Source organism: Phaseolus vulgaris, chromosome 3 (genome assembly GCF_000499845.2).
Source record: "Phaseolus vulgaris cultivar G19833 chromosome 3, P. vulgaris v2.0, whole genome shotgun sequence".
Classification (NCBI taxonomy): domain Eukaryota; kingdom Viridiplantae; phylum Streptophyta; class Magnoliopsida; order Fabales; family Fabaceae; genus Phaseolus; species Phaseolus vulgaris.
In genome coordinates this window covers 42,026,074-42,097,987 of record NC_023757.2, presented here as the reverse complement: position 1 = coordinate 42,097,987, position 71,914 = coordinate 42,026,074, and the positions used below count along the sequence as shown (strand labels likewise).

At 29.9% G+C, this 71,914-nt stretch overlaps 6 protein-coding genes and 1 long non-coding RNA gene across 14 annotated transcripts; 3 read left to right on the top strand and 4 right to left on the bottom strand.

Moving 5' to 3' along the window:
* Positions 1-2,049: 2,049 nt before the first annotated feature.
* LOC137807831 (E2F transcription factor-like E2FE) lies at positions 2,050-5,510 on the bottom strand. Of its 4 annotated transcripts, none has more exons than XR_011080604.1 (11): positions 5,269-5,426; positions 5,110-5,177; positions 4,976-5,028; positions 4,807-4,884; positions 4,665-4,727; positions 4,431-4,536; positions 4,030-4,097; positions 3,848-3,926; positions 3,496-3,557; positions 2,925-3,356; positions 2,050-2,385 (listed from the first exon to the last, which is right to left on the bottom strand). XR_011080604.1 is itself a non-coding variant. In XM_068608650.1 (11 exons), exons 1-11 carry the CDS (start codon positions 5,346-5,348, stop codon positions 2,297-2,299), a joined length of 1,146 nt encoding a protein of 381 aa, XP_068464751.1. In that variant the 5' UTR covers positions 5,349-5,510; the 3' UTR covers positions 2,050-2,296. The 4 variants fall into 4 exon arrangements, 2 of the variants coding, with proteins under 2 accessions (XP_068464751.1, XP_068464750.1); XR_011080605.1 differs by having other exon boundaries at positions 3,854-3,926; XM_068608650.1 differs by having other exon boundaries at positions 2,925-3,330; positions 3,854-3,926; positions 5,269-5,510.
* A 9,817-nt stretch (positions 5,511-15,327) lies between these two features.
* On the top strand, positions 15,328-17,619 carry LOC137807830 (two-component response regulator ARR5-like). Of its 2 annotated transcripts, none has more exons than XM_068608648.1 (5): positions 15,328-15,708; positions 15,819-15,895; positions 15,998-16,075; positions 16,307-16,377; positions 17,159-17,619. In XM_068608648.1, the coding sequence occupies exons 1-5, from the start codon at positions 15,555-15,557 to the stop codon at positions 17,397-17,399; spliced, it is 621 nt and encodes a 206-aa protein (XP_068464749.1). In that variant the 5' UTR covers positions 15,328-15,554; the 3' UTR covers positions 17,400-17,619. The 2 variants fall into 2 exon arrangements, with proteins under 2 accessions (XP_068464749.1, XP_068464748.1); XM_068608647.1 differs by having other exon boundaries at positions 15,501-15,708; positions 16,304-16,377.
* A 3,010-nt stretch (positions 17,620-20,629) lies between these two features.
* Positions 20,630-23,579, bottom strand: LOC137807829 (uncharacterized). Of its 3 annotated transcripts, XM_068608646.1 has the most exons (8): positions 23,471-23,579; positions 22,885-23,382; positions 22,687-22,842; positions 22,474-22,525; positions 21,924-22,007; positions 21,407-21,471; positions 21,150-21,305; positions 20,630-21,073 (listed from the first exon to the last, which is right to left on the bottom strand). In XM_068608646.1, the coding sequence occupies exons 2-8, from the start codon at positions 23,326-23,328 to the stop codon at positions 21,023-21,025; spliced, it is 1,008 nt and encodes a 335-aa protein (XP_068464747.1). In that variant the 5' UTR covers positions 23,329-23,382; positions 23,471-23,579; the 3' UTR covers positions 20,630-21,022. The 3 variants fall into 3 exon arrangements, with proteins under 3 accessions (XP_068464747.1, XP_068464745.1, XP_068464746.1); XM_068608644.1 differs by having other exon boundaries at positions 22,687-23,382; XM_068608645.1 differs by lacking the exon at positions 23,471-23,579 and having other exon boundaries at positions 22,687-23,422.
* An 8,478-nt stretch (positions 23,580-32,057) lies between these two features.
* Positions 32,058-34,146, top strand: LOC137807827 (two-component response regulator ARR5-like). The gene is made up of 5 exons (XM_068608643.1): positions 32,058-32,293; positions 32,393-32,469; positions 32,574-32,651; positions 32,882-32,952; positions 33,665-34,146. The coding sequence occupies exons 1-5, from the start codon at positions 32,140-32,142 to the stop codon at positions 33,903-33,905; spliced, it is 621 nt and encodes a 206-aa protein (XP_068464744.1). The 5' UTR covers positions 32,058-32,139; the 3' UTR covers positions 33,906-34,146.
* A 5,560-nt stretch (positions 34,147-39,706) lies between these two features.
* Positions 39,707-41,238, bottom strand: LOC137807828 (uncharacterized). The gene is made up of 2 exons (XR_011080603.1): positions 41,098-41,238; positions 39,707-40,537 (listed from the first exon to the last, which is right to left on the bottom strand). It is a non-coding gene; the product is annotated as an uncharacterized lncRNA (long non-coding RNA).
* A 1,041-nt stretch (positions 41,239-42,279) lies between these two features.
* On the bottom strand, positions 42,280-43,969 carry LOC137807826 (uncharacterized). The gene is made up of 3 exons (XM_068608642.1): positions 43,640-43,969; positions 43,476-43,542; positions 42,280-43,375 (listed from the first exon to the last, which is right to left on the bottom strand). Exons 1-3 carry the CDS (start codon positions 43,712-43,714, stop codon positions 42,504-42,506), a joined length of 1,014 nt encoding a protein of 337 aa, XP_068464743.1. The 5' UTR covers positions 43,715-43,969; the 3' UTR covers positions 42,280-42,503.
* A 19,465-nt stretch (positions 43,970-63,434) lies between these two features.
* Positions 63,435-66,846, top strand: LOC137807825 (TORTIFOLIA1-like protein 3). 2 transcript variants are annotated; one of them, XM_068608640.1, is made up of 5 exons: positions 63,435-64,569; positions 64,670-64,778; positions 65,215-65,768; positions 65,880-66,274; positions 66,407-66,846. In XM_068608640.1, the coding sequence occupies exons 1-4, from the start codon at positions 63,787-63,789 to the stop codon at positions 66,270-66,272; spliced, it is 1,839 nt and encodes a 612-aa protein (XP_068464741.1). In that variant the 5' UTR covers positions 63,435-63,786; the 3' UTR covers positions 66,273-66,274; positions 66,407-66,846. The 2 variants fall into 2 exon arrangements, with proteins under 2 accessions (XP_068464741.1, XP_068464742.1); XM_068608641.1 differs by having other exon boundaries at positions 65,880-66,306; positions 66,407-66,522.
* The last annotated feature ends 5,068 nt before the right edge of the window (positions 66,847-71,914 follow it).

The following is a 71,914-nucleotide window of genomic DNA, read 5'->3' as shown; positions in this document are numbered from 1 at the left end:
CCTTTTCCGGGCTTATTTTCTTTCCTTTTCGTTTTCATTTCCTCGGCATTTGTCTCCATGGCTGAAGTTCAGGAAAATCCTGGAATGATTTTGGTCACGCTTGGAGAGAGTAGCTATGAAGAGAGCTTTGCTCTCCCAGAATAAATTCAAGTTCGTTATCAGAATCATCTTATAGTGACAATCAATATGAAGCATGATTGAAATATCTAAGGAAAGGAACTTCTAACTAAAGATCTAAAGCAACATAATCAGGCTATACAAAAAATTTAGTCAATAATAAATAATAAAACTAGTTAAGAGAATACTTTTTCTAACTAACCAAAATAATATTAAACTTATATATAAACAGAAAATTTAGAGGATTTCTAGAAAAAAAATATTAGATTTAGAGTATGACTCAACAACAACAATTACATGGTCGAATTAAGAATTGAGGTGAGAATTGAAGGGAGGGAAAGGATAGAGCAAAAGAGTTACATAAATGAAAATAAGTGAAAAAAAAAGGTAAAATAAAGAGATAAAAAAATAAGAATAAACAAATTCGTAAGGTAAAGAAATAAAGAAATAAAAATAAAGAGATAAAAGATAAAAACAAGGATAGGATGATAAAAATAATGAAACATAATATAAATATGAGGTTGATTTTCACAAAAACATGTAAATAAAATAAAAGTAAACTTATTTTGATAAATCTCAATCATATGATTAAGGTTCTTACTGTTTTCTCATATTCTTCTTTTTTTTAAGGTAAATATTTAACACCTATCAAAAGAAATGTTATCTTTTAATGGAAGAATTAAAAAAAGCACCATTTCAATGCTTGGATCACTGGATGGGAACTTCTTACTGAGAATCTCCCATAGGCATATAACTCTTATTTTCAACCTTCAATTTTGTCACTAATATTGATATTCACATTTTTAATTCAATCATATTTAGTCTTATTTTCAGACTTAGAAAAGAACGACCAGTTATCTTCTAGATAATATTAGTAAAACAATTTAGATATAATTCACCCACTAGCATGACACCTATTTATAATAATAATTAATAAATAATGAAAGAAAAAGGTTTACCAAAAAAAATACAAAATGTACACAATGCAAGAATATGAACAGATTATATCAAAAAATTCAAAATATTAAATTATTAGAATTAGATATAATTAAATATTTGAGATATATAATAACTTGTTATACATAATATCTGTGATATATAATGATATCTGATTTTAGTATAAACAATTATAATAAATAAAATTTGTAATGAAAGAAATTTTGGCAGGAAAGGATAGTTAGGAAATGATGTGATCGATTAAAAAGAAATGTGGAATTTTGAGGAAAATATAACCTAAATAGATGACACATCAAAAAGTAAAAAAAAAAAAAAACAAGGCTTTATACTTTCAAGTGGGTCGTGGATTTGTGCCACCCAGATGCTCAATCTATCCCTTTCAAGGATATTTTTCTGCATCCCTATATTTTTTCTGCTGCATTCCTAATTTTTTGAAATGCTAGAACTATCCTTCATAATTTTGGATAATTTCAAAAGAAAGATTCCGTATGAAAAGGTTAGTATAAGGTTCCCGTATTCTTGTTTTCAGAATAAGGGTTAGTATATTTCTAAAATAAAAAATTCAGAAAGCAAAAAATATTATGAAATATTTTTTCTAAAACACATTTTTATTTTTCAAAATAATAAATCCAGAATTTATAAAATATGTTCAAAAAATATTTTGAAAAAAATTATTTAAAAGTTGTTTTTAAAAAAGATAAAATAGTCTTTTTCAATAATTATGAGACACAATAACGAAGGCATTTCTCGTGAGGCAAGGAGAAACACCCCTCTTTCAAATGTTGACAGTATAGGATGGTCTTATATCCTAAATTAGCAGTACCATTAAACATTAAGGTCAGATTAGCTACCAGATTATATACAAATATTAAATTAATCTATTATTTTATCACATTAAGGGCCAAAGTAACTGCAATTGGCAATCTTGCATTAGTCTTGCACTCCATAATAATCATATTTTAAAGATGCAAACTCTAAAAAAACTCATGAATTTTATTTTGCTTAAATTAGCAGACTCGGTACAAGAAATAGAAGGGCGCACAAGAACTCCCACTCCAATAGATAGAAGGTTGAAACTATACAAGAAACAAATGTGATAAATAATTTGCAAGAAATGCCTAAGCTGATGTTGGTCATGCACCTCGGTTGAAAAAGCCGTAAACGGAAGCTCTGCGGGCGCATCAAGTAAATGCATATAATTCATTTGTTCTTGTGAGGAAAGTTACAAAATTTGTAATGGTCTCTTAGCAGCAATCTCAGAGTACCACGATTTCCATGCCTCCATGTAATGTGAAAAGAGATCTTTCAAAGCTGAATCAAAAATAAAACAGTTGGTTTTCAATGAACACGTCAATAATCAAGCTACTAAAAAATAGAAGTGAGTTAAATGAGACCTAGAGCATCTCCATAACGGTTGTTACAGGTTCGTAAATTTACAACCAATGTTTATATAAGACATAGGTTGGAGGAAATTTGGCCTTTTACGTAGGAAATGGTCCTCACCTATGAAAAAAAACAGCATTTCACGTAGGAAATACCATTTTCTATCATTAAAAAACGGCTGCAAAAAATGCACGCAACTGTCTCCCTCTCAGAGCATGCGCATCACACTAATAAAGCTTTGAATACCACGGGAAGGAGGCGAGTGGATGGTTTGAATGAGGATAATTACATAAACAAAATCTTCCAATGCATTCATTCAATATTAAAAAAATGACTAAGATAAACATATTTCTAACTGAAAAACTAAAAATGATCAAATTAATAGACCAATAAATAGATATATCTAAATTGAGCTTGCTAAGTAGTTAACCACATTTTATGTTGGGTAAATGTGAAATATTGATTACCTTCGTTTTGATACTGTGGGCTGTGTGCATTCACTAGACCGTCCCAGTCATGCACCTGCTTCCCATTATGTTTCCCAGAGGCTCCAACTCTGGGCACGCACGCTGGAGCGAAAGGACCAAACTGATAGCTCTTCGAAGTTTGTTTTGTGTCTTGTTTTAAATTGTTTTCATCTGCCTGACCCGGCTCTATATCGTTTTCAATTTTTAGTTTCTTAGGATTCGAATTTAAGTCTCCGTTTGTGAATAATTCCACCTTACTCCTCTCAAAACTGATGTTTGTAATATCACTTCCAAACGCCCTTTTCCTAGAGTCGTTCTGATTTGATTTGTGAAGTGACTCATTCCATGTCTTCCCTTCAGGACCCAGCCACCTGAATGCTGGTTTTCTTGTATCTGACGTATGGGTCTGTCAATTTGTAAAATCATCATAAGCTGAGGACAAGAATATGCTTAGTTATACAATTACGGTAAACTACTCAACACAGAGGAGGACATGTGAACCTCACTCTCTAACCTATTTTAAGACATTTAAAAACAAATTAGTAAAAAATGATAGAATGGCGAGCATCACCTTCTCGATAAGGTTCATGGAGGATAGCACATTTGCGATGTCATATAGGCGTCTAACTTTTGCTGCAAAGTCAGATCAGAGTGTAAGTGAAAAAATATAGGAAGTTTTTACTTTAGCCAAGGTTTAAAGAACCACTTGCATTGATCATTGACTCACAATGCACTTAATACACATTAAATTATAGTTTAAGGAAGAGAACCAAAAAGTATCCATGGTTTATCCAATTACAGAAAAGTGAGTTTTTATGCAATACTTACTTACCATGTGTTGCCTCATTATATTTTTAAAACATCGATGAAACAGTTATATTCATATTGTCCAGTACTATACTTTTCAATGAATAAAAACATACTCTTACTTCTCATTATTGAAGTATTGTGAGCATCTCCAAGCAACAATTTTGCAGCCTCGTCAAGGGAGATCAATTCAACCTGTAAAGTAGAGTCAACATTGTTAATCTTGAACTACCTTGCTACACAGATAAGAAAAATATACATTGAATAGGAACGTCCAAGAAACTTGTGTAACCCTCACATTAGAGCACACAAAGAGCTTGACAAAATTCTGGGTCAGCAGAGCCAAAGACTTTTCCCTTCGATTTTCTGCAAAGCAGTGTAGAAGCATCAAGCCTTGAGCAAGAGAAATTTCTAAAAGTTTAGCATTCCCGTGCTTATGAAAATTCACAACTACAAAGGTAACAACCTATTCAAACTTTAAACAAATCGACAATATGCCTAAATGTTAAAGTTAATATTACATTTCAGAAAATGTATAAAATTAACTAAAAATAATCCCAACAAAATAACATGGAGCAAACACGTATAACCTTAATCAAAGTTTGAGGATTTTTTAAGCAATAGTGTGAAGATGTACAACAAGGCATTTCCCACGTAAAAAGGCAAAGCTTAATTCTTTTTTGTTTAGGATATAATTACCATTTTTTAGTGATCTGGGTTGAGTAGATTTAGGGTTCAATTTGTCATTTTGACTTCCAGTAGCGGCGTTGGATTGTGTTTCTTCATCATCTTCATCATCGGACACCTACGACACACAGTCAACAACAAATTATTTGCTGACACTAATTAATCCAGTCCTTATTCTAAAAATGTATAAATTTAACTAGGAGAAAAAAAAAGAGCAGCAAGTTTCAGTATTTAGGCAAAACTCACTTTATCCATGTCGTCGTTAGTGGACCCGCGCAAGGAATTGGAGTTCTCCCTCTGACCATCTTCCTAAGAAACCATAACGAGCTAAAAATTAAAACCTACATATGAAGCTTGAAAATCATAAGCTGACAAAAACTATAATTACTTTGAGCTCCCGAAGAGTGAGAGGAATTGCAGCAAAACCTTTCCAGGTATACTGATTTTTCGCTTTCCTTGAGAGAACCTAAAACACGCACGGATCGAAAGGATAAACTGAGGTGAAACATGAACAAAAAAAAAGTACAACATAAGAAAATAGAGAAAAATGCACACACCCCAATACTCTCGAGAACGTTAACAATGTCGTAGATCCGTCTTCTCTCGACTCCTGGATAGAAACAAGAATTAGATTCAAAACAAAACAAAAAAAAAAAAAAGAGAAATGAAGAGAGAATAGATAATTAAATACCTAATCGAGTGGCAGCGTCATCAAGGCCAATTAAGTGCACTGCGTCTCGGTTATAGAGACTCAAGAAACTGACATGAAAAAAAAAAAGAGGGAAAAAACGAATTAGCGATTGAGTTGAATTGAGATGAAGGAATAGGAGAGGAAGAAGAGAAGAAGTACTTGGTGCACAAAAGTCCCAGTGACTTCTGTTTTCTGTTGTAAGTGTAGTGTTTGGAAGAGATGGGATCTGAAGAAGCCATGGAAGTGTGGGAGAAAGCAAAGAAGAGAGAGATTGAGGCCTTATATAAGAGGGAAAGAGGGGAGAAAAGCGGGGCAAAATTTTGAAAATTGGATCTGAAGAGGGAGTGGGAGGGATGTTGTTTTGTTTTTTAAACAAAAACAAACAATTAAGCGGGAACTTCTTTCTCAACAACTGCAATCAAACTACTTTATAATTTTCATTTATTATACACATTTTGTTCTACACAATACATAAAATGTAATCTATTTATAATGTTAAATGATTTTATAATCTTATCTAATTACAAACTGTTGTACAAAATAAGATAAGATTATTCATTTTTATAAATCATGCTAATCTAAATTTTTATTCAATAAAAATAAGAATATTATATATTTTTAATCCTTATATTATTTAAACTTTACATAATCATTTATACCTGGAGAAAATATGAAGTGAGCTTAAGTCAGTTATTATCCCATTGAATCAAAATAGTTTGAAATAAACTGAATTGTAGGATTAGTTAGATAAAATAGATTGAAGTGTATTGTGATTTTAATCAAATGAATTAAATTAGACTTTTCTAAATAACTCGCTGTAGTGAAATGTATGAATGATTATTAATCACTTCTTATATTTATTAGTTATACAAATTATACTTTTCAAATTAGTTTAAAAAATCATATTTTTAAAATTAAATTATAAGAGAAGTTCTTTTAAAATTAATTCATTTTTTAGTGTAATTATGTTTAATCCATTTTTATCAACTATAATCATTTGTAAGATTTTTATATTTCATCTATACGAATTACATGTTATGGAATAAAAAAAAAACTCACACAATTCAACCAACCTAAATTATTCTCTTATACCATATAATATTCAACGAATTTATTTATGTTTGATAAAAAAAATATTTGTGAATTTTAAAATAACTATATAAGTAAACACTCCATGTATTTTATTTCATCTTTTAGTTTAATTATAACTATGTCCGAATTTATTTGAATTACTTTTGGATATTTTTAAAATTTTGTTTATTTTAATAAATATCGAATTAAAATGATCATGAAAAAAACATGTTAATAAATGAATTACAAATTATAAAATATACGGTGACTATGGTTTGGTGAGTCTTTGATGGATGACATTAGGGTTTTGTCATCTATATTGTTATTTGAAGGTGGGCGATTGTTGGCTGACAACTAGGATTATATCTTTCTTTAGTAGTGTAGTTCACTAGATGTGCGGTTGTATTCTATTGGTTTTTCTTTTGTATTTCTCGTTGTAATCTAGTTTGTAGCGTGAGTCCTTTGATCAACATCTTGTTTGTCACTGTTCTTGTTGGTTGATGGTTAGTATTGTTCTTAGTGGCTCGATTTTTCACACGTTTGAAGTGTTTGTCCCGTTGGTGGGATGGAGACGGATTCTTCTAGTTTTCAAATTCCTTAGGGTGTCTTGAGATCCAACGTTCTTCACAAGTCAACTAATCTTGTATGGCACGAACACAAAAAAATACTTTTGCACAAACCTTAAATAATGCTTGTGATTTACCTCTCTCAAACATGACCTCTCCTTGCATCAAGGGAAATTTGATATGTGTTCAAATTGATGAAGGTGTGTATCTTATAGGTTTTAAAGACGCTAAAAGTCACCTTCATGGAATAATAATACTATCAAAAGGTGGCAAACCTCTTATTCATATGGGCATGTGCAAAAAGTTGGATTTTGCTTGGAAATATTTGGGATATTAAAAAGTCATTTTGATGAGAAAGGGTTTTATGAATTTGTTTTTTCTTTCCTTGAAAACATGAGAAGAGTCTTAGCAGTGGAGTCCTGTAATCTTAATCTGGATATCTTGAGTGTCTTTGTTTTGACTAAATACTCTGTGTCGTCTTCCATGAAGTTCACTAAAGCTCAGTGTTAGGTCATGATCCATGATCTTCCTGTGGAATATTAGCAACCAAGAACAATTTTCTTTGTAGCGAGAGGGATATGTATTCTTTTGTCTCTTAATGAACGCACCGTGAATAAATCTACATAGTTTGTTGCTAAACTGTTGATTGATATGTTATTTGTTTTGTCTAGTCAAACTTTGGTGAAAAAACTTGATTTCGTTTTTATTGTAGATATTGAATTTGAGAAGTTGTATCTATTTTGTTATTCATGCAAAGTTATAGAACATTTTATTTTAAATGTTATTTTTAAATGCAGACATTATCATGATAACCTCAATAATACAGTAAAATCACCTATTATTTTGTCTAAACTTATTATTGTACATGTACATTATAAACTTGTGACTAACTAGACCAAATAAACTAATGGTGTCTCTCACAAATAAATAATTGGTGTCATATAGTAACAAAATTTTGCATTTGAGGTACAAATACATGATGTACCTATTTGTAATACACGGGTGATGGAAGTTGAGAAAATTATTATTAATCTTGGTAACCTTGTTGAATAATTATTTTTGTATATAATCTAAGTTTTAGATAGAAAATATATTTTTAAAGAAATTAAGAATTGGCTTATATATATATATATAACGTTTATAAAAATTAAAACATTTTTAACATTCATCATTAATCTTTAAACTATGTCTCTTTACTTCTTACATCCTCGTAAAAATAAAAATTGAAATTAAGATAAAATAAAATAAAAACATCTATTAAATATATATTTTTAATTATGTTATACTCACTCTTATCTATCTCTTCTCTATCTTTCACGTTAAAAACAAGTCATCATTTTATTTGTAACTTTTAAAGGTTCAATTTCCGTATAAACACAACTATCATCCATCATTAATTTTAAATACTATTCTTTAATTGCCAATAAAACATAAAATACGTCTTCACATCATTTATCAGGTATATATGTGAAATAAATAACTCTAAATCATCATAGAAGTGAAAAATTAAGCAAACTCAACTCAAATTTTTATTTATCAAGTATATATATATATAGAAGTGTGTATAATTTGTTTATTATGACTTAAGATATATTAAACCATTAATTTTTAGTTTTATCAAAAATTTGAGTAGTTGGAATCCAATTTTGCAAGCATAACTCCATATGTCACTTATATTAAATTATATAAGAAATATGTACAACTATAATAATAGTTAGCCCAAAAAGAAGGTATCTCCTACGTTTATCTAAAATAGTAATTAATCATTCACTATCAAGAAAGAGACTAAATCCTGAGTGTATTGGATTTCTTCCTATTACGAAGTGGACTTTGAGCCTAACTCAACCCCATAAAACCGGTTCATAGATTGAGGTTTGCACCCACTTATATACAATGAAAGGCTTTAATCTCTAGTCGATGTGGGATCTCCAACACTTCCTTCTTTACGCATGATATTAGATTTAATTCATTTGATTTTCTTTTGGAATCATACAAATTGGTCAATAGTTGATATCTTTTAAAGAATATAACTGACCATGTTTAATAAAAAAAATCCTTCAAATTATATTATTTTCATTAAAAAACAACATTAAAATAATTCAGTTTTATTCGAAAACCAAACCCTCCAGTCATAATTTTGATTAAAAATTCTCATTGTATAAATAAGATAATTTCACATTAGATAAGTGGGATAATCTTTACGAATAAGTCTCAAACTTTAAAGATACATACCTCGATGTAAAGGGAACATGTATGAGATTCTACATCAATTAGAAATAATATTAATTTATAATAAAAACAAATATCATTGGACAAGTTACTTTTATAAAAAAGAGTTTGATTTAAATTCAATTTTTAACACTATAACAAAGTATTTTGAACAATAATTATTGAATATTATATCATCCGTTATAATACCACTTACAAATATCTAATATATAAGAGTATAAGTGAAGAAAATCTTACCCCTACAAACCCACTAAACTTATAAAATATTTTAATTAATCTAATTTTTGTTTATTTTTATGATGGAAAACAAATTTAAGGAGTTGTTGTGATGCTAAATACCAGTAATATACTTTTAATATTCAATTTTTGTATAATTTTAGCTATCTGGTAAAAATGCTTCATTATTAAACATATAAGTATATTTTCAATTTAATGATATTTTTTAACTGAAACTATGTTTTCAAAAATAAATATTAAAAAATTCATAAAAAATGTATATTAAAAAAATTAAAGTTTTTAACACTCTTCAACTAATTATTTTACCATAAGAGCACAATCCTTAAACGATAATAAAATTAATTTCAATTTGAAATATGTAATTGTAATTATTGATACAAATACGAATTAAAATTATGATAATGAAGTTCTAGAAGTTTAAAACCACATTAATTATTTTTAATTAATAATTTAAAGTATACTTTAGTTTTTAAAACATAGATGTGATTGAAATATAGAGTCAACTCAATTGTAATAAAATAAACAGTGAAAATCCTTAAATTATAAAATGTCAATCTAAGATCTATCAAACCTCAAACTAAATTTAGTGTAATTTGTTTGGAATGGATGGATAAAAGTAGAAGGAATGAAAGTAAATAATACAAAAAATAAAGAAAGAAACATGTTTTTCCTTGTTTGATTTTTTAATTAAAAAAGGAAAGAAAAATTACTTTTGATGGTCCTGAATTAAACACGCTTTCTCTTCCATATGAGAAGTGCTGGTTTACATTAAAAAGAAGAGAGAAAACGAAGATAGAAGATTAAAAAAATTCATTTATGATTATTTACAAGGAAGGAAAGAAATACAAATATTAGGCTGACCTGGGTGGAAATCTGAAAAAAAACTTGTTTTTTTATGAGATAAAGTATTAAATTCCTCTCAACTTTATGCACTATTTGGTGAAAGATAGATATTCTGTAGTCTCAGTATAGTTACATATCTTTTAATAATGAAATTTTGAACTTTAAAATAAATAATATTTTAAATTAATTAGAATGATGTTTTTTCAATACAACATATTATTTAATACCTATTTATCTATATAATAAAAAATATGTTTATCTTTATTTTTTATTTCTTCTTCAATCAAATTATCTAAAATCCATCTTACTTCATGCATCAGTTGGAGTTGAGTGAGTCAAGTTATTTAACACTATTGACCGACTGACCGAAAAATAAACTAATATTGATTTATTGAAAATACGTATCAGATATAGCTCATGAATCAAATGACCCACTACCAAATCTTACAAACAAAGTTTGTTTTCTATGCAAGAGTAATGTACGTTTTTATCAATTATATCATACACATACAAAGTACTTGATCGTCGAAAAACCTTTTGTAGATTTTTTCCCGATTAAGCACCGAAGAATCAAAGAGATCAAGAGTTGAAGTTATCAGGAACATAAGTGAAGTGAAGGAAGAATGAACAAATACAAAGAAGCGAATATCAGAAGAAGAACCAACATTATTGTTACCGCCAATTACTATTTATACTCATTTTATCTGCACAAATCTCTATAATTTTTGTTTCTATTATTTTTCATTTCCTCAACTAAACAAAAATGAAAAAGCAAGAAGAGAAATTATTTAAATTAAAAGGCGAAACACGTCATTCAGAACCATTCAGACATATTTATTTTAGAGTGTTAATGTCATCCTTCACTTTCTCTCTATGGTAAAAAACTATGAAAGAATATAGCATAAACGAATCATATCAGCATTGTAATTAAAATCGCAAATCTTATAAAGGTGTAGAATCCGAGACTTAGAAATCTTATAGTACTCATATCAAGAAATATAGTGCTTACTTTAAAGAAGCAACAATAAAATAAAACGTCATGGTGGATGGAGCACAAAATAGAAAGCATACGAGAAAACTATTTTTAATTTTTTATTTATTTCTAAAAGTGTTTGTGTAGATGTTCGTATAAATAAACTATATAAGTGTGGGTTTGATTTGAGCGGAAAATTTTAATTTGTTTTAAATGTAAAAATATAAAAAGCCTTTGAACTAACTTTAGTTAAGTACATTGATTTCGTGCCAAATTAAGTTAGTGTGTGTTTAGTTTTACGTTTGGAATCTCAAAATTCGTTTTTTATATGTGAAAAATATAAGTCATTCAAAATTATTTTAACTTGAACATGGATAATGAATTCATGTTTTTCTACTATAAAATTTTAAAAGTATCATATTTTTCTTAAAAAAGAAAAATACATAGATTGTGATGCCGGTAAAAGTGCAACATAATTACTAGTGTTGCACACATAAATAATTATATTGCTAAAGTATATATTTAAGAGTGTTATTTATACAATAATTGTTTATCAGGCATGTTAATGTTAATGTAACTATGTGATCTAATTAAATGGATTGTGGTTTAGTAAAGATGAAGTGTCTCTTTGCATCCGGGTGATAGTTGAAGAAATCCACGTGGACTAAGAGATATTTCATTCTTACATTTTCTAAAATGTTTTAAAAAAATTTCTTCCAACCATGCATACATGCATAGTGTAGAATCTTTATTTATTTTATATTTATTTAAATACTAATATTAAATAATTTAGATTTGTATTTTCTATAGGATTTTAAATACTTTAATAATTTTATTTATTTTATATTTTATTTAAATACTAATACTAAATAATTTAGATTTAGATTTATTTAGAATTTTGAATATATTTTTTTTTATTTCATATTTTTATTTAACTATAATATTAAATAATTTAGAATTTATATTTACTATTTTTTTAATAACTTAGAAAATTTAAATTTGTAAAATATTTTCACATAAATTTTAATTTGTTTATGCGTAAACCAATTTAATCATATTTTATTTTAATTTAATTTTAATTATAATAATAAATTTATAATCTTACACTTTTATTTATTTATAAAAAATATATTATCAATTACACCTATAACTAATTTTAATAAACTTTTATTTCATCTCTTAATCAAAACAACTTATTTTTCATCCAATCATTTTTATTTCAAATCTTCTAAAATGGACTTCCCCTTCTCAAATCCACAACAACCTCGTATCTATCTTCAAATCTAACAAATGAGAAGATTTGGAGGTGGAGGAGATATCCGCCGTATCAATTAACGATTTGATCCTGTACGGTCCAATTTCTGTAACTAACACCGTTTTCCTCATGCCGCCTTCTTAATATCAAATTATTTAATTCCATATGATCATATTTCTTGATTTTTTTAGAATCATTTTTTAATTTCTAAATCAGATCAATATTATTTTTCTCAAATGAATATATTTACTGTAGTAGTAGAATTTTTAATCTTTGAAGAGTGAGTCTAATTTTCAAACATCTCCGAGTCTGATTTCAGATGATCAAATTCTGAAAAGATATTTTTCTTTTGTTTGAAAAAACAAGAAAAATTAAAATTAAAATAAAATTAGAGATAATTAATTTAAAATACTAAATTCAATTTTAATTGCTTAGAGAAAATAAACATACTAAAAAATAATTCAAGGGTGAATAAATTTTTGATTTTGTAATATAATTTGGAATTAACAAATTTTTTTTTTAAATTATATTAAAAAACTTAAATTTATTCACTCTTAAAATATTTGTTAGTTTGTTAATTATCTCATACTAATTAAAATTTAATTTCAAAATTTCTAATTAATTAATTAAAATAAATTTTCTCTAACTTTACTTTTAATTTCTTATTTTAATTTTTTTTATTTTCCTTCCCTCTTTAAAATGAAAAAAAAACTATAAAATTTCCTCTTCGAATAATAAACAAGTAACTTATTATAATTTGATTATTCTTTTAAATTGTAAAATTTCATAAATCAAAATTTATAAAGCAACCAACATTTTATACATGTTTTATTTGAGTTTCCTATCCTCTTATTCGGTATGATGATGTAAATACATGTAATGACATTCTGATGTTCAAATCAGATATAATTATCCATTTACAGGTTTTAAAGTTTAATTTTACAATATCTTTTATCTTAAAGTTATTTCCTATTTATAGTTTTTTCACATATTATTTGTATAAAAATAAAGATAGACTCATCCAGACTAAAATATATGTCTAATTACGTTTTTTAATAAGTAATTAGATTTTATTATGTGTGATTATTATAAATATAATTATATCTTACCGAATTAAGAAGTCGAGTTGTCAGACTAAATGTATGAATAAATACGTTGATGGAAAGCTTCTTCATGATAACTGAAACCTTTAGTTATCCGATGATATAATATATAAACACGATAAATTTATATGTATGATGTTGTTGTTAATATATTATGTAATTTTTTAATGTGACAATGAAATTTATTTATAAAATCTTAATAATCTCTTTTTTAAATGTGAACTATCTTTAATATTAATATTTTATTTATTTGATATAAGAGTCGAATTCATCTTTCAAATTTTCTCCAAATAAAGTGCGTGCATACTTGTTTTAAACATATGTAAAAGTTATGTATTGACTGAAAGAATAAAGTTATTTTAATATAATTTTTTCAGTAAATACTGTTATTAATAATGTAAAAAACATTAAGTCATAGTTACCAAGAGAATTGACTCTCTCTTTACCATGAAAATGAATCCAAAATCCATTGGACTCAATATGAGAACAAAAAAATCGATTCTCTTACTTATGTTCACAAGCCAAAATCGATTTTATCAACCACATTGGGCCATGAAGCTATCAAAATGAATTCTACTTTCTTTTAGACAATGACGAGAATCGATTTTCATATGCAAGAGATTCTTCTACTACATTGATTTCTCACGTAGTGGTGCTATGCATAGTTAGAGTCAAGAGTATTAAAGTAAAATATTATTATCTCACATGTACATCATCGATAATCTTTGCATATGCGAGAGGAAATGAGAATGGATACAACTCACTCCCCATTTGCATCATCGCCTTCAAACATGTTGATCCAAATAAAGAAAAAACTCACTCATATAATAAAAATTATTTAATTTGATTTTTATTTTAAGAATATAAAAGTCTGATGAACTGACATCTGTTTAGTGTAAATATTTTTACAGTTCTAATTCAGAAACAAACGTTGTTAATTCGAACGTTATAGAAATCATTATCCTAATATTTTAATACAAATTAATATACATTAACATAAACTCTATGAATTTATATTCTTAAGGAAATGCAAGAAAACAAAGATAAAGTTGTGAGAATATTTGGTCCTCTTCATAAGTATCAGAAGCGTAACACTCTAAATATTTTTTTCATTATTTATTATATTTATGAAATTAACGTGTAGTATCTATTTTTTTAAAATTGGTATGTGAAAAAAATTATACATGATTAGCAATTAATTATTTAAACAAATCTTTGAACATTGTTTAATGTTATTTTCAAATTTATAAATAATTATTTTATTAATTTTTAACTAAGAATATTTTTTTAATTAGATATATTATTAATTTAATTTTTTTACTCTATTATATCAATCAAATTAACTACAAAATTTCATTCAATTTTTTTTATCTTTTATTTTTTGAAATTAAAATAACATAACTTTTCAATCTCTTCTTCCTTTCTTTCATTTTTCACTCCTTCTCTCCAATCCAAAAAAAAAAAAGCATAAGTCAAGACCTAATTTATTACATTCTCATCCGTTTTAAAAATAAGAAGCTTTATTGAAAGTCTATTCCTGAAGAGGATCTAATCCCAAGTATCTGAATCTTTGCAGCAAGAAGATTTGCTGACTTTTTGTTCTTTAGTAGAGCACTGATCTAATTCTGCAACCACTAATGACTTCGTATAGAAAATTTAGGAATAACATAGTCTAAAAAATTATTTTTCTAATGACGTAAGAAAAATCGATTAATAAATTTTTTATCCTTTATTATTTGAAAATGATTTTACTAAAATTTAAACTAAATTTTGAGTAGAATGTGTTTAATTAGAAGTGAAAAGGTGGCATTGAGAAAGCGGGGAAGTACAGTGAGAGTGAGAGAGAGTGACATTATTAATTAATTTAATAATGAAAAGAAAAATGTAATAATAAAAGTAAGATATTGATACTGACGTGAGAAGAGAAGGGACAAGTGGAGGTGGCATAATCGCTTCTCATGGATTTCCAAAGATCTCTCAGATTTCGATCGTCTCAATAAATCTTCTTTAATTATTATTATTATTATTTTCTTTTACTTTTTCATCCATTTTATTATTTAATATATTCATCATTCTCTCTCCAACTAAATATATATAAATAAAATCCATCCATTTTCCTCCTTACTTTCTTTTCTCACAACACCACTCCTGTTCAACTTTTCACTTTCATGGCCATCCTCGGCGATTTTTTCCGCCATAACTTAACGGAATTTCTCCAGGAATCCCCTTCTGGTGCGCCGGAGCTTCACGTTCTTGCAGTCGATGACAGCCTCGTTGATCGCAAGGTCATTGAACGGTTGCTCAAGATTTCTTCCTGCAAAGGTGACCCGGCGTTGCGTATAGCTAGTTTTTTTTATTTTTATTTTTAATTTTCGTTTGCCAAATTGAGATCGGTTCTGAAGTTGTGTGTGTTTGGAATGGTTGTTTTTCAGTGACGGTTGTGGAGAGTGGAACGCGTGCTCTTCAGTATTTGGGCTTGGACGGAGAGACTAGTTCTCTCGGGTTCGATGTAAGCGAATTCTACTATTTAGTTTTTGGAGGTTTTTGATGAAAATTGTTGAAATAGGTTGGTGCTAACGTTTTTTTTTTTGTTTATTGGTTGTGGTGACAGAGTGTGAAGGTTAATCTCATAATGACGGATTATTCCATGCCAGGGATGACAGGATATGAATTACTCAAGAAAATCAAGGTTTGTAGTCTACGATTTTTATTCTCTGAAGGGTGTTTTGTTTGTTTGGTCTTATTAGGTTAGCTTCTTTTTTTTAGGATTGATAACTGCTACTACTGGTGTTTATTTTGTTAGTTGGACACAAATTGAATTGTGTATTTGTGCTTTTGGGTTGGGTTTAAAGTTGGTCGTTAGATTGTGAACAAGGGGGCGTTGATTCTTAATTACACTTCTTTCTGTTAATTTCAGCAGGAGTCTTCCGTGTTTAGAGAGATTCCAGTGGTGATCATGTCGTCGGAGAATGTTTTGACTCGAATTGATAGGTAAGCATCCTCCATTAGCTTACACGTCTTTTGGATCAACAATGGAATTGTAGGTGGCATCTAGTTTTTTTTATCAACGAACTCTTCAAACAATTTCTGTATTTTGGTAACGTTTACAATTTCGATGGTGTTTGTTGATTTGTCTATGAACTGACGAGGTGAAGCGTAAAATGTATCGCAAACGTTGAGATCTACTTCATATTGCATCTACAGTATGATATTTTTTTACTGAAAAAATACGACTATTTGGATTTATTGTCGAATCCTTTCCATAAGTTGACTTCCAATTGATATAAACGTTTTTCTAAGTCGAGCCTGATACTTACAAGAATAGTTACTGACTTACTACCTCAAAACGTTAGGTACCAATCCTTGTGTAGATCTGACATATTGAATAGTAATTAAAGTTCCTTACAAATCTTTAATAGCCAATAGGTCATATGGTGTCACCGTGATTGGTTATGCCATGATTAGCTTAGCACTAACTATGCTGGAAGCCACCGACTCATAAAAAAATCATAATGGGGATTGGGTATGTGCTTTGCAAATATTAAATACTTACCAAATTTCTTATCAGAATTTCCAAAATAAGTCCCCTTCCCACAACAATATAGTAAAAAACCTTCAACTAAGATATAACCTTCTGGTAATTTATCAAATTGTGTCAAAACATTGCATTATATCCTGCAGCTAGCAATAATGCATACTTCATGCATTCATGTATTGGGTAACAAGTATTTCTTGGCATGTTTCTTAACAGTTAATTCCTACTAATTGACAGTTGCCTGGAGGAAGGAGCAGAGGAGTTTCTTTTGAAACCTGTCAAATTGTCAGATGTAAGACGCTTAAAAGATTTCATCATGAAAGGGAAAGTGAAGGAAGTTGAGAAAAGAACTCTCAAAAGAATGCGGTCAATTGATTGCAGTCCACCTCTGTCTGCAACATGCTCAACCATCTCTCTTCCATGCGATCCATCACCATCATTGCTCTCACCATTATCCTCAAAGAAGGCTAGATTGTAATCACAGATTGACTAGTGTCTGTCTCCAATTTTGTCGACACCTGGTGTTGATATCAAAGCATGCACTGTATTTTGCACCTGTTCACCAATCTTATACTTTAGGAATCAGTATCGCTAATTTTTTGGCCACTTGTTTGTCATCTGGGCTCATGTACAGTAGAAAATTATCTATATATATATACACAAATAGAGCGCTATTCTGCAACATTTTTTTACTTAAACTCCTGCTCTTTATTTATTCGTTCTTCAGTGATTATGGTCTCTTTATCTTTATAAAGTGTATGGATATTGTAATATTTGAATAATAATAATAACAATAAAAATACTAAATTAGAACCCGCCTTGCCATGTTTAACATTAAAAAATTGAATAATGTGCTCGGTCTTTAAAGTTTAGGAAAAATCGCAAGGAAAATAATACAATCTTGAGTATAAATATTTTATCATCGCTCTCCTTCCACTCTCATTTTTCCTTCTGATTTTTTTTTTATTTTAATAGTTAGATTTGTTTAAGAAAAGGGGTCGTGGAAAAGTTTTCCTTGTATTTTCGCTTTTCGCAAGAGTTGGAGGTATATGACTCTGTTATGAGTCAATTTCCCACTAATCTTAGCAGACTATGCTGCTCAGAAGCTAGCGAGTCCAAAATTGAATGGCACTGTCATTGATTAGAAATCAATTCTCATTAATATTTTACAACCTGCCAAAACGGAGATTTGGAGGACAATACCCTGAAGATGCGGTTTTTCAGTAGAATCTGTGAGAACAACCGACCGTCACAGTACAACAAATAAGTAGCAGCAGCAACTGCATTATTGTTGCCTTCCAAGTTACAAATTTGAGAACCAGCATCATTCGGATCAACAAAGCACAACAAATATTATCATTCAGAGAAGCATTGCATTGTACCAATTAGAAGGGTAATCAATTTTGTACCTAATTACCGATGGCAATATATTCGAATTGGTACGGTTGAATCATAAATAAAGGAGATATTGTAACCATCAATAAATAAACAGTCTGACTGATGTATTATCTCATCAATTATGAATTGACATCTGTGAGGGTAATTTATACCCTGTTTACCTGGATTGGATTTTTAAACATCAATCTAATGCATTGTATTTTAGATCTAAATCTATACTTTATTTTAAACAAGATTGGATTTTTGTCAATTGATTTATTACTAATTTTAAATTCACTTTAAATCTAAATTAATTATAATATATATTTTTCAAGTATATAAAAAACTTCTTTTAATTCTTGAAATTATGGTTTATTTAAAAAATGGAAATATTAGTAGAATAAAAAAATCATTGAAGAGGACAAGTGAAAATATAGATTTACCGCTGAATAAGCTTTTTAATATAAAAACTTTAGTAAAAGATAGCAAAATTCTCAAAACACTTAAATTCATTACACATGAAACACATAGCCACACGAACTAGTGGATTCGACAATAAAACTTACATCCATTTTTTTTTCTTCTAATCACTAAATACATAAAACAAGGAAATGTTTTGAGATGTTCTATTATGGGAGCTCTTAATTTTTTTATTTTATTTTAAGTTTTATTTAAAAAATTATATATGTGAACTTTTTACCTTTTATTTTACATTTATTTATTAAAAATAAACATTTTAGGGCAGAAAGGTGTGGGAAAATTGTACTTATAGGTACAAAAATAATTCAAAACAAATGATTAAGTGTGAGTCGTGAGTCTGTAGATGACTACTTAAACCAACTTGCATGGTGATCAAAATATGTTACACTTGAACATAATAATATAATACTATCAGAAAAATGTGTTGAAGCAATGAGAATGAAGAAAAACTGCTTACAGAGCACTAAATGGAGGATAACAAGAATGACTGAAACAAAAGAAAGACAGGAACTGATTATTGAGAATGTTGGCTAGTTTTTTTGCAAAAATAGATAGTTGTCTAGTTGCACATGATCGAATTATTATAACCCGCAAATTGAGTTGTTATAGCTAGTGAATTTCATTACTATAATATAAGTTCTATTGAATATATATTTTTTTATAGTAAAAAAATATTTTCATTTGATTTGGATATTTACACATTTTTTCTTTATTTTACTCATCTAAATGATACAAACTAAAAAAATAAAATATGCAACCTAGTAGGAAATTGTGAAGGCATGCACAACGCTCAAGAGTACTCTTCTTATTATTTAAATAGAAAATAATTATGAATAAGCTATTAATAAATTGCAATAATTTTTTTGAATAATTATTAATTTGTATTAAATCATCTTATCAACTTTAGAAATGCTAATAAATAAAATATATTAAATTTTTAACATTTCTAAAATACTATTATCTATTACAATAAAATTCTACTGACTCTTATATAAAATTTGGAGTTTTTAAAAATATTCATAGTATATGATTAATAAATATTTACTACGTTTCAATCACAATAATTTTATTTTCAATATTATGTGTCTATTGTTCTTTGTTAAACAGATTTTTTATATTAAATAATATCATTATTATTACTTTATAATCAATATTCACATTTTATTATAGGAGGAGTCAAACGCAAATCCTCTAATTACATGGAAGGTATGTAACCACTAGATGAAGGCAATTTAATAATCATATTATAATTATTATTATTAACTTAATTAATAATAATATTATAATTATATTTATTGAGAAATTTATCGATAAATATTATCGACATATATTGATTTGCGCTAAATTAGTCAGTGATTACCAACAAAGCATATTCGTCGATAATTAAAAAATTATTGATATACATAAATTAATCGATAATTAAAAAAATATTAATATACACAAATTCATTGATAATTTTTAATTATCGATATGCACAAATTCATTGATAATTAAAAAAAGTTATCAATAAACACAAAATTATCGATAATTTTTTTGTCAATGTATTGAAAGTTAGTTTTCTTACCTAAAAGAATTATCTTAAAAAACTTATTTTCAAAGCAGTCCTCAAAACCAAGTATGTTACACCAATATCTAGGGATCTATAATAATTTATCTAAATATCATCAAATCAAATTTTAGTACAAGCTAATCAAATTAAAGAAAATATTTTTCTCAACTGATTCTAAGAAGATTTATGACAAAATCTTAAGAAAAAATATAAAATAAAAAATGTCATAAGTTGTACCATCTATCTAAGGTGTCATAATTACAAATGTAAATAAAATTGAGTCCGAACCAACTATAATCAGATGGTGAAAACTGCGCATATATAAGATCAGAGGTAAAGCCTGTGTATTAACATTGTTCTTTCTGCAGTCTCTCCCTCTTAAATATTCCACTACGAAATTGACATTACACAAAAAACATCACACAACCCACTTCCCCTTCTGTAATTTGAAATTACAAGCTGCAGCACCAAGCCTACTTCACTAGTGAGATAGGCTTGAAAATAGTGGCAGTTGCATGGAACCGGATATAAATAGTATGATTGGTTAAAGCTACCTCACACCATACAGAAGCCAAAAAAAATTGCACAGTAATTCCAACCGCAAAATTGGAATATATGTAGACATGGTTAAAGCCAAATCCATGTGACATTTTGGCCAACTTTTCTGTCATCAGATCAACTTTAAGGGGCAAATTCTAAGCCTGCCGAACCCGATCACGCCAAGATCCCTTTTGCTGGGCCAGCACCTGAAACCAAATATAACAGGGTTACTTGAATTATTTGTTATGCCATCAATATGCTGTGACATAGAAAAATGCTTACTGTTTCACTTAAAAGGCTTGTAACCAGATCATTTTTAGCAACCTCCTTCTCGTCCTCCCTTTCAGGTTCACTATCTGTACTAGTGGGAGGTGGAAGCGCTGTAGTACCAAACATAGCTTCTTCGTGAGCAGCTTGTATTTGATCCTTCCTCCTTGCCTACGTAACAATACGGAATTCAGTTTTCCAAACAATGATCAGACAAGCACATCAGGAAGGAATCAAACTGACTATTCAATCTTAAGAGAAGAGGAAGATACCTCAACTGCAGAAAATCTGAAACTTTGGCCGATGTGCTTAACTAAGGGTGCATCATCTTCAGCAACTGCAGATGGAAGGCGTGTACAATCAGTTTTATTAATTTCAACAAAACCATCACTACTAACTGCCATCGCAAAAGTATATAGCTGAAAACACCATCATTCAACAACGGAAAAGTATAAACTTAAAAAAGACAGATACAGAACCAACAAACATAGAATTAATTATTTAATACTGAGAAAGGTGTTCCTTTAATTTCCAATAACAAGATCCAGAAAATGTTGACTATATTAACAGGAGAAGCACGGGGAGACCCAAGAAATGTCCACATAGAAATGAACAATGCAAGAATCTTCTAGTTTTAGGGACTTTTACCAAGAATGGGGAATAAGCAGCAGTCAAGGCAAATTGTCCTTATAGATCCAAAAAGGAATTAAAAACAAAGGATTAAATGGAAGAATTCATAGGTACACAACAGAAAGAAATCCCACAAATAGATTAAGAAACAAGTCTGACCTTCAACTTCTTCATCATCAAGAGGGGCATCCTTGTTAAACTCAAACCGCTCCCAGCCCACGCCCTTTTCTGAATCATGTGCAGCTACATTTAAAAGTATGAAGTATATTAGAAAAAAATCAATAGCGTATGCACAAACCATCTCATTTGGCAAGCTAGAGAGCAAATATTTATAATTTATATCAACACTTCAAGGGTGAAATATTAAAATTTTGGTTTGTAATATAGCTAGTCCTATTCGTATATATGACTAGATAGTAGCAACCTTAACAAGTCTCTAAGATCAAATGATCATATACAACAAGAAGTCAAGAGAAGGCAAGGCAACTATTCGTGCCAAAAACCAAGTTTTCCACGCAAGATTAACATTATCATTTCTTAAGAACATTCTCAATCTAGTCGACTACAGGAAAGATTTTCAGAACATTCAAGATCAGTGCATCTAATATCAGTGTTCGATTCATAAATAAAAACAATTTATTCAAAACATATGGTGAGAATGTATTCAAGAAGAAAGGATAATTTCTCCCCTGGAGATCTATTGGCTTACCAGTTTCAGAGAGCTGAAGCTTCATCCTGGCTTTGACTCTTTCAGCAGATGACTGTAGACAATAGCAACAAAAGATGTCCATGAATCATGACAAACAAATCCCAGCCAATAGTAGAGAAAATTTAGAAAAAAGAGTGTCTAGACATGAAAGCAATATCTTCATCAGGTCATAGCGAGAGAAAAAAAAAATGGACTTAGAAGAGTGGAACGTACCATACGATCATAACCTTGAATTAGGTTGGAATAATCAGTCCCAACATTCTTTCCCTTTCTCGCTTCACTCACTTTCCCTATAACATTCGCCTCCTTCTCCGACCTACGCTGTCTGCGAGGAGAAACGCTTCTACTTCTCCGTCTCCCTCTATCCCTATCCCTATCCCTATCCCTATCCCTATCCCTATCCCTGTCCCTGTCCCTGTCCCTGTCCCCTTCGGAATCTCTATGCCTATATCTCTCTCTACTCCTGCTTCGCCTCCGCGATTCCCTGTATCTGTCTCTGCTCCTGCTTCGTCTTCTACTTCTATCCCTCTCCCTCTCCCTGCTGGAAACCCTAGGTTCGGAAGAGGGCTTCTTCTTGAGCTTGTCGTGAATGGATTGCAGTTGTGTTTGCTTCTCCGACTCGGAAGGAGCGGAGGTGGCATTAAGTTGCGGTTGCTTGTCGGAGTGGGAAGCGGCGGAGGAGGCTTTAACGAATTTGGAGAGAAAGGAGGAAGAAGAGGCGAGAGCGGAGCCGGGTTTGGGAACGTCGTCGTTTGAGGCGGAAGAGGAAAAGCCAAGGCCTTGTTTAAATCTTGCGGCCCCCTCGCCCTTGCGGGTCAACTCGTCGTAGTATGCCGCTGCTTTTTCTTCTTCCATCTCTAATCTCTTCACTTCTCATTCTTCATCAATCAAATACATCCCAGCCCCTTTCTGCAAAATCACACACATGCAGAATACATCAAAGGAAATTTTTTGATTTTTTATATAATTGCACCAATAACTAATATACTTATTTTACATTTTTCTTATGAAAAAATCCCACCACTTTTTCTTTTATTTTCAAAATATTTGTTTTCGCAGAGTTCTATTTAAGGTGTTTGGGTACTTGATCTAAATCTTTGAGGTGCAATTCAATTTTTGCAATAAAAAATGTAAGATATTTAAAAATAAATAATTAAACATTAAAAAACTATAAATCAATTGATGTGTCTTTTTTAGCAAACTTATAGTGTCATACAAACGTTTTAGCACCACGCGTTAATTTTAACAAAACTACAAGAATCCACATATTTAAAAAACTATCCAAATAATAGTATTGTTTGAAAACATCACTTCATTATTAAAAAAAACATTCATAACTTTGAAATATATTAATTTCTTTTTAAATAATAAAAAGTCAAATTTGCACATATAACTTACTTTTTTAAAAATTAATTGAACTCATATTCAAATAATTAATCATCATAATAAAATATATTTTATTATACACAAAATTAACTATAAAAACTTGTATTTATCTATATATCTATATATGTATATATTTTAGTTTTAACTTAGGTATAATAGGTGTCATTACTCTAAAAATTTTCTTCTTTCCTAATTTGAAAACCTTAATACTTCTTTATTCTTTTGATTTTTTTTTTCTTTTATAACTATTATTCTCTCTTAATTTTAAATAACAATTAAATTTCTTTCCCTTTTCTAGATTTTATAGTTTAAGAAATGATTTGAGCAATTATAAACTATGTTTTCTCCTTATTGTCTTAAGTAAGCTTTATTCTTGTGTGTGTTTCTTTAATATCTTTAACTCTTCTTTCATGAAACTTGACATGTATGATGAAATAATTTGAAGGAACAAATTATGGATTGAAGTTTAACTTGAATTGAAGAGTTAAGGCATGACAAGTTCAATTAGTATGTTCTTCATTTAGATTATTGTAAATTAAGTAATTTAAAATATATATATTTTGGTAGAATTTAATTGAGAAGTTATACTTGAAAGTCAAAAGACTAAATTGGTTCGTGGATGAATTATAGTAGATGGAGTTGTTTTTAAAAATTGTTAAAATGAATTTGGATACTTTGACGTGAATAAAGGTTAAACAAGTTGTTGAAATGGATTTATCATGAGTATATAATAGTATGAGAATTGGTTTACATTAACTTATGAATAGGTACATCAATTGCAAATTGGATTAGTATTAACATGTTTGAAGTTTATTTTAACTTCGAAATACAAATACTATATACTAAACCAACTAATATAAACATTGTTTAGATTTTGTCTTGTGCAACTTAACTTATACAAGAGTTAATAAATTTAAATGAATGAAAATACCTATAGAGTCATGGTTAAGTATAAGTTAAATTTTGAGGATATGTTATAAATAATTATTTAAAAAATCTTTAGTTTTGATAAATGTAGTGTTTGAATGGTAGTCTAATTAAAACTCCAGACACCTGAATAAAAATATATTACTCAAGTTAGATAGCTTATATATTGTTTGAAAAATTACTCATTATTTAATCAAGATGATCATCATGAAGCTTTTATAAAAAATATCTTTCAAATGATACATTTTTTTGACGCTATTATTTTATATAATATAATATGTTTTGTTGCTTCAAAACACCATTAAACTATATTCATGTTATATTACTGTAATTATAGTTTTATTAATTTTTTATTGTTTAATTATTTCATGCTGGTGAATAGATGATTTGATATGTGTTTAATAATTGAGTTAAGAAACTATTCGCGATAATATATTTTAGGCGCATTCATAACCTAAATTACATATATTAAAGTATTAAGTCCAAATGGAAATTGATTTTTTCTTTTGTGAAATATGTGTTAGAGTAAAGTGGAAGTACCCAATACCTATTTTTCAAAAGTAATCAAATTTTCTTATATGTCCTTAAAGGTATTTATGATACCTATGTGTGGAAGTGAAAAAATTATGGGTTGAGCAAAAATCAGGCACATTCTTCCTGCACCCAACACATTTTAACTGCTACCCAATTACTTATTAGTAAAAGACAAATTTACCCTTAATGAATTTTAGAATAGTTTAATTGTGATATGCACCCAATTTCCTGCATCAACCCTATTCTTGTCTTTTTCCATTCCATTGTGCGTGAAGCAGTGCCGCAGCCACCGTGAGCCACCGTGTTGTCCAGCCACTGTGAGCAACCTTGTTGTCCAACCACCGTGAGTCACCTTCTTCTCCATTCTTCTGCAACCACCGTGACCTTCATTTTCGCAGGCAGAGCAACAAAGCTTCTGAAGTCGAAGGTACGACATGCCTACGGATATTTTCATCCGTAATTTTGTATTGCATTCCGCATAAATTTATCCGTAACCCATTACCCATTACTGCATTCCGGATATTTTTATCCGTAGGTGATTAGTGGCTTCCGAATTTTTTTATCCGTAAGTAAGTTGTGACTTGCGGATATTTTTATCCATAAGTGAGTTGTGACTTGCGGATATTTTTATCCGTAAGTGAGTTGTGAGGTTTTTTTGCAGCTCAAAGCAAAGCTTCACACATCCTCTTTTGCAGCTCAAACATCCATGAACTTCCTCTTCCTCACCATTCAATGTTTTCATAAGTGAAGAAGACAAGGGCATCGTAGGATTTTTAAAAATATGTCGGGTGCGAGTCACAATTGATCAGGTGCAGAAAGCAATTGCCAACAAATCAATATGGTGATGGGCTTTAAGAGTCATGATTCTCAAGATTGTGATGTTTATGTAATTGCTTTCTGCACCCAATATTTTTGAATATGCATTCAATTAATTTTTGAAAATTCAAAATTTTTCTTATTCTGAAATTAAAATTCCAAAATAAAAAATTATATTCTATTTTTTTAAAAATAAATTTGTTATATTCCAAAAATAGAATTCTATAAAACAAGATCTGAAAACATCTTCCCTCAATCCTTATTCCTTATGTAATAAAAATTTTAAAAATGCATTATAAAAATTAGTCAATTTAAAAATGTATTATAAATTTTACAATCCAAAATATATTTTTAAAATTTAAAAATGTATTATAAATTACACAATTTATAATATATTTTATATTATATAATCTAAAATATGTTTCAAAATTATATAATTCAACATACATGAATTTTACAATTCAAAAATATATTTTTGAATAAAATCATCTATAAATATATTTTAAATTATAAAATTTATAATACATTTTGAGATTAGTCAATCTCAAAAGCATTCCAAATTAACTACTCTAAAAATATATATGGATTAAATAATAGTAAAAAACAAAAATTATTCCAAATCACTTAATATAGAAATTTGGAAATGTATTTAAAATATATATATATATATATATATATATATATATATTTAGATTATAAAATCTAAAATTGTATCAATGATTATATAATAGGAAAATAACAAATTACAAAACCTGAAAATATAAAAATATGTTCTAAATTGTCTATATTATGTAATTTAAAAATCTGAAAGTATACACTAAACTAAAAATACTTTTGGGATTATAGTATTCAAAACATATTTTCAAATTTCACATAGAAATTTAAATCTAAGGTGTAGTAGACCTTTTAACCCTTTCTAACACTAGCACAAGATTACAAGAAGAAAGCATAGGGCAAAAAGTGATTGCCCAACAGTGGTTTAGAATAAAAAGAAAAGGAGGAGATTATCTAGGAGGAAAAGGAGAGAAATCCAAATGTATTAGTAGTGGAATCATAAGATTGTTGTAATTAAAAACAGCAAATCCTATAAAGGTGCAGAATCGGAAACCTAAAAATCTTGTTGTATTATTGGTATTAAGAATATAATGCCTACTTTAAAAGGCAATAATAAAATAAAATATGAAGGTGAATGGATCACGAAAGCAGATATGCGCATGTTAGGTTTCATGTCAATTAAAGTTAACGTGTGTTTGGTTTCACGTTTAGAGCTTTCAATCCACGTTTTAATTATAACACAGAAGTTAATAAAAATGCTTCAGCTTGGCTTCTTAACATCAAACAAACAACACGAAAATTCACCTATTATAGCAGCTGAGTAAGTGAGTTTATCACTTTCTTAAAAGAAATAAGTAAAATGCTGAATTGAAAATTGAGAAAATAGTGGGGCACACACAAGTTTTCAATTTCACAATGTGGCATACGAGAATTATTAGTTTACATTAATTGGGTTAAATATCAATTTGTTTGTAGTTTAAAAAAATATATTGAAAAGAAAAAAGAAAAAAAATAATGTTTTGCCTTTCTATTAATTAGTAAAGTGGAATGAGAAAATAAATATGTATATAAAGGTCATAAATAGTTATAACGAAAAAATATATATTTATTTAGATATTTGAAAATGAATTAGTTAGAAAAATCAATCTAGACATCTGCATAATCCAATTTACAAAAACTAATATGCCAAGTGATTAAAACTTTCTAATTACTCGCCTCGTTATTATGATATTCAATCCAATGCAAGATTATTTTGACTGAGAACAGTTTAGTTAGTTAGGTTAATCATTTATATAATATACACGTAACTTACTATATCTCACCATGATTCATTCTTATACACAAGTAGCACACGTCTTCCATAATGAATTATGTTTTTCTACGTAAGTTTAAATTGTAAATAACAAATTACATGAATTTGTACTAAAAACATATTTACATCAATTATTTTATAAAAGTTTGTATAAGAAAAAATATAAAAAAAATCAAAGTTTTCACGAGCTATAATTAATTTGTGTATAAATAAACTGGTAGAGATTATTTTATAATTTGATGTTTTTTAACCTGTATAAGTTTTAGTTTATAAAAAAAAAATCATTAATTTTCCTAAAAGTTTTCGTAAAGAACCAAAAAACAAAAAGAAACACAACACAAGGACGCAATGTCAAAAATTGCAAAAAAAGGGAACGATTCAAGATTCTCACGCAAATTAGATTTGAAAATCGTATCTCGCCAAAAAAAATTAATTAATTTTACACTATCATACAAAATGAAAAAAGGAAAAATGTTATCCATGAGCTCTTTCATCCTCTTTTTCCCTTTCATGTTGTTTTTTTACCCAACAAAGACAAATTTAGGTTAGATTGTTTTCTTTTTATGGTGGAGAAGGACGAAGTCAAGACAAATTATGAAGGCATCAACTATAAAAAAAAAAGTTATCTCCTTCTTCCATAAAATGCGCTAAAAATAATGCATTTATTTTTTTGATAAATTAAAATTATTTTAACAGCATCGGTAACTAATTATCATTCTTAATCAACTACGGAAACAAAGGATTATTACGCTTGTATATCTGTAATTTTTAATATATTATTATTGTATTCTAAATTTAAAATAGTTTTTTTAATTAATATAAGGTAGATTTACAAATGTCAATATATAAATTGTAATATATATTTTATTATACATATTGTCTAAAGATGAAAATCCTCTTTAAATATGATGATATATGCTTTGAATTTAATAGAAAAATATTGATGTAAATTAATTATAAATATTTGAATTTAACCGTTATATTATAAAATAATTAATAATAAAATAGAAATATAAATATATATTCTTTTTATGTATACCATAAAAAAACATGAATATAAGCACGTGTGTCCATATGCTAATAAAAACATATTAAAAATATATTTTATAAATGTTCGTCTTAAAAAATTACTAGGTTAATCATATCATTTGTACACTCTAATAACATTTATGTGAGTATATGAGAGGGTTTAACATTGGTAAAAAATAGTATTTTGTTTGTTTTCAGTTACAATTTGTAAGATAGAAAACAAAACAATTTTTTTTTTCATTTTTAAAAAGTCTCAAACATCTTACTTTTTTCATTAAGTTTTAAAAACAATTTTTTTCATTTCCTCTTTTAGAACACATGGTTTAGATCAATGATTTTATACGAGTAATTTTTCCTTTATACTCTAGTATCGAGTTCTCTATTTCGATATTCGTTGCATGCATCTCACAAGTGATCTAATAAGTATATGCCAATTTAAGTCTGTAGTGATATCTTACTTTTTATAATAATGTTTTTTTTGGAAGAAATTATAATATTCCTAGCCCTTGTCTATTAAGAGGGATTTTTTTAAGAATAATAAAATTATAGTTAATGAAAACTATAATATGATTTATTTTACTGAGATAATTAGAAAATGTACTTGATAATTAAATTATTATTGTTGATCTATTTTTAAGTTGATAAAGGTATTATTATTATTGATATGTTTTTGTTTGATAAAGTATTGTACAACATGGATAAAACTGTTAATAATATTGAGTTGATAAAGATGGAAGAATTTAAATGGACAGGTGAGGTTTATTTAGTCCATTATACTTTATGATTCAAATGATTTGAGATGTAATATTTTGTTTTGGATCGCTTAGTTATTTTCAATTATCTGTTAGGTTTGGCATTGAATAATGATATGGCTAGAAACACCGTAAAAAAATTATTAAATAAAAATTAAATTTGAAAAAAATAATAATTAGTTGTTATATTAACTAAATTAAATACTATTTTAGATATTAAAAAAATTATTGGTCTGTAAATTAATTTTTATTATTGATAAATAAATTTTAAATTGCTATATAATTAGCTACTAATTACCAAATTTAGAATCTAAATAATTGGTAGTTAGATAACAATTTATAAATTATTTATCAATAATAGAAACTAATTTACAAATCATTAATTTTGCAGTCTTTAAAATAGTAACTAATTTAGTCAATATAACAACTAATTATTTTTAGTCTCTAAAATTAGCATATATTTAATAATTTTTTAATAGTGAAAGTCTAAGTATTGAAATCCATTTGAATAAAAAAGTTACTATCTTACAACATTGTAAATAAATGTTTTGACTTGGAAGAAAATAATTTTGGTTCAACTTGAAAGAAAAATATACTTACTAATACTTATTAATCTCGTACAAGAGATGGTAGTAGTGATATCTATTGTTATTTTAGATATTCATATACGAAGAATGAATATTTATTGGTTATATCTATTGTTATTTTAGATATTCATATACGAAGAATGAATATCTATTGGTTAAGAAATAGAATTATAGTGTTGAACAAGAGAGAAAATATTAGTTATCTTTCTTTTAATATAATAGTATAAATGATCAAATGTGTCTCTTATAAATTATTTGATTCAATGAAATTGGTGTTTGTTTTCTTAAATATAATACAACATCGAAAACGAGAACAACACAAAGAACAAAATATAGTGATAAAAGGAAAAATACATTGGGGACATAAGTGAACTTTGTGAATTTTGAACAAGTTAAACAATTGAGATAAAATTTTTAAAAAATTGTGAAGCGAAAGAAAGCAAGAACGGTTACAAAACTAAGGACTAAAACGAAGAGTATATATAAGTTTTTAGGTTACATAATAAATTATGAGTATTATTGTAATTTAAAACAATAGTGAGTATCCGAACTGAGACAAGTATGAGAAGGGCTAATATCACTTAATCATTGAGTCATTATTTCATGTGCCGCTTAATGTCACATAAGGATTAACATTAATAATCAAATGACAAATTATATTGTTCGATTAGAGATTTCAGCAAAAAAGACACCAAAATTATTATATCTCTTAAGACCAAGTGACAAAAGATCGTTCAAGCATTAAGGTGGTATATAAAATTATAAAATATATAAAGATCACACAACTACATTATATTGCTCAAATAACAATATAATTATTGAAAAAAAAATAAGATTATAATAGTTTTTGAGAAGGAAATATATTTGATGTTTATTGAAATTAATAGATTCTACAACAAGTTGCATCATACTCGTTCAAGCTTGAGAAACGAATACATTTGATGTTTCTTGAAATTAATAGATTTTACAACAAGTTGCATCATTTATTAAACATGGATTCTGAACACTTATCACTAAATTAATTTTTAGTTAATAATAAATCTTCAACCCAACCAACAATTGATATTTAAATATACTACACCTTCATTATAATTATTATCTAACTATGTTTTGAGAAAGTTTAGGAAGATTGACTTTTTTTTATAGATTAATGAATATATAGATTTTTATTATAAATAACAGTCTAAAAAATGATTTTTCTAATGACACAAGAGAAATCTATTAAAAAAAAATTTATCCTTTATTATTTGATTTTATTTTTTACTAAAATTTGAGTAGAATCTGTTTAATTAAAAGTGAATTATTACGCCTGGAAGATACATGCAGGGAGAAGTGTGATAGGCATTGCGAAGTCAAAACTTGGCATTGAGAAGGCGCGGGAAGTACAGAAAGAGAGTGGTGGAGGCAAAGAAGATACGGTTGGCCTCCTCTGAGAGTGACCAAGGTTAATATTATTAATTAATTCAATAATGAAAAGAAAAAATGTAATAATAAAAGTAAGATTTTGATACTGACGTGAGAAGAGAAGGGACAAGTGGAGGTGGCATAATCGCTTCTCATGGATTTCCAAAGATCTCTCAGATTTCGATCCTCCCAATCCATCTTCTTTAATTATTATTATTATTATTTTCTTTTACTTTTCATCCATTTTATTATTTAATATATTCATCATTCTCTCTCCAACTAAATATATATAAATAAAATCCACCCATTTTCCTCCTTACTTTCTTTTCTCACAGCACCCACTGCTCTTCAACTTTTCACACTCATGGCGATCGTCGGCGATTTTTTCCGCCACAACTTAACGGAATTTCTCCAGGAATCCCCTTCTGCTGCTCCCGAGCTTCACGTTCTTGCCGTCGATGACAGCCTCGTTGATCGCAAGGTCATTGAACGGTTACTCAAGATTTCTTCCTGCAAAGGTGACCCGGCGTTGCGTATAACCAGTTTTTTATTTTTTCGTTTGCCAAATTGAGATTGGTTCTGAAGTTGTGTGTGTGTTTGGAATGGCTGTTTTTCAGTGACGGTTGTGGAGAGTGGAACGCGTGCTCTTCAGTATTTGGGCTTGGACGGAGAGACCAGTTCTCTCGGGTTCGATGTAAGCGAATTCAGCTATTTAGTTTTTGGAGTTTTTTTATATGTTGATTGTTGAAATAGGTTGGTGCTAACGTTTTCTTTTTTGTTTATTGGTTGTGGGGACAGAGTGTGAAGGTTAATCTCATAATGACGGATTATTCCATGCCGGGGATGACAGGATATGAATTACTCAAGAAAATCAAGGTGTGTAGTCTGTTCGATTTTTATTCTCTGAAGGGTGTTTTGTTTGGTGTTATTAGGTTAACTTCTTTTTTTAAGGATTGATAACTGCTACTACTGGTGTTTATTTTGTTAGTTGGACACAAATTGTATTGTGTATTTGTGCTTTTGGGTTGGGTTTAAAGTTGGTCGTTAGATTGTAAACAGGGGAGCGTTGATTCTTAATTACACTTCCCTTCTGTTAATTTTAACAGGAGTCTTCCGTGTTTAGAGAGATTCCAGTGGTGATCATGTCATCGGAGAATGTTTTGACTCGAATTGATAGGTAAGCATCCTCCATTAGCTTACACGTATTTTGGATCAACAATGGAATTGTAGGTGGCATCTAGTTTTTTTTATCAATGAACTCTTCAAACAATTTATGTATTTCGGTAACTTTACAATTTCGATGGTGTTTGTTGATTTGTCTATGAATTGGCGAGGTGGAGCGTAAAATGTATCGCAAACGTTGAGATCTACTTCATATTGCATCTACAGTATGATATTTTTTTACTGAAAAAATACGACTATTTGGATTTTATTGTCGAATCCTTTCCATTAGTTGAATTCCAATTTATATCAACGTTTTTCTAATTCTAGCCTGATACTTACAAGGATATTACTGACTTAGTACCTCAAAACGTTTAGTTACCTATCCTTGTGTAGATCTGACATATTGAATAGTAATTAAAGTTCCCTACAAATCTTTAATAGCCAATAGGTCATATGGTGGCTCAGTGATTGGTTATGCCATGATTAGCTTAGCACTCACTAACTATGCTGGAAGCCACCGACTCATAAGAAATCATAATAGGGGTTGATATGTGCTTTGCAAATATTAAATAGTTACCAAATTTCTTATCAGAACCTTCTGGTAATGTACCAAATTGTATAAAAACATTGCATTATATCCTTCAGCTAGCAATAATGCATACATGTAATGGGTGACAAGTATTTATAGGCATGTTTCTTAACAGTTAATTCCTACTAATTGACAGTTGCCTGGAGGAAGGAGCAGAGGAGTTTCTTTTGAAACCTGTCAAATTGTCAGATGTAAGACGCTTAAAAGATTTCATCATGAAAGGGAAAGTGAAGGAGGTTGAGAAAAAATCTCTCAAAAGAATGCTATCAATTGATTGCAGTCCACCTCTGTCTGCAACATGCTCACCCATCTCTCTTCCATGCGATCCATCACCATCATTGCTCTCACCATTGTCCTCAAAGAAGGCTAGATTGTGATCACAGATTGACTAGTGTCTGTCTCCAATTTTGTCGACACCTGGTGGTGTTGATATCAAAGCATGCACTGTGTTTTGCAACCTTAGGAATCAATCAGAAAAGCAAATGTCAGAGTCGTTGATTTTTTGGCCTCTTGTTTGTCATTTGGTCTTGCTCATGTACAGTGGAAAATTACCAATATATACACAAATAGAGAGCTATTCTGCAACATTTTTTTACATAAAGTGCTCCGTTCTATTTATTCGTTGTTCACTTATCATGGTTTCTTTAACTTTATAAAGTGCATGAATCTTTAAAGTTTAGGAAAAATCACAAGGAAAACGATACAATCTTGAATATAAATTAAAAGATTTTATCATCGCTCTCCTTCCACCCTCAATTTTCCTTCTGGTTCTTTATTGTACTTAGATTTGCTTGAGAAAAGGGGTCGTGGAAAAGTTTTCCTTGTAATTTTGCTGTTTCCTATTGTTAGTAGGGCAAAACTTTTCGACATTGAATGGTCTTTTCTTGACTATTAGGACCTGTTTGTCAATCTTTAATAGCGAAGAATAGAGAATGCACAGAAGGTTAGAAAAACGAAAAGAAAAAAAAGTTAAAACATGAAAAAATATGCAACTTTTTGCTTTAAAATTTTCTCATAATAAGATTTGCAGAGAAAGATGAGTTGGTACTATTTTTTTTTAAAATTAATAAATTATATATGATTATGTATGTAAATTATATATTTTAGTATATATATAACATTCATAATTTTTTTATTAATATTAATTTTAATTATTAATACATATTTTTATTTAATTTAATATTTAATTTTTTTTAAAATTATTTTAATTCTAATATATATTTTTTAATTTTTATAATAAATTCTTTAATAATTTTTTTTTAAAATATATTATTTATCAAATTTGTAAACTTATAATTTTAAAAATTAAAAAAATCTTTTTCAATATCACATTAATTACAAATTTCAATAAACTTTCATCATTCTAATATATCCCAATACAAACAATCTTACTTTTCTCCTAGATCATTCTAAATTCTCTTTCTCAAATCCTCTTCCCCATCCAAACATACTATTAATATTTTACAACCTACCAAAAAGACTTTAAGGACAGTACACGGTTTTTAGTGGAATCTTTGTTAGAATCAACCTTTTGTCAGCTCAACAAAACTTATTATTAGCCAACGCCGCAACAGCAGGTGCATTATTGACTTCCTAAAGCTTTATTTATTATAGTTGATGGAGATTAAATTGAGATCATAAATGAGAATTATCTGTATTTGGTTTGACGAATGTTTAAAGATTTTTGAGAACTTGTTGGATTTTGAAAGAGAGGATCAAGTAGGAGGAGATAAGGAAAAAGTGGTGGAATTTGTGATAATTGTTTGGTAAATTAGTAACTTATTCTAAAATTTAATATTTCAGTTATTAAAGTAATTTCACTTATTGAATTTTTCCTTTAATTTTATATAAATTAATATTATTGTTAAGTTTTTTTTTTCTCAACTAATTTTTTTATAACAAAAAATGCTGTATTTTAAAAAAATACACCTTAAAACAATTTTAAAATTAGACTAAAAATAATTTGTCAACCTTTATTAATTCAATCAGATATACCAATAAATTTCTTACTAAAATCCATTACCATTCTATTAAATCAAACGACTCAATCAAGATATACTTTATAAGGGGTCAAATAGTAACTATACACACATTTAAAGTCATCTTCAATACCGAAACTCCACTTTACCACATATTTTTAAGACCTTGCAATTTTTTTCTCTAATGCAAGAGAGTTATAAGACTTACACTATTTAATAAATTTTATTTATACTTTCAATTTTCAAAATTTTCAAAATAATTTTGTATCCTTATGATCGAGGGAATTGGGATGAGATCTTATTTAAGACCTAAGAATCAAGTAGTCATCCTAACATAAGAAATTGAGTTGATTAATAGTGTTTTCAATAGGTCAAATGTTAATTTTTAGTAAGATATGTTTAACATTAGTAATTTAAAAGACATTAAATATAATAAATCATGTTGCATGATCATTGAGATGTGGGTGATGATTTCTTGATCTTAGTTAAAAATAATATAGTTGTAATTTGTTGAATATTTGATATGTTAATGATGTGATGTGATTGATATATGTGAAATATGTATGTATCATGTTGTATGATATTTAAAAAAAAATCAAATCACCCTTTTGTGTATATTTTTTAATAATAATTATAAAACTTGTTGTACATTTTTTTATATATATATATATATACATATATTTACAATTTTTATTAAAATGTCTATTTTTTTCTACATTAATTGAACACATATTTTCAACAAAATTTTATTTAACCAGACAAAATTGGGTATTAACAAATCCGTATCACACGTAGGTTGTAGCGAGCTAATAAAATAAATTAAAAAAACTCAACTAGCTCAGTTTATATTTTCACATAAACATTTATCAAAATAATAATATTATTCTGATTTCATAACAATAATCACATGCATTATTACATTAGATAACCAACATAGAGACATAGAGTGGATGAAAAGTGGATTAAAATGAGTCTGAAGAAATTTAGCATTTACAATGAGTAGAGTTTTGGTGTGTATAAAGGAAGTGAATATTTGATATAGTGAAAAATATAGAAGATGTATGTAAAAAAGATTATGAGTATGGAAATCTACAACTTGGGAGAGACGATGGAGCGCAAGTGAAGCTGCGAAGGGGGTTGGTTCCAGTAGAAACACCATGAAACGTAGCGTACAACGGTGGTAGGAGAAGAGTGTTCCACTGCAACAACGCGCCCATAATCATCAGCAAGAGTGGCCACACGCTGAACCACTCTTTCGGAGGAAAAACTACGTCCATCACACACCCAACTTTTTCTATCCTTCCACAGTAACCAAACCGTGGCAGTGAATAAAACAGCATCTTCATCATGGGAGTTAGCCCTGGACCAAGGGTGCTGAAGATAGGCGAAGATCCAGTTCCATAGGGAGGAAGAGAAGAATGCACGTTGGTGCTGGGGGGCAACAAGATGAACCCACACGGTTCTGGCTCGAGGGCAATCACGCAACACGTGAAGGAGAGTTTCGTGGCCGTGGCAAAAAGGGCATGGTGAAAAGGCAAAATCTGCAATGTGAGGAACTGATGTAGGGAGCCTCTCGTTCAATGCCAGCCATAGAAAGATCTTGCACCGATGTGGGATGTGCAACTGCCAAAGCCACCTCCACTGTGACCCATTTCCCATTTCTTTCTTTCTTTCTTTTCTTTCTTTTTCTCCTTATTTCTTTCCTGTGGCAGTGAAGAAACTCACAAGACTGGTGCATATGATGAACAGGGACGCCAAGAAGTGGTCAAAGCTTCTATAAACTTCCTCAATAAACGCATCAATTCAGGGTAAGTAAGTAACCATGCCATTTCTTTCTTTGCAATTATTCCAAACCACGTATGGTTCTCAATGCATCACTCTATCTTTAACTCAGTCTTTCATGTATTAAAAACTAATACAAAATTCCCTGATGTTTTAAAACATTAATTCATCCTATTAATTAATAATCCAGTGAATTAAATAATTTCAAATGTAATAATCTTTTTGGTTCGTTTTTATCCAGTTGTGAGGATCCTCCAAATCAAATGTAAATGACTTCTTTACATACAGATTCTGGCGGGAGGAATTGTGTTCTTGTTTAATACTCCAATTATTGATAAAAGTGTTAAAAATGAGTGAACTTAAAATAACTATATGTTTTTGGCAACCTTCTTTTCTTTTTTCTTAGTTTCGTTCTTATTTGTACTACTAGGTTAGGATTATCATCGCTTAAATCGTGTAAAAATGAAGAAATATGATCTTACAGGCTTATAAGGTAATCTATAAACAAAAAGCTAAACAATCATGCGATAGAGACATTTTTATTGGTACCTGAAATGAAATTTTCTAAATTTTGTCGATGGACAAAATTGTAAACCTTTTCTTTTTTAAAGTTTTCATGATGGCCTACATTAAAATTGCAGTGGATCGATTTAAAACTTGAAACAAAACAAACGTAGAATTTGTTGTTGAATTTGAGATATAGCTAAAGTTTCACACAAGAATCATAAAAATTTGGAATTATAAGATCAAGGAGAAATTGATTCCTAGGCAGGTTTAACATGTCAAGATGTCTTTAAGGGACTTTGAATGATTTAATTCATAAAAAAGGATTACTATGATTAAATTCTTAAAACATTGACGATTTTTACATTTAATGGGTATAACATTTTTTTTCTCATCCAGATCTTCATCGACGTCCGTATTTGCGCCCATATTTATTTTCTTTCTATTCTAATTATTAATTAATTAACATTTAAAAAAATCACAATAAAAAAAATAATATTATTAAGTATTCATTGTCAAAAAAATACATATTTTCCTTTCTCTTCTTTTCTCCAATGTTAAAAAAAAATGAAACAAGAGGTGCCAATAAGATGCTTATACATCACCTTTTTTTTCGCTGTTTAAGAAACAAGACCCTTTTTGCAGATTCTAGTGTCCACTTTAATTGACAATCCATTCGTTTTGACAAAAAAATGTCCTTTTAACAAATTTTTACATTCATTGTGCATAAACTATTTACTCAACTTATTGAAATAATAAGGGAAAAAATGAATTCGATTAATTCTTAATTTTCTCTGTAAGACACCCAGCTTCATTTAACAAAATCAAAAGATTCAATTCTCGGTCAAACGTAACGTATCGAAAAACCTAATTTAATTCTGATAACTAAATAGTCCCTTTATTTTCTCCTTTCTGTAATACACAAAAGGGGCAAGACGCACCCATCAGAAACTTGACGGGAACAAAGTAAGTTGACAAATACTCACGAGAAGGGCATAACTACATGCTGTCACTTTGTCTCAAACAGTTGGAAACTACAAATCCAATACACTAGAGCAAATTCCATTTAAAAGACTCCATTTTACGCAATGTGTGAATGCAGAAAGAAAATCAACTACGAATAAGCAATCCAGTTTGTTTGCAGCACTTGCTTCGTATCCTAAAGAAACATGGCCCAACAAGGAACAGACTCGTTACGAGAAACTATTTTCATCATACAAATTGCAGATACGAGCTCGTCGATTGCGCCAAACCAAATAAACAACCAGTTGGTAGTAAATACACAAAGTCGGTAAAGTATATCATTTGACCCAGAAAAAAACTATTAAAAACAAACGATAATGTTAAATGCATAGATAAATAAGATTAAGGGAATTGAAAGCACAAGACCCTTTAATATTAAATGCACGTTCAGCTTATGGTTTTCACACCCCAAACTTTTTCAGGGGGAATGTAAACAGAATTCTATCCACAAACAACTGGTTTGAAAAATCACAGATGTGTTGCCAGTGTAAAAACAATTAATTTAATATTTGGGCCAAACCACGAGTTTACGAACTACAAAAACGAAACACTATTACAGGAAAAGCATGGCTAAGGACAGAAAATTATCTTTCGAGATATTAGTTGGCCATCCATTACAATCTTCAGTTTAAAAACCTATGTTTTGCCATAAAGCATACGCTTCAAAGCCGCGGCAAACGAGATACAGCATCATCAAGTCTTACCCACCTTCCTATTTTATAAAACTGAGCAAACTTACCGCAATAACTAATACCAATAACAATAAAGGGGTATATTATAATTGGTTTCTTAGTGTGTACAACATGTAATTTTTTCTTGAGATAAGAGGTTTCCTCATTTCTTCCACATCAACAACTTTATCAATACAGAACAGCCAGGCAACCATAAAGTTATAGTGATACTTCCCAAATCTAATTTACTCACATGCAGAGCATGTTCAATTACATTTACAAGAGTTAGTTTTTTTTGTGTGCATGTTTCCACTCCCAATGGCCCAAACGTCTTCTGTTTGCAAAGCGACATTCCAGCAACTGCTATTACTTTATCACTCTGGTTAAATAATCATCAGAATCATTCAAACTCTTATCCTAGTTTCCAAGGGATTCCTTCGAATTTGGCTGCTATTGGCTTCTAATGCATTTTTTATGCTATCTTTCTGTTCTAACTCCAAGTTACACCGATTTTAATATTTTAAAATATTTGTGTAATATTTAAAAATATTAAAAATAGTGGAACTTAGACAGCACAAAATAACCTGTATAGAAGCTGGACTCCATTCCTAATCTTTAGCTTATTTCTGAACGTCATCAAACAAAAAAAAGATAGACCTAACACTAACAGAGCAACCTGATTATCTATGTATTTGTATGTCTCATCATAGTTCTATTTCTCAAATACTCGAACAATGGTGTCATCTGTTTGGCATCAAATTTGTCAGAAAAAAACAACCAACAGGAGTATATCTGTAGCCCATAAATCAAAGAAATAATAATAATAATAACATAAGAAGAAGAAAAAGAAGAAGAACCTTTTATCTTTTCTAAGGTGAGAGTCAAAAGGTTTATATTTCTCATAAGACCATCCCTTCTCAAATGAAGCATTTAACATAATACAAGTACAAATTGTATAACCAGAGCTCACAAGGCATCGACAAATATTTATCAGTACCTTTCACGTGATCAGTTCCATTGTCTACACTACAACAAACCCCAAACCAGTAACTGCAGGAGAGACAGAGAAATTGGTTGTGAAAAGCAAGCTACCAAGTATAAAAACGACCACAAATGAGAATATTATGACAAGTACGAGAGAAGCAAAAAACATGCAACTGTCAGCCAATTAAATTTCCTGATTTCTCATTCCTTTATTATCATACCAAGCAAATGAAATAATTTTCATTCTAAAATCTCAATCTTTCTTACACTGCATCTTCTCGAAAGTCATTCATTATCATATAAGTAGCCTACTGATCTTACAAAAAATTATTGTTTTAAATAAACTAACTCACTTTTCACATTATAGAACCAACTACTCATGTTGAAAGAATTTTCGACAAGCCAGTTCTATAAACATTTACATAGTCATACATATAATCCAATTTCTCTATTAAAATTATGCTAGTTTATTCTGTGGGTCTCTTGATCATGGGTGGAACGAGAAGGAAAGAGCAAAATATAAAAGGAACTATATATCAATGTAAAATGACTCAGCAGTTGTTGTATACACAGTAAATGGTTGTTTTGCACAAATTATTAGTAAAAACAAAATTTAAATTAAGTACCAATTTGAAAGAATACAAGGAGTCAAGTTGATGTTCGGATGGTAGTTGATTGGAATCAATGGTAAACCAGTCATATACCACTTATCTGAACCCCAAGGAAGCAGGAAGGAGAAATCATTCTTTGACGAAACTGAATCAAACCTATAAGATTAATGCATAACAATGCCATAAGGATATTCCCATACCTTGAAAAACTGGAAAACACTATTGACCTGTCTTCGTACTTACACTTAACACCAGTATATTGTTGGGTTCCTAAAAGAGAATCAATGGGAAACAATACAAAAAAATGTTCAAATGTCATGAAAAAAGCTGTATTTACAATTTTAACTCACATCAAAACTGGATGTCCAAGATCCCTTTCATGTGAGGAGAGAATTGGTTGTAGGAAAAAGAAGGACCAAGCTATAATAATGGCATGTATCTTATTTGTGCAAGATGGTCCAGCAACAAAATGTTGCAGCCATATTAAACAAATTCTAATTTTGCATAAAAGATTTGTTAAATGTAGTGAAAGGCTAGACACAAAGTAGCATACAACATAAACTAAAAGTATTTTTGTACCATCTTTCGTGGACAGAAATTCACAAGCCAGTAAAATGATTACAAATTTGCTTTTGAAAACTGTAGTGACCTATAAGCAGAGACAAGGTAATATTAATATTGGTTGGTGGGGAGTGGAGGAAAGGAAAATGAGAAGAACATATCCCCTTCAAATGCCCTCCAATATTTGGGTGGATTTTATTTTCCCATGCTTCCCCCCTCCTCCGATTTCGTCCTCGCTCCTCCCTTCCCACTCATAAATCAAAAGATCACTCAGATGATAAAAACTATACGAAAACAATATAGAGTATGACTTGGCTAATGATCATTATTAACATATACCTTCAATTCATTAATACATAGCAACAAATATCTTAAGGGAGAGAGGTCATGACACATGACAGCATCATAAGTATCTCAGAGTGCAATAAATACAAATGCAATTACGTAAGAGAGAGAAAGAAAGATAGAAAATAAACATTACACATTCCAACACCACCAAAAAAGTTTACATCATCAGAAATTAAGTTTTTCAATTAAACATGACGTTCTAAATAGAAATAATAGACTTCAGAGAAGAGAAACTATATCAAAACATGAATAAAATAAATAGAAGCTTAAAGGAAATAACCCGCATGATTTAACCATTTTAAATGTATTGAATTTCTATACCACCTTATGTATTCACATACCAACATGAGTACTCTACATTACCACATGCACCATAAGATCAAACGAGAAACAACTTGATTTCAAGGTGCTCAAAAACTCATAACACTAGGCCAGCTAGATCTATGAAAATTAGATATCCCCTAAAATACAGACGATGATAAAAAAAAAACAGAAAAGGACAGACCGCGGGCTCAAGATCTCTCGATCATGCTGCAGGAACGTGCCAACCGAAGAGTGAGGCTGCCTCCATGCACACTCGCCTCTGTCTCAACAGGTTCACATTCATAAGGCTTCCTACACCCGGGACAACGCCCATCCTCCTCCAGAATCCTCTTGTGGCAAAAGAGGCAAAGCCGAAACCCACAGAAACATGGCAAGAAATTCGTGTCCGTCAAATCCAGATCCTCACAGCAAATAGGACACGGGGACGGCGTGGAGATACGACCCCAGGGGACCCCTCCTACGCAGCGCCGATCAGGGTTCGGCATACTGTGCTGCTTAGACAAATTGGGCAAACTCTGAGGGCGAAAGGCGTCATCTGCCCTCCACGCTCGGTTACTACCAGAGCCCCAAGGGACCAATCTACTACTCTCGGGTTTTGAATTCGGAGACCCTAAATTGGACCCTTCACGAGGCAAAACCACAGGGGGTGAATCAGAACAAGGGTTTTCGTGCTTGTCATCGGCGGCTAAAGCATCTGCCATGGCCTCCCAATCATCCAAGCAACCATCATCATCGTCCTCACCTTCTTCTTCTTCTTCCTCCTCCTCGGTAATGTTCCCAGAACAGCACCCGCCGCTGCTTGAACTGCTGCTGCTGCTGCTCCCGCCGCTACTGCTGCCGGTGAAATTCGTCCCCGAATCGTTGCCGCACAACACGCCGGCGGGACAGTTGGTAGGAGACTCCGAATCGCTGTCATGATGGACCAATCCATCGTCCTCTTCGCCTTCGCGCCTCGTGTTAAGAGGCTCCAACGAGAGCTTGCCGTGATTTACAGCCGGCGGCGGCGCGCGAACGATGTCATCTTCCACACCGTCCTTGCATCCCTTACTCTTCACCGCACCTGAAACTCTCGGATGCAAATCGACAATACATACCAGAATCAAGGTGTGATGTGAATGAATCAATGGAGACAAAAGTGCGCACGTGCGCTCGTAACGTACCTTGCGATAGCCACTGTTCGCGGCGCGCATCGATTTTATATTGCTTCAATTTCGCAGACCTGTTAGTCTGGAACACACAGGCAATTGTAATCGATGAGATTGATGAGAATGAAAAATCTAATGCATGTATCATTAGAAAATTAAAAAACGAAAATAAATCGAACCCTCTTCTTCTTCCCGGGGTTCTTAGTGTTTGCGGCGGAGGGAATCGGCACGGCAGAGATTGAATCGGAAACCATGGCTTCGATTCGATTACAGACAAACAAGAGATTCGCAAAAACCCTAATTTGTGAGGGAGAACGAGCAGATAGAAAATTCTAGAGAGAGAAATAAAAACTTAGATAGAGAACAACAATGGATCACGGTAACTCCTCTGATCCTCTTGCCTTTTTTTGCAACAGAAGAGGTCCAGGTTTGAATCTTTATAGCTTGTTCAATTACCTAACTATCCCTTGTCATTTATTAAATTCTTGCAACTCAGAGTGACAATTCTCGTGGAGATTAAGACAGACAAGGTTATATATGTAAAAATCAGTATGTGCGATGCAACACGACGTCGTTGATATAGTTGCTACGTAAGCATATACTTACCCTATATTTATTATCATTGAAATAAACTCTTTAAATAAGTGCAACAATAATTCCCACTTGATTGTTTCTTGGAATATATATATATATATATATATATATATATATATATATATATTATAAATTTAATTTATCTTTGTAATAAATAATTTAATTATAATATAAATCATGTTTATAAAAAATATTAAATCAATTTACAAATAAGGATAAAAAGTATCTATTAAATAATTAAGAAAAAATATCTTTTATCGTTAAATACACCTCTAAATAGAAAAATAAATTTAATTATAATTTCAATTCTCTATTTAAGTTATGACATTGGTGTCATTATTATATTTCTTGATTTTACTATTTATATTATAGAAAAATCGTAAATATGATTTAATTAATTTTTGTGCACATGTTTATTCTCTCTATTTTAATTATTTGAATTGTTTTTAATTTTATTTTAATCTAATGAGTTTAGGATTTAAAATTTGTTAAAAAAATATGCAAATGTGATAATTACACCATTTTTGTGGATTTTCTAAAATTTGGAAACTAAAACTATAGAAAGACAAAGAAATGTACCAATATCACGAATTAAAGACGAATTTAAAGTATAACAAAAAAATTATTAAGAGTACAATATATTAATATATATATATATATATTAATAAAGAGAATGAAGAAAATAAAAATTTCATATTTCATATTAAGTGTAACAGATGTTTAAAAATAGAAAATTAATATGACGCCTTCATATTTAATACAATCTCAATGATTTCTGTGTGATAAAGATATTAGGGAATAAATAATATTTTAATACTATAAGAAACAAGATATGTTAGTTTAAAAGTTATTATATATTGAATATGAAAAAACACAAAATCATGTTGGATGAAAGAGGTTTTAAGATATACATGGTATATGGAAGGATACCGGTCATAAAGCTATGGAGACATTTATTAGTTTTAATATTATGAATAATAGGCTTAAAAAATTATGAAGATGGTTAAGAGAATTTAAGATTGTGGATGTTGATAATGATTTTTATGATTGAATTAAATTTGGAAGGGGAGAAGATAAAGGTATTATTAGGTAAAATTTAAATTATTTTGTTGTTATTCAAGACCTATAAATGTTAAGGAAAATATTTGAAATTCGAATATAAAAAGTTTATATTAATTTTTGTAAAAAAAAATTATAATATTTTGAAAAAAATATTTGGCTGGATAAATTTATGTATAAAGTTAAGTATCAGAATTTTCTCCTCATATAATATTCTAGATTTATGTTCATCTTGTCATAAATTGTTACACATGTCATCTTCTTATGGATATACAAATTTAAATCATTTCTATAAAAAAAAATATTGTGCTAAAATAATCATATTGAATAGTTAATTGTGTGTCTATCATATAAGATATTAATAACTCAATGATATAGGGAGCAAAATCATGAGACTCTTAAACACATCAATGAAAGTAAAGTTAAAGGGGAGTTATCCATGTAATTTGTTAGTTTAAATAGAATCGTGTAAGTAACATATCATATATAATAAATTAAATCATATGTTTTTGTCTAACTTAATATAAAATGTATTGTTTCCATTACTAGTATTGAGATAGACTATATGTTTATAATAATCAATAATGAAAACTCAATTATGTTATGCGAGTTCTCAGAATATGAACTTATTGTAAAAAAACAAACAATGATTAATGACAAATGTTAGACATTCTCAAGTTGAAGGGAGAGAGAGATAAATTTAATCATATTTTTTTGTCTAACTTAATATTAAATGTATTGTTTCCATTATTAGTAATGAGATGGACTATATGTTTATTATAATCAATAATGAAAAGTCAATTATGATATGCGAGTTCTCATTATCGTAAAAAAAACAAAGAATGGTTAAGAACAAATGTTAAACATTCCTAAGTTGAAGAGGGGGGTGGGGGGGGGGGGGGGGGGGGGGAGAGAGAGAGAAATAAACTAACTAACATACTTTAACTACTAATAATACTTGGTGCGATCTAACTAATCAAGCTAGATAGATGAACAAAAATATGATACAACTAAGGTGTTATGATATGCGAGTTCTCAGGATATGAACTTATCGTAAAAAAAAACAAAGAATGGTTAAGAACAAATGTTAGACATTCCTAAGTTGAAGGGAGAGAGAGAAAAAAAAAACTAACTGGCATACTTTAACTACTAATAATACTTGGTGCGATCTAACTAATTAAGCTAGATCGATGAACAAAAATATTTCCTCCACCTACGTAAAATAATCATTATTCTTTTTCTTGACTCCAAATGAAGACAACAATGAATATTGTTGAGGTGGATAACAATAATTTGGAGGTGCTTTGTCATCTCTACTTGAATCATAATATGTTATTTTTATGATGTAGGATTCTTTCTTGTACTTGAGGATCCCAACTTTTAGATTTGAAAAAGTTTGAATTATTCATGACAACTTTTACAAGAAAATGAAAATGAAAATTGAAGGTTGAATGGTATCCAAGAGTCAATTGTTATCCTTGAATGAATTAATTCCCCCCATACGTAATACAAGAACTCAACATTTGTAGTGTCCTACAATCCTTTAGGTAGACACATTCTATTCGTTCCATCTAAATGGTTCCTCATTGGGTGAAAGGTGGCATCCTTTTCTTTGTAAAACATGTCAACAAGTATGAAGTCTCCAAATGCCTATAACCTATGCATCTCTCTACAAGGTCTGTGGATCTAATTCTTTTTATGGTAATTTTTTTTGCAAATATTGGTTTATCAATTGAAATTAATGATTTTTTAATCCAACTTTATGAAACTTTATTTCTCTCACCCCTGGAATAGTTGTTTCTAGTAATTTTAAGGAGTTAATATCTATCAACTTTTGTAAGACTATATGCAAAACTAATTAATAAAATTTAGTCTCTCTTGATAAATTTCACCGAAATTCGTCAAAGAAATTTCTAGCCCAAGAGATATATTATGAGTGTTATGCAATTATTCTCCAAGGTTTATTCACGAGATGCTTAAATAAAATAAAAAATACACTCTTGTTGGCTTTAGGAAACACTTAAATTGTCTACGAATATATAATAATTGTCTAAACATAATTTGAAAAGCATAATTCACATTATATATTTTTTTGCCTTACCTTGATTTTTGTCGGCAACTATTACCACAACATAAGAGGCAATGAATAAAAAAATAGTAGTCACCTTAAGAGCACAACTCATAAGTGGTTAATGCTTTATGCAATAATTTTCAAAAGTTGTATTTAGAATTCAAATAAGTTGTAATGAAAAGGGAGACTAAACTAATAAAATGATTATAGTTTATCCGAAAGAGACTCACTCATTACCTTCAACATTTGACATAAAATTTGATTTATTTTCTCCCTTCATTTTTTAAGTCTCCACTTTCTTTAAATTAGTGACTAAGGTTTCAAAATAAATCATTCTCCAATTTATAATTTCTCATTCGTAAATCCTAGACCCAACACCTCCTCTTCAAGCATCCAAGTGATGCTCGCTATATGCTTTTAGCCATCTTGCTTGATAGTTTGTTGCTTTTTTTGTTCTTAATTTTCTGTGTTAAAGGATTTTGTGTCATTTTGGAACATTTGTGTGTTGAAGTTGCAGGACTGTGACTTATAATTAGGGTACAACTTTTTGTACTTGACTCGCATGACTTATGCCAAAAGCATGCCATATTTAGTGTTTATTAAGCATAATTTAAGAAGGTTGGTACAACTTGTTACTCCAATGAGTTTGCCACACATACCACTTTATTATATGAAATTTTTTAATTTAATTTTAATGTTTATCACTTTTATTTTTTGAACTTTATAAACTCAATTTCAATTATTAGAGTATTTGGATAGTACATTTAATCTTATACTTTGTAGAAGATAAAGATGAGACATGGAGTTCTCAAAGGAAATTCCTATAAAATCTTATTATGTGGTACATGTTCTTACATCTTATTATGTGAAAAGTTTGAGAACACATTTTGAAATAATGTCTTTAATAATCTAAATTAAACAAATTTAACCCTTTAGCGATTTTTAAATTACCCTAAGAAATAATATGGTGATATGTGTATCATATAATAGTAAGGCTTATACCTCGTGAGAGTGAAGTGACATAGGTAAAATAATCATGTATCATATTGAAGGTGTGATAACAATGGTAAGATATAATAAAAACAAACAATGGAAGCATACATTCCTATTAGAGTCAATGATGGAAACAAAATACAAGTTCAAGGACAATGTAATTTTAAAAAATAATGGTTAAAAAGATTGCATCAAATTGTTTTGCTTTCAATAATGTTTCAGTTTTGCTATATTATGAGTTTGATATGAATTTTATTTGGGTTTGTCAGGTTAATAAAAGAAAAATAGAGTTTTAATAAAGATTACAAAGTTATTATTTTTACGATTTTATAATTTTAAGCAAACTCGTCAACTCATTATTTCTTTGTGTTTATTAAAATATTTCATTTGAAAATAAAATTGTTAACTTTTCTTTCTCTTGACATGTCTTAGCTGGTTAGTTTCACTTTCTTTTTGTCCTGTTTTCCTTAAAGTTGTTACACCCCCTTATACATACAAGTTTTAAATTTACCTAGGATATGTTAATGTTCTTTTTCTCTAACATCCTTCTTCTTTAAGCCTACTATCTATTACACACTTAATAATTTTAATTTAGTTGTCAAACATTTGTTTATTTAGTTTTGTTAATAGTGAAGATATATCCCTATAACAATTCTCAAGAGATACAACCTATGATGCATAAACTTAGTGCGAAAATTCACCTCACAAGATGTAACAAAGTATTCACAAAAGTTTAGAATGACATCACCTACACTAACAAATATCCAAATATTTAAATTAGGAGTAAAGAGAATAACTTCACCAAAAGGCCTTGATTAAAGATATTATCAAAGATATGTAATTAGAATGATTTTCAACTTAGAGTTTTTAAAAAAAATGTAATTAGTAATATCAAAAGTGTACTTGTATAGACTAAAAGGGGCCTAGATAGAAATAATGGCCTAGATAGTACCTGGAACTGCTGGGAGTAACAATTGTCTTTATCCCTTGGTCGCTCCTCCTTCATCTTTCTCATACTCGCTCCTTTGTGTTTGGTTCGATGTTAACCTACAAAAGGTTTTCCAACGAAAGTAAGTACTATGTATAATAGTATATGATGTATTAGATAAAAGCGAATCTTACTCCTTTGTAGAGAATTTGTTTATAGTATTTAGTCATGGACCCTCTGTTATGATGGGTCAGATCTATCAAATATCAATGTTAACTTATTTTTGGGGAGGTTCCATAATTTCTGGGACATTACCAAAATTTGGTGGGATGTGCCCCTGATTCTTAGGGAATCTCTATTGCCTTAATTGCTATTTATTATAATAACTTTAAATGTATTCTAACTCGGTCGGTCATCGAGGCCGAGTGACATGACTTGTCCGGTACCGACCGATACACTTGCCCCCAGACTCGAGGAACCTTTATTTCAGAAGAGTCTAAATGTGACGGTTGGGTGCTTCGAGGTATGAAGTGACTTCTTGTTTTTGATTGCTGACCTAACGAATTTATTGCTTTTGATCTTTTCAGTAGTTGTTTGAATGCCTCTATTGACACTTGTATAGTTTTAAACAATAACGATTGTTAAGATTAAGATCCTTTGGACGTCGTTCAGGCTTTTGAATTGCTTGACAATTTTGAATGTTAAGCATTAGATCAATCTGATTTAAATAAGTTGTGTCGAGCTTCAGAGAGGTCGAGCCGACGGGTATAAATTGAGGATATCAGTAGGGATTGTTGTTTTAAGGCAAAACTTCCTTAACCGTATCGACACATTACGCATTCGTTCGGGAAGGGATGTTAATTGTTAAGCAAGCTGCGTTGGCCGAAGAGTTGTTTGGAAAGGGCTGCTAATTGTTAAGCAAGCTACTTTGGTCAAAGAGTTAGTTCAGAAAGGATTGCAAATTGTTAAGCAAGTTGTCTTGGCCTAAGAGTCACACGTAGTGCCGCGTTCGTTCGGCAAGGGATGCTTATATATGTGGAAGTCATAGTGAGATGAGGGGCTTTACTTGTTGACAATACTCCAACGATCATGGGTAAGAGCATAAAATATATCAGTGCATTGTGTATTGCATAGAATAATACTTATCTTATTTTTGTGATGATTTTCTATTTATAGAGTTTTGGTTGATCTCCTATCATTAGTCTTTTCTCAAGAGAATAATATCACAATATATTTAAATATTAACAATTGTATCTATTATCTTCAAAATAATATGATAAGAGATTTCAATAATAACAATCATATATGTTATCTTAATAATAATATGATAACAGATTTAAATAATAACAAACATATATGTTATCTTCAGAATAATATGATAACAAATTTAAATAATAACAAACATATCTTTTATGTTCAGAATAATATCATAACATATTTAAATAATAACGAACCTATATTTTATGTTTAGAATAATATCACAAAATATTTAAATAACAACAATCATATACTTTTTATCTTTAGAATAATATCACAACAAATTTAAATGATAACAATCATTTTCCCGATTACCTCACATTGGGTTTATATTCGAAAATCATATCAGACAATGTTCAAACCTTTCCAATTATAAGGAAGTTGTGCTTCCATGATTTGACTAGTAAAGGAATGTCCTTTAGGTTCCTCCTCCAAAATAATAGTGTGTTCTGATTGGTTTATTTTATCATTTTATTATCGAAGGATTCGTATTTGCCTTTTTGATATTATTTGTTGCTCTTTAATACTATTTCGACCTCACAGTGGGTGTCAATTGTACTTGTATAGACTAAAAGGGGCCTAGATAGTCCCTAGAACTGAAACTGGCAGTAACAATGGTCTTTGATCCCTTGGTCGCTCCTCCTTCGTCTTTCTCGTACTTGCTCCTTCGTGTCCGGTTGAGAGTTAACTTGCAAAAGGTTATCTGATGATCAAGTAAGTATTTTACATAAAAGTATATGATATATTTGATAAAAACATATCTTACTCCTTTGAAGAGACTTTATTTATAGTATTTGGTCATGGACCATTTGTTATGATGGACTGAATCTATCAAATATTAGTGTTAACTTATTTTTGGGGAGGTTTCCTGATTTCCCAAAACGTTACCCAAATTTGGTAGGATGTGTCCCTGATTTTTCAGGGAGTCTCTACAACTGCATTAACTACTATTTATTATAACTGCTTTAAATGTATTCTAACACGGTCAGTTGGTCATCGAGATCAAATAATATAACTTATTTGGTACCAACCGGTAAAAAAAGTAATTGTTGTTCATAAATAAAACATAGAATACAATTTATAAAAAAAAACAATTTGATAAAACTTAATCAATTATGATTAAGAAATCTATTATTTTTTCATTCGCTGTATATAGAAACAGAATATGAACTTAATCTATTATTCTATCAATTAATTGATTAAATGTGTATTACAAAAGTGAACTAGTTTATAATAGATAATCAATTAATTGCACACATGTATGTTTTGAAAATAATTAAATATACTATATTAATATTTAAAGATTGTATAAAGAATGGTATTATTTAAAGAAATATGATCTAAATGCATAACAAGAAAAAAGTGACTTATTATAATATTTTAAAGGAGTAGTTTTTAAAAGTTGTAACCTAAAAAAAAATTACGTCAAATTGGTTGTGAAATTTTTGTATAAAGTGTAGATCACGTCTTTTAACTTTAAGGTAACATTTTTAACTATTATTTAATCACGTTTTAATGTAATGAAAGAGTAAAAAGGAACGTTTTCTATAAATTTAATATGAAAAATGCATAAGATTGTGTGAACATAAAATTTCCTAATGGGTATTTTTAAGTTTTGGTTATCATTTATCACAACCAAATTAATCACATTCTCTATTATATTTATATCTTTTGTTGAGAGGAGACGAGGTTATCCAACTTCAACTTCTTAAGTTGTTTAAAGAATTTTTTCTTTACATTTTTCTTATTTGAAAGGAGAATTTATCCCTTATAATAATAATTTATATGGTTTTTGAAGAATCATGCAAATATGCAAAAAAAGATGTTTCACAATATCTCGTTTATTTTATGTTGATGATGTTCTCCTTTTGTTGAGTATGTGGTATTTAATTTGGTAAGTTTGACACATTCTTTACCAAAGGGTTATTTAAAAAAAAGGAGCTCACATCCACTACCTATGTTAGGTACATTAATATTTTGGTTAGATATATGTGGACTTCTGAAATATAATGTAGGATAATTTAATGTTTATAACAGATAAGATAGAAGATCGTTTAACATTATGGAAATATAAATTACTTAAAAATAGAATTATATAAGTATATTAATAAATGAAATTATTAAATAATAGACTTTAAGTTTAAATAAAATCAACTTATAGGGTGTGTTTGGATTGGGGAGAGGATTCGAGGGAGTGGATTTAAAGTGATTTGAGAGAAAAGTGTAAAGAAGATGATGTTGTTTGGATTAGGGTATATTAGAGTTTTTGTGAGAAAAGTTTATTGAAGTTTGTGCGTGATAAGATGGTTGTAAGAAGATTTTTATTTTTTTAAAATTGTATAAAATGTAAGTTTACAAATTTATCCTTTTCTTAAAAAAAATATTTTCACAAATCAAAATTAAAATTAATTTTTATTATTATTGATATTATTATTTAATAGATTTATTTTAATTATTATTAAACTTGTAATTTATTTTTATATTTTTTATAATTTATTATTATTGTTGTAATATATATATATATATATATAATGTTATTTTATATATATAAAGTTAAGGGTAATTTTGACTTTTTAGTAATGTTATTTAAATTTTTTGTTGGTTTCGTTGCTTTTCTTCGCTGCACATTGAAGATTGTTTTTTCTGCTCTCCCGCAACCAATTGCTTTTCTTTCCTCACCATTACGCAGATACAAACACATATTTTATTTGCTTTTCAATCCGAGTGAATAGTACTCGGATGCAAACAGACCCATAAGGTGAGATTTGCACTCACTTATATATTATGAAATGTTATGATCACACTCTTTCACGTCAAGACTGTCAACTAGTGCACAAAACTATATATTTATATATTTATGGGCGATCTCATAGCAGGTGGCCTAATAAACTTTTATGGAAAAATTCTCCCTCCACCTCTATACCTTCTTCCTCACCTTCATATTAATGGTAAAAAGTCGATTTAAACCTTTTTAAAAAATGTAAATAACTAGAAATGAAGCATAACATAACCTTTTTAAATACTCTCAAGTGCATGTCATACCTCCCTTCCAACCACATCACTTTCATTCTTTTCCAATGGCAAGCAATTTCATCATTTGAACGTGTATGAAATGGTTGACGAGAATATTCGTTTGTATTCGACATTCTCTAGTGCGAAGATAAATTTTATAAAATGTTTTGTACTTTATTTTTGCATCTCACTGTTTTTTTTCTTGGGTTTTGTGACTTCCAAAAAAATGAAAAAAATAAGCGAACGAAAAATTTACTACTAGTAAAAACTTCACAAAACTTACTTCAACCACGTTCACCACCAGCCACCACAAGAAACCACCACCACTTAAAAGTGAAAAAGAAAACATCACACTTTTCACCATACTCAAAAGGGTATTGTTGAAATTAAAAGAATATATAGAGGTGCAGGGAGAATTTGTCATGACTCTGATAGCATATTAGAAAATGAACTTAACTTTAACTCAACCTTATAAAATCAACTTATAAAGTGATGTTTGCACCCAATTATATACTATGAAATGTCATAAAGATGTTCAACAATTTATAAATAAAAATTACAATATAAAATACAACCATAATCACTAAAAATATATGAAAGTAAAAGAGTTATCTTATCTCTACTTATATAGAATGAAAATATGTTTTTATTGTATTAGTAGTCCACTCTCCACATATCATGAAAACATGTTTATGTTATGTATTGTAGAAACACGTTTTCTTTATATATGGAGTGCTCTTTAATAACGGAAACACATTTTTTCATCATAAACACAATAATACATAACAATTTTTTATTTTTTTTTTGTAATAAAAGTATGGATATATCATGAAAACACGTTTATGTTACATATTTTGGAATAATGACAGCAAAAACGTTGTATTATAAAATTGAATAAAAAAATAAATAAAGATGAGAACATAAATAATAAATTTGTTAGGCCACCAATGTTATAAATTTGGGACCATTTTATAATTATTTGTTAGGTTCTTAAAAGACCACTCTCAACCATTCATCTCTTTATGTTTATATATGGTTAAATTATAAGAAACATCTACGCCCCTTATTTCAAAACAAGATGAATTTGAATCCATTAATTTGAAGATCTAAATTTTTTAATTGTTTAATCAGGACTTAACTTAGATTATTGTAAGATCCTAAGTTCGTTTATCACGAATACAAAAAAATAAAATAAAATTAGGAGAACAGGTTTATCAATCTTCTTATTTTGTTTTTCGAATTTGGATTTGAAATATGATAAAAATGTTTTTAGATATATTTCAAACGAGAGAAATCAAAAGACTTACGTACGAGAGGAGTAATTATAATCGTACTTCAAGAGTCAACCTGACTCAACCACACGCATCTAGGGTAAGGGTTTGTTTGAGTAAAATTTTCTATCGACAATTATAAAAGATATGAAATAATTCTTTTACATAAATTAATTTGTACATTAATTAATTTTAACTTAAAGATATTTTATTTTTTTATATTATCTTTTCGTAAAACTAATTAAAAAAGAAGAAGTTCCAAACATATCCGTAATGCTCTGCTACCTTGTTTATATGTTTTCAACAGAGATGAAGTTATTAACAGGCAAGGTAGAGTACTCTTGTAATATGTATCACAATAATACCATAGTTTTGACTTTTGAACATGCAACTGGTTGGACCAAAATTGGAATACCATTGAATGGAAAGAATAGGGTACTTAATTAGCACACTTTACACAACATTTATGTGAAAAACACAATTATAAATATTTTTTTTATGTTTTTATTCTCTAAACATTGTGGAAAAAGTAAATCCAAACTCATGGCCCATCATCAACCCAAACAACAAAGTTGCTAACTAAACCTTTTAGCCGATTTCTTCCTGCACCTCCATGCTTTCTTCTTGCACCTCTATAAAAGATATGAAATGACAACTTTGCCATTTTCTTCATCTTCTTCATTGACACCCCTCATCCTCTTCTTCTAAATTTGAAACCACCTTCCAAGAATTTTGAATATAATTTTATATTTCTAAGTTCTAGAATTCATAATATAAAATTGTATTCTAAATTACAGAGTTCGAAAGGTCTATGGATTTTATAATTTGAAAATAAATAAAAAAACTACACCTTGAATGGTAGTTTTAGAATTAAAATATTTATGAAAGTGCAGGAAGAAGTGGAGGAAGATATTAACACCTTTTATGTGTCCATTTCCAGGACAAAATGTTCTTGAGTTTGGTACTGGTGGAAACATAGTTGGGCTGAATTTATACGAGATTGATGACCCAATGGAATCAATTTGAGGTATTGCTATCAGCACCCCAATTGACTATTTAGACCTCTCTTTTTCATATTTATGTTTTTTGACAAAAATATTCGGTTCTTCGGAACTTGTTTCTCTTGTATATAATTTTTTGTAGCATTGATTTTTCTGAGAAAAAAAATAATATGAAGGAACTTGTTAATATTTTCAAAAAATAACACAAAATTAAATTTAATTCATTTTAGAATAATCAAAATGCAAATATATATGAACAAGAACATGCGCAGTGGATATATATTTTTATTGTGTTATGGGATATCCGAGGCATTTCCATTAAAAATAATAGTTTTTTAGTGGGGAGATCTTAAGACTCTTTCTTCCTACATCTCCATACCTTATTCTTATTGTGACACCCCATACTAAATATGAAAATACCATTTTATCCTTTTTTTTCACCCCCTTGGATTTGAAATAATAAGCCTATGGATTATGTAATCCGGATATATTCTGGATTACATAATCCGGAAGTCAATTTCATATTTAGAAAAGACTTCCGGATTATGTAATCCGGAAGCTAATCATAAAAGACTTCCGGATTACATAATCCATAAGCTAATTCTGAATCTAGAAAAAAAACTTCCAGATTATGTAATCCAGAATATTGAAAAGGGTATTTTTGAAATACGAAAAATTTATGGGGTGACACAAGAAGGTATGGAGGTGCAGGAAGAAGCAGCCAGATCTTAATAGTGTAGCCCCTTTCGCTACCCAAAAGGTAAATAACAACCTGCTACTTTTTAATTTAATAGAGTTTGTAGACTTACTTTTCAATAGTTCAATCAAATAGAAGTATTTTTGGTTAAATCGAGTTAATGTGAATAATATATTTAAAATATTTATAAAAAAATAACTAAACATAAATATTTCACATGAAAAAAATTACTTTAGTTTTAATTATGTGTATTTTTAAAGAACAAATATAATTATGAGAAATATCAATCAAACATGATAATCTTTTATTGAATAAGATTCGTGGTTTACAAAAGTAGCGTTGAGGAGCACAAACATTATCTAAACACGATGAAATTTTACTTCCAAGATACATTGAATTGTTTTGGCTCATTTTGTTTACATGTTTAAAGTTATTTTTAAATTGAAGTTCAAAATAAGAATCTTTAAATTAAAATACGGCAAATTTATAATTTTTTTAAATTAAAATAAGGTAATTTCATAAATTTTTAGAAAAAAAGTTGTTAGATGATAATATAGAGTGTTTTAAACTCTGAGTAAACACTCGTACCAAAAAGTTCACAAAATAACATCTAAAAGCGTTTTCTTGTTAAAAATAATTTTAAAAAGTTTTTTAATGAAAATAATATATATTAATTTGAATTATCTTTGAATAACTTTTTCATGCAAATGAGTCTTTAAAATTTGTATTCATCATTAATCTAAGTTATTTATTTACAATAACTCTCAACAAAAATACAAAAAAATTATATGAACACTTATGTTAAAATTGTTTCTGATTGGGCTTATTAGTTGTTTTTAGCTTTGGGCTTTTCTGGCTTGGCCCATTTCCTTTTTGTTCCGTTATTCATTTTTTTTATATAAGATCTTTTTACTCTTTGTAACACCATGCTGTATTAACCACTACAATTTATGCTTTAAGTGGCTTGGTGTATCTTTTGTGTCTCACATTGATCCGAAGTCAAACTTTCATCAATTCAGGATGACTCTATCTTATGATTCGGTTAATATCATGTGGAGCACAATTTGGGTTGGGGTGATGAGTGAAATATGGAACCACAGGAATTTTATCATTTTAAAAAAAGGTGTGGCTGACGCGTCTGAAGTATTTGTTTTGGTGCAAATAAAGGTTTGGTATTTGATTTCTGTTAAAATTTGCTTTGCTTCGTTTTCCTATTCTAATTGGTGTTTGGAACCTTTGGTATGTATGAGGTTGGTCTCTTGAAGCTGTTTTTTCCAGGTGTAGTACGGGTAGGATTTTTTAGTTAGTTTGGTGGTTTTTGTTTGAAGTTGACTTTTGTGTAGCATGCATAAGGGTTAAACCACCTCTGAAGTGGTTCCCATTTATTTATTTTTTATTGTTGATAAAAAAAAATACTACAAGAAAATCATGAAATAAAAACCAATTTTAGAGATAAAAAACAATTAGTTGTTATAGTGACTAAATTAAAGATCATTTTAGAAACTTAAAAAACTTTTGGTTTCTAAATTAGTTTATATCATTGTTAAATGGTTTCTAAATTGGTATTTAATTAGCTACAAAGGTTTTTACTATCAAATTTAGAATTAAAATAATTGGTAGTTAAAATATTGGTAGCTAATTAGATCTCAATTTAAAAATTATTTAACAATAATAGAAATTAATTTAGAAACTAAAAGTTTTTTTAGTCTCTAAAATAATCTCTAATTTAATCACTATATCAACTAATTATATTTTATTTTTAAAATTGATTTTTATTTAATGATTTTTTTTTAATTTTTTTTATACGGTGAAACTTTATTCTCTCTTTCTAAGTGCTCTATTTTTTTGACTCTTCTACAACTCTCTTTTTCAGATTCTTTCATTTACTGTGCAGTTATTGTTTGTGTTTACTCTTCATAAGCTTACTTTAAATCCTGTGAGATAAATATAAAAAACATTAGTAAATATTTTGAGTGTTACACTACTTAATCATATAATTTAAATATAAATATAATCAGTTACATAACTATAATGTTGATTTATATAATATGTAATATTATATTATTTAGAGATATAGTGTAATATTTAGAGATAAAAATATAGGATAATTTAAGAGAGAGAAAATAATTTATTATTACTTATTATGATGTTATAATTATTTAAGAACTTAAAATATTATATTATGTATGTTCTATTTACCTATAATTTGAATTAGAGCATAAATTCAAGTGTGTGTTTTAAAGTTCTAAATTAGAGACTAATGGTAAATTAATAATCATAAACATTTTTTATAAAGTATAAATACCTAGATCGCATCTGAGATATTGTCCGTTTTGGAGGTCGGTGCTCCATCACGGTTTTGTTCTTAAAAGGCGTCTCAAAGGGTGAAGGGAGGAGAGAGTATATAAACTGCCATTGACCTCGATTTCTGAGCGATGTGGGACTGTATTGGCATACGGGAACATTTATAATACATTATTTGAAATAATCATTATCAGAAAATATTAATTGTTTTATTTAATTTAAAACTTGCAGATCTAGACGGGCATTTGCAATGTAAAAATTATTGATAGGATCTGAAGTTTAGATTGTCATAAGAAATTTTGATTTTGTTTTTGTGTATGCGCTTCACATTTGGTAGTTAGAGAGAGTAAATAGTGTGTGTCCCGAAGGAGACAAATCCATGAGTAAGGTGAAGAATGTGTATCTGGAGTAGAGAATTGCGCAGATTTTGGCTCCCACTTCATGTTACGTGTCCTTTCGCTTCTTCCCAAACTGCACGTGCCTTGATGGGTTCAACTTTGGAACAACCATGAATAATATTTTTTTTATGGAAGGGGGATGAAAATAGACACATAGGGGTTTATCAGTTTTGTTTCTTTCTCGTTTCTTTGTTTTTTTGTTACAAATTCTCAGTCGTTTATTTCATTCCCATGTGAGTGGGACACTTTTGTTTTCCTTTGAGATCAATGATTTTGGTCAGAAGGCATGTTAAGATCAGCATACTCATTGTACAAAGCTAACTAAACGTGAATCATGGCTAGTTGCCAAAGCTACACTTCATTCTCTTAGGTCAAACTCTCTACAATAAAATAGTGAAAAAACTATGTCAGTGCAAACACTATATGCCAGTATCATTGGTCGAAGATTCCAAGTTTATTATGGACGAGGGTTAGATTAGAAGGATTAATTTATGAACTAATTCTTAAAATTTATTATCTAATATGATCTTTTTGGTGTTAATAAAATCTTTTCCATAATTATTTGTTGGATTAATTCAAATAGGAATTCAATACAAATTATTATGTGTGGTACAACAGTTACTTCTGTAATAATTATTTCAAAATTTATACTTACAGTAGTTATAATTGATGATATAAAAAGTTTTTAGGCTGAAATATAAAAAAATAAAATCTTTAAGATGCTTATTATGTGTTTTAATATTATTACTTTTGTGAGACCACAGTGAAAATAAGAAGTGATTCCATACTTTACATTATAAAAGTATATCATAATACGAATTTAATTGACATATGCTTTGTTAGACCGTTTATATATATATATGTGTGTATTTTATTTTTTTACATTTTGATATAAACAATGAACTAGATTTCAAATTTTATGGATATCATTATTTGGCCCAAGACCTTAACTCAATTCTAAACCCTAACATGGCCTAAACAATAAAAAGAAATATAAACTTAAATTATCAAATAAATGATGTGTTTGATTTAAGCGTATTGAAGTGAAAAAGCTAAGAACTATTAAGATGATCGCGTTTTGTCTTTAGAAATTGGCATGACTATGGTTGCAGATTTTTTTAAATGTCTTCTATATATTAAAGGAATAGAGTGTTACAAGTTATCTTTAACTTTAAATTCTAACCTATATAAATGTACGAAAACAATATGAATAAATGATATACATGGCGTAAATATGCAATTTCTTAAGGCAAAGAAATCCACAGTATCAATAAATGAATATGCTTAAAAAATATCGATTAGCATAGGAGAAACAATGATTAACTTTTTTTTTTATCATAAAAGAAATATATTTCTTCGAAAACCACGTACATCTGTTGATAAATACATTATTGTTGTTAAGAGTGACGAGATTTAATATAAGAAACAGTTAGCAAAACCCTCGTTTTCCGGTGGTTAAGGAGCACAAAAACTATATATGTGTTAAGTATAGATCAATTATAGACTCACTTATGCATAAGAAAAAAAGTAGAAGGTACAATTATGAAGGACAAAATAATTTTTCTGGTGTTTCTTAATTAATTATGAATGGACGAGGGTATAATTTATGTAGATATGTATTTGAAGAGACAATAATGCAAAGATGACTTCTCACCAATTAAAGAGAGATTAGTCCTTTTCCATCAATGTTTTATGCATGATTTTGAATAACATCAGTGGCTAAGAAGATTGGTGATACAAAGGATCTTTGGCGCGAAAGGACCTTGGTACAACACAGCTTTCAAGAACAAAACAAACAAACAAAAAGGATATCAAGTGTGTTGAAAATCACAAGGTTTGTTCTAATGATTATCAAGTTGAGTTTTTACGCCACTAAATATATGCCCAACTATCATATTATTACTGTTTTTTTTAGTTTTTATTGATCCCTTTGACTGATCATTGAATCGTACGTGCTAAACCTGTACTATTTTGTTTGATTAACGTACCTAAATTAAAACTATTGGAGACTAATTTTGAATAGTTCACCAACTTGATTCCGGTCACTGAATCTTCTTATCTAGCGTGGCAAGGTTTTGATGGTGTAATGAAGTGTTTGGTGAGAAGTTGATGGTATTCAAGATCCACATTTGGTTACACTCTAAAAGTTTTTCACTCCCATTCTACAACTCATTTTTAAGCAGAGTGTTTGTCTTTTTTTATCAGTAATAAACAATAAATTAATGAGAACCACTTCAGGGGTGGTTCAACTCTTATATAAAGTTACTTCTAAACTAAGATCGTCAACCTAACCAACATAAGCATAACCTAAAACACAATCCAGAAATCATCAAGAGACCATCCTCATGCACGAAAACCAAGACCAAACATTTACTTGCATCAACGCAAAACACATCAGCCACACCCCTTTTGAAAATGATAAAATTCCTGTGGTTTCAGATTTCACTCACAATCCCCGCCCAAATTGTACTTCACACACTATTAACCGAATCAGAAGTCTGACTCATCTTGAACTGAGCAAAATTGGACTTGGGATCAATGTGAAATACAAACAACACACCAAGCGATTTAAAGCACAAACACCAAATACGCCAAGCAAAACTGCAACCGAAGAACAAATGGTAGTGAAACTCTTCCTCCTTCCCACACAGACAACACAAAGCATTTTCAACTATTATCCCTCGCCTTTCCAGATTGACCCTAGTAGCGATCTTATTCTCCAAAATCCTTCAAGCAGTAACTAAAACAGAAGGTACGACTTTACACCTCCACAACTTACTAAAAACACACCTCCACAACTTACTAAAAACCGGAGAACCTTCCACCATGCTATTTTTTTTTATCAGCAATACCATGCTATCCCTCCTAATTGGTGAACTCATTGTGGAACCTCATTGTGGCTGATTAAAATCTCATTGTGAAACCTCAATTAAAATTACAAGTCATTTTTCTCAAAATCGATAAGAATTTCTTGAATAAAATAATGTATATTTTACCTTGTTGAAGCTCTAAGAATAGTGTGAAGAAAAGGCTAAGTTATTTATTTCTCTTGTATGTAAAAAGAAGAAAGGTAGGTGTGGAGGTTGAGACCCACGCTGCGAGTAGGTTCGACATTGATTCATCTTTGCACCTTGATAACAATTTAATGCTGAGCTATAGCATTATACTTTCATTATATTATTATGATTTTATTAGATATGGTTATATTAGGAACTACTTATGACAAATAAAGAACATGGGTCCTACCTACTGCAACTTCTCACACTTCTTCAACCACAGTAACGTACCCAATGAGTAATGGTCATGACTATCATAACCATATAAACCTCTCTGTTTTAATTGCGATACAAATTCATAACATTTACTTAGTTGCAACTTTCATGCTTGATTAATGACTCTGAAACTAATTAAGATGGCTATAATCCCATCAGATTTTTACTATGAACCATAACTCATTGTCATATATAAATGCTATTCTTCTACCATCACATGAATCACTTGAATCAAAGTAATTCAATCTGGTAGTGTGATGATGAATATATATGAAGAAACATTGGTTTTGAGCAAGTGGATTAAGTAGGAGGAGAGTAAGTGTTGAATGATAATGGCGTGGCACCATCATACGAGAATCTGACACCTTAATAACAATGTTGGAGCTGAACGTCATCACTGATCACCCATGATTGATTATTCCCTTTAACACATAATTGATCTCTTCATCTTTGGGATTGGAGTGTGCCTTTTCTGTGGCAATACACAATCCTCATTACCACACTCTCTTTACGTCATTGACGTTTTCTGCGACTCCATTTTATTGTGTGTGATTTGTAGTGTGGTGTTAGGTCACTATAATAATTCTGCCAACATTTCATATCTACACGTGGAGGCCTTTAACAAGGCCTTCTTCAATGGTTGAGTAAAATTCGGATGTCTTTAACACTACATTAGCTACAAAGCACATTTTAATTGAGAGGCCAAGAAAAAAAAAGCTACCATTTTATATTTCAAATTATACAAATGTCCTTTCCATAAAATATAACGTTTTATGATTTATTAATTTAGCCTTACAGTTGAAAAAAAAAAGAGCAGATTATGAGGGAAAACGTGAGATTATTCGTAGACTTATGATGTGATGATATAAAATAATTGAAACCCACTCCCACATGGAAGCAAGGATTATAATAGTAATTTAAATAAGAGAATGAGTTTAGGAAAAAATTAGGAATTTCAAGTTGGGTAATTATAAATTGGCAATTCCAATCTTTTATACAAACATATTATAATTCTTAATATTATTATTTTTATATTTTTTAATTTTAATTTTAATTTTTATTATATATATTAATTTTTTAAATCCATTAACATTCATTGACATATTAGGACATAAGAAGTAAGCAGCATGGAAACAACCAACCCGACCAGCCTTTGAGTAGAGTGAAAAAAAGGAGAACATAATAAAAGAAATTAAAAATAAAAAACTGGCAAACCAAACCCGGTCTCCGTCAACAAAACGACACCGTAGTTCAGCAGCTGTTCTCGCTTAAGTAACCAGAAAACGACACGCGGTTTATGTCTTCAGCTTCACCTTTACTATCGGCAACTGGACATCAATAAAACCGTTTCTCCCATTCCACTCCCTCGCAAAACCAACTAAACTCACCTGCGATGTTACCGGAAATTCCACCGGCTCTACCACCGGAAAATTAACAGATCATTCTCCGGAACCGTCACCGTAACCACAATGTCGTCATCACCGCAGAGCGTAAAGCAGAGCGTCTTCGGATGCTTGACCAAACTCTCCGACCGCGACACGCAGTCTCTTGCCGCCGCAGAACTCGAGTCTATCGCTCGGTGTCTCGATGCAGCCACCTTGCCGGCGTTTCTATCGTGCATGTACTCCACTGACGCCTCCGACAAGCCACCGGTCCGCAAGCAATGTGTGCAGCTCCTAGGGTTACTCGCGGAGACGCACGGCAATATGCTTGCGCCGTACCTGTCTAAAATTATCGGCAGCATTGTACGCCGCCTCCGCGACGCGGACTCGTCCGTGCGATCCACGTGCGTGAGTTCGGTTGCGGCATTGTCGCGGCACGTCAGCAGGCAGCCGTTGCATTCGTTCGTGAAGCCGTTGGCGGAGGCGCTTTTCACGGAGCAGGACCAGAACGCGCAGGCCGCCGCGGCGCTGTGTCTCGCCGCCGCTATTGATGGTGCTCCGGATCCGGACCCGGGCAGGCTGTCGAAGCTCCTGCCGCGTTTCGAAAAGCTTCTGAAGCGCGATGGATTCAAGGCGAAGCCCGGGCTGTTGACGCTCGTGGGAAGCGTAATTGCGTCCGGCGGCGCGTCCGGTCACGCGCCGTTGAAGAGCTTGGTTCCGTGCTTGGTAGAGGCGTTGAGCAACGACGATTGGGCCACGCGGAAGGCCGCGGCGGAGACTCTCGTGGTGGTTGCCAACGTAGAGAGGGATTTCTTGTCGGAGTTCAAGACCGAGTGTTTGACAGTTTTTGAGAATCGACGGTTTGATAAGGTTTGTGTGAACTGTAAAGGGATCCTATAAAAAAAAATTGCGTTGATGTTCATTTATGGTAATTTGAAAGTGAATTGAGAATGTGTGGTGTTTTGTTTAGGTAAAGTTAGTTCGGGACGTAATGAATCAGATGTTGGAAGCGTGGAAGCAGATTCCTGATGTTTCGGATGAAGTTACGCCACCTGCTAAATCACAATCTTCTTCTAAAGGTAATTTGATTTTGCAGTTTTGGATTTTAGTGTTTATTGGAGAATTCGTGATAGTTGAGAATCAGTAACGAAATAGCTGATCATGTTATGTTCGCTGTTGTGGGTTTAAATAGAAAACATGATTAGATGAAAGTACGGGTAAGGGGTAACAGGGGATGATCAATATACGGTTTTCGATCTTTAGATAAACTAAGAATTTTGTCTCCTGTAATTTAGTGCATATTTGGGAACTAAAATAAGAAACCACGTCTCAGATGTCGAAGCTATGACCATTAGCTTTTATGTGAATCACAATTGGGTCTGGAACCAAACGTGCTATAATTAGGGACACCATTTTGGCAACTTGCTCATTTGGTTGTATGATTAATTTGTTGTGTTGCATTGTCTTTGAGTGTTTTTCATACCTGTTTTCTTTCTGGACTCATTATTGATTCAGAGAATGCAAGTGATGGACGCTATCCTGCTGTCTCTCAAAATTCATGTAGTCCTGGTTCAGTGATGGCCAATCTGCGGAAGAAAACTACACCTTTTAGCAGATTCAGTCAAACAGATAGTTCTTCTGCTAGTGGTGCCAAGAATAGGAGTGCTTCAAGTGGCAACAACAACAAGAGAACGAGTTCGATTGTTTCCCGAAAACTAAATCATAACAATTGGGATACTCAAGTTGCTGTGGCTGATCAGGGAGATCTTCAGGAGATGGATGGAATTGCTTTGGAAAGGATCAAAATGGATCAAAGCAGATTTACAATGCCAGAAATGAAGGGGGCACTGCTATATAGAGGTTCTGACGATAGAATACACAAGTATGGTGGGTCCAAAGCTGGATCTCGTGTGGTTCCATATCACGAAGAAAGTGAAGACTCAGTTCCTGCCAGTGGTGTCTCTAAAGATCTCCGTAGGAATGACAAAGAGATTGAAGATTTATCGCTGATCCGTGATCAGCTACATCAGATTGAGAAGCAGCAGTCAAGTCTACTCGATCTTCTGCAGGTTTGTTCCTAATGCTTAACACCAAGTTCCCTAAATAAATTCTTTTATACTGTCATTGTGTCAATTCTATAATGACAAACATCTCCAACATGCTCCTCCATATTGTCACAGAAATTTATGGGAAGCTCACAAAATGGAATGCGTTCTTTAGAGACTCGTGTGCATGGCCTTGAGTTGGCATTGGATGAGATCTCTTATGATTTGGCTATATCAAGTGGAAGGATGACGAAATCTGATGTTCATGGCAACACATGTTGCATGCTACCTGGAGCAGAATTTTTAAGCTCCAAATTCTGGAGGAAAACACATGGCCGGCATTCGATCCCACGGATCTCTAGATCAGGTGGCACTCCATCTCTTCCTGCCATGAGCTACCAAGCCGACAAGAATGGTGAAACCAAGTTGACGAGCCATAGATTTAGGCCTGATGGAGGTTTCATCACTAATCCACTGGCAGAGATTCATGCAGATTCGAGGAATTTTGCTACATCGGAGCTAGCTTAAAAGTAAGTTAGCTTTCTAAATGCCTCTAAACAAGGCACCCAACTTTCTCGCTGCTACTGTCACCTTTCAGCATGCAATTTTAGATTCTTGAGATGCCATTTTTCCTAATTCCCGTATTTCTTATTTCCTTGCAGATGACTGGACAATCTAGAATGCAAGTTTGATTCTCTCTCAATGTGGAAGAACCCCCTTTATTGGTATTAAAATTCGATCAGAATATCTAAATTTTTGCCACTCGCGAGTATTCCATCTAGTCTTCGTTCCAGGTGAAGAAGGCCTGTGCGGGCTAGACCATATATTCTACGTCGCAGCGCAGAATTTCATTTGCATATTCATGATAAATCTTTGGACAAGAACAGCATATTGGAGTGAGTTCGCGACTAAATACCACACTATCTTAAATAAGGGTGAATTTGTATATGTACAGAGAAGTGATAGGCTGCTTTTTTTTTTTTTTTGTATTTTATGATTAAGTATTGTGTCTTCGAGTTATGTTAAAAGGTTCTCTACACTGGCATGCTATCGGCATTTCATCATTGGATAACAATGTTCTATTCTAGTGTATTATTCTTCATGTGTGCTCTCTATTATCCATTTTTGTTTAGCATCTTATTGGAAAGGATCCAACAATAACATTCTCATGTGCAAACCCTCATCCCCAGCACTTTCTAGGTTGTCTATTCGATTGTTGTTGGACTAAATTATTCTACTTATTTAAAAAAACAAACTTAGGCCAAAAAATCCCATTACTATTAGTTAAAAGTATTTTTTAACTTGTATATTCCTATTTGTCACAAAATATCTCTTAAATAGGAATTAATTTTCTAAATATGAAACACATTATTTACATTTATAAATAGATAACGGTTTATATCTTGTTTTGTATATTAATAGAAAGTAAGTTTAGTTCTACTTAAATCCTACAAAATTAGTTTACAAGTGAAGATTTATAATTATTTATATACTCTTTTTAATTATATTTTTAGATGATCTTACATCACTTAAACTAAAGACATTTTTAATCTTGAAATTAGATATTTATGGTTAATTTATTTACAAGATTAACATGATAGACCTACTAAACCTTCCTACTATAAATTTTGTTTTAGTTATATCTCTAATTAATATGGTATCTTCAACTTGTGTTACAATCATTTCATGGAGCGTTGTGCAACACGAGATGACAACCAACTCCTATCCAATCATTAAGCTAACGTTCTTACAAATTTCAAGCTTCTGCGAAAAAAATAATAATTCAATCTGCATCGAAAGTAGAAGAAAATGTGCCAAGCGTGTGCATTAGAATACCAGTGCTTCAATTAGAAGATGGTGACGATATTGCTTCAATGATGGATTAGCATGTACAATATCCTTACTTGAATTCAGTGGAACTGCATATCAAGGCAGGAGCAAGTGATAATATGCGAATGTTGAAGTTTGTTTCTTCTACTCCACCTGAATCGTGATCCTTGCTCCAACCTAAGAAAATATTCTGACACCCTAAACCTTTTCACACTTATTACATTGCTTTAGTTATTCAGGTTGCATCTTTTAGCTTGAATACTTAAAAGAAAGGAACTTCAATAATGTTGGTAGTGATTATGCTTAAATTCTAATCATTGTGATCCTGAGTTTTTAATTCTTTCAATCGTATGAGAGAATTCTCCCTTCACGTAAACTGGAGTTGGAATTTCTAACCAAAGTTGCTATGAAGTTCACTCTATGAGAAACAGAAACCATCTTAAACCATTATTTGAATAAAAGAGGAGTACATATCAAAACACATTCTGGAATCACTTTTTGTGAAATATGTTTGGAGATAGTTCAATACAGGCCCAATACGACAATATACTCGATAACTTGTGTCGCGGTCTCTTTCGTCCACTCAGTAACTACAAATACCATTTATAAATTACTTATAATATAAGATAAGATGCGAGTTATAATTTGATTAAATAATCAACTGTTAAAAATTATAAAATCAAGATGTGTAAATACAATTATGAAAGGATCACATTCTTAACAGCTAATATTTTAATAAACTTTTATACTTTTATGCCTCTCGCTCAAGCATCCAGAAACATTATTCACTTCATATTACTTTTATTTGCTTAAATTCTTAAACTTGAAAGAAAACTAGAATAAATATCGATTAATATCAAATTGAAAAAAAAAAAGAAAAAAATCGAGAGCTATTACCATTCAGATGAATTATAAGTTACAACAGATTTATTTACACAACCCTTATGTTCAACAAAATGTATGAAAAAAAATTATTGAAATCTAGATGCTGCCAGGTAAAGCTATTACAGGCAGAGTAGATAAACGGTGATAGAAGGCAATATGAGAAATATCTAAAAAATGGAATAATAAAACTTCAACTTAATAGGAAAAAAACGTTTGAACAAAACATAAATCAAATTCGTGTTCAAATAGTAATATATAGACCTTTTCAATAATATATAACTATCACTAAACAAAAGTACCAGAATTTTGAATAAAAATCATGTCACTACATATAATCACACAACTTTATGCAAATTCTTTCAAAATAATTTAACGCAATAAAATATAAGAAAGAAAACCTCGAGCTTCATATTGAAGATGAAAGGTGTTATTCATCTCCACTAAACTATACAGCAAAATGGCCAATCAACATTCTTAACACTAGGTGTTGGATCTTAATTAAGCTGGTATTAAAGAAGTGTTAATCATATAAATATTTAAAAATTCAGTTGTTTCTAAAATTAAAAATAAATTAAATTATCTTCACGCAAGTAGTAAATTATTAAAATAAGATTTAAAAAGCTTATTGATATATCACTAGCTATTTTTACAAACTCGCCAAAATAATAGTGTTTGTTTAAAACTCGAATGACTTATAAATAAGTTCTTTTAGACATTCTCTTAATGAATCAAGCAAGACAGTTATTCAAGCTTGACCGCTAAAAGAAATACTCAAATACGACTTAATGCTGATAAAAAAAAAATGACTCGACTATTTAACCAGACAACTGAGATTCACTCAATTCTAACTTGTTTACGACTTTACTTTTGTGTAAAAATATATATTTCTTTGTGTAAATAGAGGACTTCTTTGAAGAAAATGTAAACAGATTTATTTAGAATACTCCTAAAAATTAACATTAAAAGAATTGTATATATATCTTCGATGACAATAAACACTAAATAATGTTTCAAATAAAAATACAACCATCCAAGTGACATTATAGACATTCAAAATCGTGTTAAGTGAGAACCATTATTGCTGTATGAAATGAAAAGTATAAATATAAGTCATACAACAATATATAAATTATCAAAATTAAAAATTAGTTACTAGTTAAATAATCAATTAAAAATTCACATGAATTTTTCCCTCAATCTTGACCATTCAAATATGACATAATAGATCTAATAGACTATAACTGACTTCTTATATATGTTATGTATGTGATACGTTTATCTTTCTATATATGTATGCGAGAGTTAAGGTGAGACTCGTTCAAACTATCAAGCCTAATTATATGTTTTAATTTATTTGTTTATAGTGAGTATTTATTGAGATGAACTCAAATAATTCACCAACATTTAAGGTGATTTTCACCCCTACTCAATATAACTCCATTATCTACCATCGTATGTCATCGTATATGACCAGAAGTAGATTCCAGGAAGTCGTCAGACACATTAACACGTAAACAAAGAATTATGTATGAGCACAATCTATAAAAAATGAGTATCTACCTTTGTTAATTAAGCGGGTTATTACTCATCATTTGCCACTCAATTATTGATCAATTAAGTGAAAAAATATGAGAAAGAAACTCACATTACATTTCTACACAACAAGATTTGAAATTTAAGAAGGAGGGCTTGTGAGATCAAATCACGGTGCCTGCTCATCAGCATCCTGTTTGACAAGTTTCTGCAGAAAAGTACCAAAGTGACCAACATTAGGCAAAGTGGTAAAGATATATCTGCTTGAGTACAATTGACTGTAAAACCATGGCATCATAACAAAATCCATAATATCAGTCCAACACAGAAATTAAAACTACGTATTGCCAGCATTCAATGACACGAGATTCAAAATTTCAACCAAAATAATCATTAAGCAATGCATTGCAGAGACAAATTTGGAAGACCGAATAATCAGAACAGACAACAGCATCATATAATACGAAGCAACAAAATAAATCACGCTCCTCACTCAAAATGCTGCAATATTACGTCTCAGAATTTGAAGAAACGAGATTTGCACGAAACAGGAACGATCGAGGAAAAGCGACACACAAAACGATGCTAGATTATAGGCAGCAGAGAGTTCAAGCAGGAAAGGTTAATTGATTGGACATAACAATCGATTGAATTGAAAGACATAATCATAGTTCACAGTCACAAACCATAAAACCTAGATCGATCGAAGCAAGTAATGCAAAATACCGATTCTAAATAAGCAAAATAACACAGAAATAACGAAAAATAGTAGAGAGAGAAGTACGGTTTGAGCATTGTGCCATGACAGGCCTCTGTAAACGTTGACGGAAAAGGTTGCGGTGAGGTAAATGGTGGTGAATCCGAGAGTGGCGGTGAAAGCCTTGAAAGCATAATCCCCAACCTTACCTGCTATTCCCATTCTCACCCAATTCCACTAACTAGGGTTTACTCAGTTCCCGCACTATTATTATCTGCTTCTTCTATTTCTATACCTTTTTGGTGAAAAATATAACAATACAAATCTTTCCAGACAGAAAAAAAAAAGGTAATATTTTTATAATTATTAATAAAAATGTTTTCAAAATTAAAATTCCCATTGACATATTTAATTTGGGTTTTTTAGACCATAAATATTAGTTTAGTTTTAACAAATATTTTAAATATTTAGGAATAAGTATTTCTTTAAAATAAACTAATTCAAATGGCTTCTAATAGTTGTCTTTAAAATAGCCAATTTCTTTATTCTCGAGCTGATTGAACGAATGATAAATATTTTGAACTTTTATTCTAACAATTGATATTTTAATGTGTCAACTTTATTATAATATTTATTTCAGGGAGGACTCGTAATATACTCTTTCTAAAATTTTATTATCTATGATTTTAAATGTTTTAATTCCTCTAAAAAGATGCAAAAATATAAAATAATGAAAACTAACCATTTAAATAATATTTAATTAATCATTTAGTTTAGATGCATTAACTTATTGTTTTAATTCTTATAAATATATAAAAAGATAAATGTCTCTTGCATTTATTTTTTATATTGGCGGAAACACATCTATTCTTCCCTATGTGTATTTACATTTTTTTTAATTTAAATAATATAATTTAAAAAAATTAAAAATATTTATTACTTAAAATAGAAAAAAAAAGTTAGAAAATTATATTTAAGGATAATAGAGGTAGTTACAAAAAATGTTTCTTTTTAATAAATGATAAAATTATCAAATAAAAAAAAATCTACAAAGATAGTTAAAAAAGTGTATTCTTATATATAATAGAAACTAAAGCCTAATAATTATTTAAATATAATTTTTTTAATGAAGTGAATGTAAAAACTAAATGATTGATTAAACATTTGAATAATATCCTCTTTTTATTATATTCCACATAAATGTTTAAACTATACAACTACATTT

Excerpts from the sequence above, each read along its gene's own strand:
- LOC137807830 (XM_068608647.1), top strand. The coding sequence starts at position 15,555 with ATGGCCATCCTCGGCGATTTTTTCCGCCATAACTTAACGGAATTTCTC. Across the intron at positions 15,709-15,818 it reads CAAGATTTCTTCCTGCAAAG|TGACGGTTGTGGAGAGTGGA; the intron begins GTGACCCGGCGT and ends GTTGTTTTTCAG. Across the intron at positions 15,896-15,997 it reads CTAGTTCTCTCGGGTTCGAT|AGTGTGAAGGTTAATCTCAT; the intron begins GTAAGCGAATTC and ends TTGTGGTGACAG.
- LOC137807826 (XM_068608642.1), bottom strand. The coding sequence starts at position 43,714 with ATGGTTTCCGATTCAATCTCTGCCGTGCCGATTCCCTCCGCCGCAAAC. Across the intron at positions 43,543-43,639 it reads ACCCCGGGAAGAAGAAGAGG|ACTAACAGGTCTGCGAAATT; the intron begins GTTCGATTTATT and ends TGTGTGTTCCAG. Across the intron at positions 43,376-43,475 it reads CGAACAGTGGCTATCGCAAG|GTGCGGTGAAGAGTAAGGGA; the intron begins GTACGTTACGAG and ends CGAGAGTTTCAG.
- LOC137807827 (XM_068608643.1), top strand. The coding sequence starts at position 32,140 with ATGGCGATCGTCGGCGATTTTTTCCGCCACAACTTAACGGAATTTCTC. Across the intron at positions 32,470-32,573 it reads CCAGTTCTCTCGGGTTCGAT|AGTGTGAAGGTTAATCTCAT; the intron begins GTAAGCGAATTC and ends TTGTGGGGACAG. Across the intron at positions 32,652-32,881 it reads AATTACTCAAGAAAATCAAG|GAGTCTTCCGTGTTTAGAGA; the intron begins GTGTGTAGTCTG and ends TAATTTTAACAG.
- LOC137807825 (XM_068608640.1), top strand. The coding sequence starts at position 63,787 with ATGTCGTCATCACCGCAGAGCGTAAAGCAGAGCGTCTTCGGATGCTTG. Across the intron at positions 64,779-65,214 it reads ATCACAATCTTCTTCTAAAG|AGAATGCAAGTGATGGACGC; the intron begins GTAATTTGATTT and ends TTATTGATTCAG. Across the intron at positions 65,769-65,879 it reads GTCTACTCGATCTTCTGCAG|AAATTTATGGGAAGCTCACA; the intron begins GTTTGTTCCTAA and ends ATATTGTCACAG.
- LOC137807829 (XM_068608644.1), bottom strand. The coding sequence starts at position 23,328 with ATGGAAGAAGAAAAAGCAGCGGCATACTACGACGAGTTGACCCGCAAG. Across the intron at positions 22,526-22,686 it reads TTCAAGGTTATGATCGTATG|TCATCTGCTGAAAGAGTCAA; the intron begins GTACGTTCCACT and ends TATTGTCTACAG. Across the intron at positions 22,008-22,473 it reads GCTTCAGCTCTCTGAAACTG|CTGCACATGATTCAGAAAAG; the intron begins GTAAGCCAATAG and ends TTTTAAATGTAG.
- LOC137807831 (XM_068608649.1), bottom strand. The coding sequence starts at position 5,348 with ATGGCTTCTTCAGATCCCATCTCTTCCAAACACTACACTTACAACAGA. Across the intron at positions 5,029-5,109 it reads TGACGCTGCCACTCGATTAG|GAGTCGAGAGAAGACGGATC; the intron begins GTATTTAATTAT and ends GTTTCTATCCAG. Across the intron at positions 2,386-2,924 it reads CCCACAGTATCAAAACGAAG|CTTTGAAAGATCTCTTTTCA; the intron begins GTAATCAATATT and ends TTTTTGATTCAG.